Source organism: Calypte anna, chromosome 1 (genome assembly GCF_003957555.1).
Source record: "Calypte anna isolate BGI_N300 chromosome 1, bCalAnn1_v1.p, whole genome shotgun sequence".
In the NCBI taxonomy this organism is placed as follows: domain Eukaryota; kingdom Metazoa; phylum Chordata; class Aves; order Apodiformes; family Trochilidae; genus Calypte; species Calypte anna.
In genome coordinates, this window is record NC_044244.1 from 51,699,801 (window position 1) to 51,760,172 (window position 60,372).

At 49.3% G+C, this 60,372-nt stretch overlaps 2 protein-coding genes across 4 annotated transcripts; both read right to left on the reverse strand.

Moving 5' to 3' along the window:
* Positions 1-360: 360 nt before the first annotated feature.
* Positions 361-25,259, reverse strand: MGAT3 (mannosyl (beta-1,4-)-glycoprotein beta-1,4-N-acetylglucosaminyltransferase). Of its 2 annotated transcripts, none has more exons than XM_030463358.1 (2): positions 25,189-25,259; positions 361-7,143 (listed from the first exon to the last, which is right to left on the reverse strand). In XM_030463358.1, the coding sequence occupies exon 2, from the start codon at positions 7,140-7,142 to the stop codon at positions 5,634-5,636; it is 1,509 nt and encodes a 502-aa protein (XP_030319218.1). In that variant the 5' UTR covers position 7,143; positions 25,189-25,259; the 3' UTR covers positions 361-5,633. The 2 variants fall into 2 exon arrangements, with proteins under 2 accessions (XP_030319218.1, XP_030319210.1); XM_030463350.1 differs by lacking the exon at positions 25,189-25,259 and adding an exon at positions 8,031-8,389.
* A 21,185-nt stretch (positions 25,260-46,444) lies between these two features.
* Positions 46,445-55,603, reverse strand: TAB1 (TGF-beta activated kinase 1 (MAP3K7) binding protein 1). Of its 2 annotated transcripts, XM_030469326.1 has the most exons (12): positions 55,463-55,495; positions 54,889-54,937; positions 54,355-54,491; positions 54,014-54,167; positions 53,327-53,413; positions 52,622-52,760; positions 52,052-52,165; positions 49,636-49,747; positions 49,362-49,506; positions 48,740-48,962; positions 48,287-48,443; positions 46,445-47,169 (listed from the first exon to the last, which is right to left on the reverse strand). In XM_030469326.1, exons 1-12 carry the CDS (start codon positions 55,480-55,482, stop codon positions 46,962-46,964), a joined length of 1,545 nt encoding a protein of 514 aa, XP_030325186.1. In that variant the 5' UTR covers positions 55,483-55,495; the 3' UTR covers positions 46,445-46,961. The 2 variants fall into 2 exon arrangements, with proteins under 2 accessions (XP_030325186.1, XP_030325187.1); XM_030469327.1 differs by lacking the exons at positions 54,889-54,937; positions 55,463-55,495 and adding an exon at positions 55,531-55,603 and having other exon boundaries at positions 46,446-47,169.
* Positions 55,604-60,372: the final 4,769 nt, after the last annotated feature.

The window sequence follows — 60,372 nt, forward strand, 5'->3', positions numbered from 1 at the left end:
AGAGATGTTTAATTTGGGGCTCCAGGGTTTCCACTGCTTTACCTGAAAAAGCAGGTGCATCCAAGGGAGGGAGATGGTGACAAGGAACTGTTTCATGAGCAGTGTGCTGGTTGCCCCATCCACCAGCTCTTCTCAGCTCACTTGCATGCCACTTGTATGTGCTTTTACTTACCCAACATATGGATCAGCTCACAGAATCAGGAATTATTCCCCAAACCAGACAGGATCCCCCTCAATCTCCTCTCTTGGGAACATGGTCCAGCCGAGGTAGGAAGCCACATCCCTCACTGTTTTCCATTAGCCCTTCTGCCAGGTGCTTGAAATAAAAGCTGCTGCATACACACACCTTGGTTTCTTTTCATACTTTGTAAATTTATTATTATCTCCTCCTTTTAAGCATCCCTTTAAGGGTGAAATGAAATCCAACCATTTACAGAGAAAATGATTTCAGAATGTACATTTGATTTATCCTTACAAAAAGTTCATTATTACTTGCTATTTATAAATTACAGAGTGGAAAGGAGCTTTGCAGACACCGTTTTTTTTTTCTTTTTTCTTTTTCTTTTTTCTTCTGGTTTTGGCAAGTCCACGTGTTCTTTTGCCAAAACAGTGTTCTGGGGCCATTGCAGGGGCAACACCACCACCAGTAGGTGCAGGTAGACCCCAGGCTTGGAAGTGCTGCTGGATCACCTCCAGGATGATACTGCATCATCATGCACCCCGAAAGGAAAAACAGTGGTTTGAATTCTTAGTCTCAGGGTACTTTGGATCCCTTCTTAGTCCATTATCTGTAGTCCCTAGAACTTTATGTATCAGTGTATTGCAATGGAAACAGCTCTCCTTTCTTAGTGCTGGATTGGAGCCCCCTCCTGCCACCTCTCTTACCTCCAGCTCCCCCTTTCTTTCCATAATAAGAGCAAGTTTGTCCAATGTCTCTGAAATCAGAAGGGAAGGGGTTTGGGGAGGGGGGTGGGGAGAGCACAACAATGGAGGGATTCAGGATCCATTCTCCCACTCGCTTCCCTCGTTTCTCACCAAGGTTTGAGGTCAGTGAAGCCAGGATCCCTTCCCTCTTCACCACCAGTGTTCACTATTTGGACCAGGAGTGACCCTGGACACGTCTTCACAGTGCAGAGGCATAGCAGCTGCGGAGATTGCTGGCAGGAGCCGAGAGACAGGGACAGAGTCCGGGGAATGTTTTGGAGGGGAAAAGACACTAACATCCCACAAGGATAAACCAAGGAGTGTGGAGAGGAACAAATACCCGTTCTGCACTGTCACTCTCTCCCACCCCGAGTAATCCATTACCTGGAGACCACAAGGTACCCTTGTTTACCTGCCACAAAGATAAAATCAGGAGGCTGGCCCGAGGTGCATAACAGCAAACACAGCAGGACACAGGGATCAGAGAACGCAACAGCGAGAGCAGACTTCAGCGTGCCATCCCTCACACCAACCGCACAGGCACAAAACAACCCCATCTTTTCTGTCTATCATTTGGGTACAGTATTACCCTCAGTCTTCCCAAGAGGCAAAAGCAGCTGACCTGCCCTGTTCCCTCTGCTTTAGCAAGCTTACAAGCTTACCTACTGCAGGTCCACCCAAGCCCAGATCCTTCTCTTCACTTGGGATGAAGAAGGATCATGAGTCCCCCACTCCAAAGCCATGCATGGACATACAATCCCACAATCCTTTTTTTTTTTTTTTTTTAAAGGTGGGAAGCACAAAGAAAGTTAGCAACAGAGATGGGCAGAGAGAAAAGGAGCAGGGCATGGGGATGTCACCCTACTACTTCACCTACTACCTGGCCCTTCCTTGCACCAATTAGTTTGAAGGTGGAAAGGTTTTTGGGGAAAAAAATACAGAGCTGAAGAAGGCTTTCAGGAAAAGGCTGGTGATGCTCTCCCTCCATCAGACAGTTTCACTCGCAGACATGCAGCAAGCACTTGGCTTTGCTACTAACAGACATCTGGATCTGGGTCTTATCTCAGGGACAGGACAGGGTTCTTTTTTAGTCCTTTCCTTCTCAGACCTCATAGCACCTGGTTTAGACAAGATCAAGGAACCTCAGCACTCACCTCAAAGAGTTCAGCACTGGAAAATTAAGGTCTGATATAAACCTACCTCCTTCTTTGTCTCACTCACCACCCCACAAAGCCACATGCTTTTGATTTGCCTCTTGTGGAGGTTGCCTAGGAGGGTGGCTGTCCCCCCTGAGCACTGGCTATGGAGGTCACAGCACAGCCGTAGAGGCAAGGCGGGGCAGAGGGCAAGCCACCACCATGGGAAATCACTGTGCAAAATTCAGTTTGCTAGTCCCCATCCCCTTCAGGGACAAGAAGGAAGATTTTTAATGACAAGCACTTGAGCTCCCTAAGGACACTAGACATGAGGTTAGACAGAAACATTGACTGGTTTGGCCTTAAATCAAGAAAATGTTTAAATGATTATTGAGGGAAAAAAAAAAAAAGGGAACACATTTAATCTGTAAAGTACCTTCCTCCTACCACAAAGGAAGCCTGTTGTAAATTTAATTTCCTAAGAATTAAGGAAGGAAGGAAGTCCAGGAGGAAGACAGAGTTCTCCAGAACTGCAGAGCCAGAGTTCTGCAGAAAAGCCCCAGCACTGCTCTTCCTCAGGGGGCAGGAGGGAAAGGCAGAGGGGTTAGGCAGAGAATGACGGAGCAAATAATGGAGAGAGGGGAGAGAAGGCAACAGGCAGTACTTCAGGAATGGGTGATCCAGATATTGCAGCTGCAGGCTCACCTGAAACTCCAAAGAGACAAAGGTCATACCTCAGCAATAAAAAGTTGACTTGTAGTGCATTAAAAATCCCCAACATTGCCCATGCACAGGAAGGGCTGTTATCAAGGAAGGCTGCTCCCACTGTGGAAGATAACAAGGTGCACCCTCAGCACACATGCACTTTTTATCTCCTCCTTCATGGGGCTCTCATGCTGCCAAAGCACCCACACAAAGACTGATTTCTCTTCCTCTCCTCTTCTTCAACAAGGCCTGGTACTGCGCTTGTGTTGTTGTCGCTGAGATAAGGCAAAACCAAAGGTTTGAGAGTAGATTTCAGGCTCCCTACCAAGACTAAACATAAAAAATAGCTTATTCTTTCCATACTTTTTTTCTGCTGCTGAATCCCATGAGGTAACACACCTGCTCTCCTCAAGCTGGCCCAGGGGAAAGCGCATTCCCCTTGTACTGCCGCCTCAGCGTTACTGCTCTCATCTTGCTCAAAGCAGGCTCCTCCTTTCTCAGCTGGATCCCCCATTTCTCTGTTATCTATGACCAAAACACTGTCACTAGGCACAAGGACCCCCATGACTGTGACAAGACTCCTTCCTGCAGTATCAGCAACTCTGGACTCATAAGAACCACAGCTTCCCTCTGGGGAAAGAACATTCTGCCTACCACAGCTTCTCCCTCCATTCAGTTCCCAAAGAGGTTTTTCTATCTGTGGGAAAGACACAGTAGAAATGAGAACAGTGATTTAAAACAAATAAACAAAAAACCGAAACCCGTAGCAAAAACAACAAGAAAAAAGATGTTCCTTCAGTTCTGGTAAGCAGGCACTATGGCACGAGATATGGAAGGAGCAAAGAGGAACTTCATCTCAGTTTGATCTGAGACCTTAATCTTCATTCTGCTTCAGTCTCAGTCTTATTAGGCAAGTAAGTTATTCAAGTTTTTCACTTCTCTAGAGAAGGGAGTAGGAGGGAGAAAGAGAGAGAGAGAGATAGGAATGAGGCACAAGGGTGGGAATGGACAGGACAACAGTAATATGGAGTCCTGATGGAGTGAGTTATTGGCAATGGAAACCTTCCTTCTTCAGCACTGCTGGCCTGATGTCAGGGACACTCTTCCTTATGCCAACATTATTCTCCTCCTCCACACGATCCTTACTTCTCTGCTTGGAGCATGAGCCAGTCTTTCCACTGCAAGGCTGATAGAGCACGTTCATTGTATTTTTCACCCTCTGCCTGCTGCAACCCAGGCTCCGGGCACCTCATCAAGCCATCTGCTAAGGCATGGTAATCAGGGGGGGACCTGGATCTGCATCCTCAATGAGCTGAATCAATCCAGGACAACAACAGGCCAGATCCTGACTACCCATCACTGGCAAACTCTGAGCAGATGCTGGCACAAAGAGCTTCAACTACTGTCCTCCAAGATCCCTGGCTCTTCTGCATGGTCTTGTCTGCACATGCTCTCTGGATTCCATGATCATCTCAAAACAGTTTTCTTGGGCCCAGAGGGACTCTGCCCACAGCCCCTTTCTCCATAAGCTCCCTCTCACCCTACAAGCAGACAGATGGATCCTGTGCCTTGACAGGCTTCATGTTTCCCCACAAAACCCATCACTGACTCAGAGCTTTGTCCTTTTCCTCTCCCTTTTATCCCATGGCAAGAAGGAATAGCCAGCACGGGTAAGCAGCAGCTCTGCAACAGGCACAGCCCATGGGGCTGTGGAGGCAGCCAGAGAGGCGTGCAAGAGTGTCACGTGTGTAGCACTGCTATACAGAGCTAATGGTCTCCCTGGCCTTCTCCTGCAAATGCCCCCAAAAGTCATCCATGCTAAGACACAAATCACAGCTTCTAGATCCCACCATTTCCTGAAAGCACATATGCCCAAGCCCAACTATGACCCCTTCCTCCCCAATACTGGTAACGAATGCCCACATACATACCAAAACCATGCATGTTAGAACTCATGCACATAGGAAACCATGCACTTGTAAACATACACTCCCACCATCTGATTAGGTCCCCCTACAGAGCTTATCCCAGCCCCAAAAGAACCATGTTCTGCAGGGAAGATGCTTCAGCTTCTGTGGGCCAAGCCAGTGTTGTGGGGGTGGGGGTGAAAAAGGAGGTACAAAAAAAAATCAGTTTTTTCTTCTCTGCTTCCCATCTGCCTGCTCCAGGCTTGGTAGAGCATCAGGGCAAGATACAGCCCAGGACAGACGCAATAAGCCTGCAGGAGTGCAGGAGGAGGCTGCATACTGGGGAGAACACCTTGGAAGCAAAGTATTTCCCTTCCCTAAAACAATCTTTGAATACAGAGGTATACAAAAAATAAATGCATACTGAGATGCTTTTGCACATTCACTCATCCAAAAAAAATGCCCATGACACACATCTGCACACGTGACCACTCGCATCGGTTTGTGCCTGCTGACTCACATGCTCACTGATCAGCCCAGGCTCACATCTGTGCTTGCTCTGATCCACAAAGGATGAGGGTGGATGGAAACAGCTGCCGTGGGACCCCATGGGACCCTCACAGCCTTCCCCGGAGGAAAACCCACCAGCTGGCTGTAGAGATTCTCTCCAGCCAGCAGGAGAGGTCCTGGAGATGCAGTAAAGTCTTTATTCTACAACCAGAGTCGGTTCCCTACATCTCTCCTCTTCTTGCCCAGTCCTCCCTTCACTTGACGGAAGAATCTGAGTCAGCAGGAGTCACCCTGGGATGAAGGGAAGAAGGGGGGAAAGGGCACAGACCCCAGAGAAATGATACATCCTACCCAGAACCAAAGAAAACGAAAAAATAAAGGAACAGACGAAAACACTCGACTCTTTCCCTTTGATGTGAAGTTCTGATTCCCCACGCAAGCCCCGGTGGCCTCACCCAGCACCCTCCGCTTTGTGGTAGGGGTTCTCCAACAGGTAGCGGAACCGCTGGTAGTTCTTAAGCAGGTACTTGGGAGCGTACATCTGCTCCTTGGGGTCAGCGGGGGGATACTCCTGCGTAGTACCATCAAACCAGCCACCAGTCCGGATCAGCTCCCGGATATAATTGAGGTCTCGTTTATCCTCGTAGTCACCCCAGCGGGGGAAGTCCCCATTCTGGGCTGATACCAGTTTGAAGTAGATCCCCTCTGGGGTGAAACACCAGGAGCAGTGCCAGCCAGCAAAGTGGAGGGGGCTGCCCAGCGACCACTGCACCAGGATGTGTCCTGTGCTGTTCTCATACTGCCGAAAGCCAGGCATGGTGTAGTACTCGCGGCGCCGCAGGCGGATCCCATCAGTAGCATAGACAGCCTGGAGCATTCCCATAGTGCAGCCCGAGACCACCTCCAAAGTGCCCGGTTGCTTCCAGAAGAAGCCGTATAGCGACTTGCGCATGTGAAAGGCGAAGGGCTCCGTCCAGCCATCATAGAGCTTGAGGAAGAGCACGCCGTCACGGGCCGGGATCTCATCGGCATCATCGATGATGAAGACGTCATCTGGGCGCAGGTTGCGGAGCCGAGCGATGCCGTCGCGGGTGAGGAAGGTGCGCAGGTAATCGTCAGCAATCCAACCGTCCTGGCGGCCACCAGGGGGAAAGTGGTCCAGGAAGACGTAGAGCACCTTGTGGCGGATGTAGTCGAAGGAGCCGTTGAGAAGCATCTCGCGGAACTTGAGGGGCCGCGGCTCTCCATAGGCTGTGAAGTTCGACTCGCACACCACGAAGGCGTCCACCACGTCTCCCAGCTCGTGGAAGCGGACATCCAGCAAGTCAAACTCATGGTTGACGTTGATAGCATTGATGACGCGCCGGGGAGTCTCCCGCGGCACGAGGCGGTCCTTGGTGGGCAGGTTGGAGTACTGGACCACAGTGGGGACCCCGCAGCTGGGGCCGTGCCAGCCCGGCAAGCACACACACTCCACCCACTTGCGCCGCTTGGTCCCGCTGGCACTCAGCGGCTTCCGAACCAGGCGCCCCGAGGCTGTGCCATCCACTCGCTCCTCTGGCCGTCCTCCCACGGGTGGCTTCTCCAGCACCTTGGTGCCTGGTTTAAAGCAAACACCGCCGGCTTTAGTACGGACAAAATATTCTGTCGTGTCTTCTGGCAGCACAAACTCGGCTTTGTGCAGCTCTTCGCTGGCTCTGCTGGGAGGCAGGGGCTGAAGCAAGGGGGAGTGGGAGTACAAGGGTGTGCGGAGGAGCTCTGCACCCCTTGGCTCAGGGCTGACCTGAGGTGTGATGGGGGCATTGTTCCAGAAGAAGCTGGAGACGAGGTTGGGACTAAGCGAAGCCAGCTCCCGGGGGAAGGTGACATAGGAAAGGGCCTTGAGGAAGTGCAAGAAGGAGATGAGGCAGAGACCAGCCATGCAGAGAGTCAGAAAGAGTTTATGGCGTCTCATCTTCATCCTGCGGAAAAGCCACGAAAAGGAAAGTCACATTCAAGAGTTACTGGGGTGCAAAAAGTTTACTACTGGTAGGAAGGCACGTTGAGGACAGCACAAAGCTGGTCCAAATTCAGCTTGCATTGTTTGAGACCTGAATCCAAGAATTAATCTCCCCACCCCCTCTCTTCTACAGTGGACCTTTTGCCTGGGCTGAGTAACACCAAGCTGAGCCTCTTCTAGATCAGTCACAGACAAAAAAGCCCACTGATGATGGGGTAGAAAGCTGGGAAATCCAGATTAGCAGGAATTCATAACCTAGTGAACTCGCCATAGTTGGAAGATTCGTTGCTATTCACTGATGGAAACAAAATAAAGAAAAGTCTCCTCCAGTCCTGTACCATCAGAGGGTTGAGAGACGAGAGAGCAAGCAGGAAGGATAAGAGGCAGTAAGGGGTATGTACACAGCTGTAACACGCTCAGTGTAAGAGGCCATTTTAAAGGACCGATATTAACCACCTGCCAGAGCCATGACAACACCTATGCCCCCCTGCCCCCCCTAATTTCAGTGTTTGCTCAACACGCCCTAAAACCCATTACTGTTCCTAGGAAATGCTACCTAAGTTCACATGGAGAACAGGAAATAAAACCAACTAAAATTCTCTCACTTTTACAATTCTTCCATCCCTCTGAAGTCTACTATGTCTCCAGATGTAGCCTTTTGCTTTTCATCTTCTGCGGACCAGATACCGAGAGGTTTTTTGCATCTGGATTAAGGCAGCTAAAATAAATGCATAGCTATCCCCAGCCCTGGCAAGGAGTGCAGAGCTGCTGTCAGGCAGAGAAGTGATTGAAGACTACAACCCAGAAAAAGGACACGCAAAAAAATAAGAAAGAAAAAACTAAGCTCACCCAAGGAAAGGAGATAAGGCTTCCATCTTCTGCTGTTTTGGAAGGGAAAGGTTAGGATGAAGATGATCAGGAGAACACGGTCACCCAAAAGCCATTTGCAATACAGAAACTGCCTCCTCTTCCCAGGACCGTGAAACCCTTCATGCAGCAGCAGATGAAGAAGCAGAGACCCCCTCCAAGCCCCACGCGTGCGACATCACCACTGTGCCCCTTCCACACCACGCTCAGCCCATGGCAGCTCCCTGCCCTGGGCCAAAGTTCCTCAGAGACACCACAGGCTCCGTGCTGTCACTTATGAACACTCCGCCCTCTACACAAGGGTGCTGGGAACGCCTTCACAGGAGGTGAAACCTCCTCCTGAGGGGTTCAGCGAACTGCCCCACACCAGTCCCACAGAGGGGCTCTTGTAGGGCTCTTCATGACAGACATAGATCCTATGCAAGAATGAAGGGAAGAAGCAACCCAGCCCGCACCTGCCCCTTCAGAAGGTATTAAATAAAATACAGCAAAGCATGTTTACTGATTAACTTTGAGACAATTTGACCTCTTCAGGGATCTGCTTGGTAGAGTACCATGGGATAAAGCTCTGGAGGGAAAAGGAGCCAAGAAAGCTGGTTAATATTCAAAGATCACCTCCTACAAGCCCAGGAGTGATGCATCCAAACAAAGAGGAAGGCAGGCAAGAACGCCAGGAGGCCTGCATGGCTGAACAAAGACCTCCTGGACACACTCAGCTGTGAAAAGAAAATCTACAGAGGGTGGAAGCAAAGACAGGTAGCCTGGGAAGAATACAGAGAAACTGTCTGAGCAGCCAGGGACCAGGTGAGGAAAGCTCAAGTCCATCTGGCCAGGGATAAAGGACAACAAGAAAAGCTTCTGTAGGTATGATGGTGACAAAAGAAAGACTAAGGAAAACATGGGCTCTTTCTAGGAGGAAAAAGGACACCTGACTATGCAAGATACGGAGAAGGCTAAGGTGAGCGTGAGGCTATACCCACACCACCCAAGTCACATAAGGCAAAGGCAGGGACTGCAAGAATGAAGAACCACCCACAACAGGGGTAGGTCAAGTTCAAGATCATCTAAGGAACCTGAAGGTTCACAGGTCCTGATGACATACATCCATGGTTTTCATGGATCTGGTGGACAAAGTTGCAAAGCCACTATCCATCACGTTTGAGAAGTCATGGCACTCTGGTGAAGTTCCCATTGACTGGAAAAAAAGAAACATAACCCCCATTTATTTTTTTTTAAGGAAAAAAAATAAGCCCCAGGGAACTACAGGCATGTCAGTCTCACCTCTGTGCCCAAAGTCATGGAGCAGATCCTCCTGGAAACCATGCTAAGGCACATGAAAAATAAGGAGGTTACTGGTGACAGCCAACACATCTTCACTGAGGCCAAATTGTGACTGACAAATTTTTCTGGCCTTCTGTGACAGGGCTACCTAATCAGTGGAGACAGGAAGAGCAACTATCGTGTACCTGGACTTGTGCAAAGTATTTGACACTGTCTTGCACAACATCATTGTCTCTAAGTTGGAGAAACATGGACTTGATGGATGGACATCTTGATGGTTAAATAATTGGTTGGATAGTCATGCTCAAAGAGCTGCAATGCCCAAGTGGAGATCAGTGACAAGTGGCATTCCTCAAGGGTCAGTGCTGGGACTGGGCTTCTGAGCGTTCTTCTGGCAACAAGGACAGTGAAACTGAATGCGCTCTCAGCAAGTTTGCTGATGACACCAAACCATGTGGTTTGGCTGACACAATGGAGGAAAAGGATGCCTTCCAGCAATGTGTTCTGCAGCCCAGAAAGCCAACATTATCCTGGACTGCATGAAAAGCATGGCCTGCAGGTGAAGGTGAGTGATTCTACCTCCTCGTTTGCTCTCATGAAACCACACCTGGAGTACTGTATCTAGCTCTGGAGCTCTCAACATAAGGACATGGAGCTGCTGGAGCAAGTCCAGAGGAGGGCCATGAAGAGGATCAGAGGGCTGAAGCACCTCTCCTATGACAACGGGATGAGAGGGTTCAAGTTGCTCAGCCTGGAGAACGGAAGGCTCCTGTGAGACGTTATAGCAGCCTTCCAGTACCTGAAGGGGGTCTACAGGGAAGTTGGAGAGGGACTTTAAGGGCATGGAGTGATAGGATGAGGGGTAGCAGATTTAAGATGAAATAAGGTAAACAGAGATAAAACATTAGGAAGAAATTCTTGACAGTGAAGCTGGTGGGTCAGTGGAAAAGGTTACTCAAGAGAAGTTGGGGCTGCCACCTGCCTGGAAGTGTTCAAGGCCAGGTTGGATGGGACACTGAGCAACCTGGTCTGGTGAAAGGTGTCCCTGCCCATGGCAGGGGGGCTGGAACTAGATGATCTTTAAGGTCTCTTCCAACCCAAACCATTCTGTGATTCTTAATACTTGTGTGAACTTAATACTAGCATGAAAAGCCATAAAACATTTAGACAGATGGCAATTACCCAAAGGAAAACATACCTGGCTCTCTCCAGATGGCTCTCATACTGACTTTGGTAAAGAGTTGTCCACAGTCATACATTACAGCTCAGCAACAAACCTTTCTGGGCACTTTGGGGTGACCATTTTAGCAAGAACCACTGTCCAGCAACACCATTCCTGCCCCCAATGTCAAGTGGGGCACTGGGAGCCTGAAGGTAACTTCAGTAACTTAGTATTGCCATGGGAGGGAAAAAGCCTGGGCCCTGGCTTTATGCATCCCCAGGAGACCATCTTGTCAGGTGGCCTGAGAAGGAGAAAATGGCAGCTTTCCTCAGGGAGCCATGCCAGGACAAGCCCTTACCTCCTGCACCCTGCTTGCAGTCAAGCTTTCTCTGTGGGGGCAAACTGAAGAGCTGCAGAAGCCCACAGGCTTCGTGCAGAAGCCCATGTTGTGTCCAGGGTATTTTTAAAAATTTTAAGATTCATATTCTGGTTCTGTCATCTGCAATGTAAAGGAATAATCAGTGCCTTTTCCTTGCACGTCACCAGTTTTTGTTCTGTCTTGAAACGTGGGGAAGGGAAAGGCACAAGAAAGCTGAAAGCACTAAATTAGCAGAGACTGGCTGTCAGGAAAAAAATATCCCACATTGATAAATTAGTACAGCTTTCTCCAATCAAGTGTCCTGCATTTTCTCCGAGGCATTACCTCCAGACATCAGGTCACTGAAGCCTGAGCAAGATGAATGGCTGGCCTGCTCCAATAAGGCAATCCCAAGGGATGCCAGGTAATGCTGGTTTCACTCCAGTACCTACAGGACTCACACAACTTCCTCTGGGCCAGCCCAGGACAGCAGACAGGTGCTGGGTGAATCACACAAGGCATATCTCCATCTTCCTCCCAGATGGCTGAGAGGCTCCCCATGCCATGATAAATTCCCAGACAAAAGGCCAAAACACTTAATATTCAGCAAACTGCTTTGCTTCCCAGGATGTGGCGTGCCATGTCAACATAACAAGACACGTAGTTTTAGGAAATAAAGCATATTTTCCTCACTTGACATTTGCATACATCAGTATCTGTCAAGCTCAGCACACAGCTCTGCAGCTCTTCACCCACTGGCAAACTCAGCCTGTGCACTGCTCTGTGCCTGCAAGATCCAGGCTGGTGTCCACAGCCATTCCCTACAGCTCTGCCAAAGCAAGCTGGCCCTGCAGTACCCTCTACTATTTTGCTGCTGACCGTGTCCCAGGAGGAAATTTTCCCTGCTATATTGCTTTTGCTGAGGAGTGGTAACATGAGTCCATTTCCTATTCTCTCCTAAATGGAGGGAAACAAAGAGGCAAACTGTGTCCTCCTCGAAACCTCTTCCCTAGGAACCACCTTCAATCTCACATGCCAGGGATTCCTCTCCTGGGGAGTGGAGAACGCTCATCCACCCTTGGGTGGGCCAAGATGCTGAAAACCAGTCATGTATCCCTTCCCATGTCCTCTGATCAGTACTGCAGTGGAAGATGATCTTTGAGTGGTGGCTAATTGGAGACAAAGGCCAGCAGGGGAGGAAGATGTTATTACCCACCTTCCCCATCCAGAACATTTATGTGTGGTGAAAATGAGAAAGGAGGCACCAGTCAGAGAGGCATCTCAGCTTGTCATAAAAGAGCCCAGCTGCTCCGCCACAAAGCAGCCATCAGTTACCATCAATAGAGAAAACAGCAAGAAAAGATATTTCCCTTTTGACACTTTTGAGTGACGAGGGGAAAAAAAGTCAACTTGATCTCAGGGAGAGTGATCAAGTTGCTGTCAGGTTAAAAACAACAGCAGGAAAACCTTTAATGTTCAAGTAGAAGAAAAAGCCAGAAGGAGCATGGACAGTCAGCTCCATTAAGACAAAGCTCTTTAGGGAACTCACAGTTACAAACTGCTTCAGCAACATTCAGCAAGACAAGCTGAAAGCTTCTTTTTGTAAGGGATCCCTTTGATATTTCCTTGCTTGAATTATGTCTCTACCATGCATGGGAAGGGTTTTCAGAGAAGGAGGAAAGCTAGAAGTCATATGCATATGAGTTATCTTCAGGCACCTGTTATAATTTTATTTTGCCATTATATCAAGTGACCAGTTGATTTATACCATCCAGAAATCATATCTTGATTTTTTTTCAAGGAGCCAGAGAGATATATGAACCGCTAAGCGCTACTGGCAGTTCACCGGGCCTAATGTTCTCTTCTGGAGGATGCTGGCAAGAAGCCATGCAACAGGCCCCTGAATGCATGATACCCCACGCTTCAACTTGTTAGGGCACAGGATGAGACTCCCTGAGACCTCTCCGATGGTTACAGGAGAAAAGCTGGTACAGAAGACAAGTCAGAGTAGAAGCTTGTTTTTCCCCCAATACAGAGAAGTTCATCTCCTCTGCATAAAGTTATCCCCTAACACCCATGCAGTAACATATTTGCCCAACACTCAGACACTTCAACACAAAGCAGCAATTCAAATTAGAATTGCTTTCACACAGCAGATTAGAATCCAGCATGACTTCCATCCTCCATTCCACCAAGCTTTTTCTCTGCTCCCGCAGGAAACAAACGAACAAGCTCCACAAGTACTAGATCTACCTGCCATCCAGAGGAATCACAACATGCATCAGGGCCACAGTACTTCAAAGCACCCTAAAATTTTGAAATTTTGTCCTGCAAACACCAGCAGAAGTGAGGAGAAACTGTAAAACCTACTATTTGTCTACAACCAAAATGTGACCAGCTCAGGGTCTGCAGGACTGAGCTTTGCTTAAATGTAGGAAAAGAAGATTATCCTACAATGCTGCAGAGCAGGGAAAGTGGAGAGAAGCAGTATGTGCCAGAGGTAGCTAGGGCTCAGCATTTCTCTCAAGTGAAGGACACCGTGGTGTTTTCAGGGACTGCAATCTTGGGGGATGTCAGCAGGAAGTTCTGGCAGAGTCATAGCACAAGGTGATTCAAATGCAGGCATTTCCATTTCAGCTTCCATTCAAGTTTCAAGGACAGAATACAGCACTTCTGCAACCTTCATCATGAGTTGCTGCCCACAGCACTAATGCAAAACAGCAATACCTCATGCTATGCATCTCCTTTGCAGCTTCAAGGCATGTGAAGACAAAGTGCCACTCACCTGCTGCCTGCACACCCAGCTGGAACAAGCCATCCAGCACAGTTATTCTCCAAGTAAGGTCAGGTTATGGGCAAGCCAGGCTTTGCCCTAAGCATCTTCCCTCCCTGTCAACAGACAGATAAGGTGACCACTCTCAACAGAGCTGCTATCCACACAACATCAACGAGTGCCATCAAGCCCGGAAGAAAACTGGATGGAGGAAAAGACAGCTAAAGGGTGGTTCTACAAAAAGCTAGGGTGAGGTTGGCCACAGATGGGTAACAGCACAGCTAAGAAACCAAGGCATTGCTTTCCCTTCCCATGAGGGCAGACACGTGATGTGCATCATGTCAACCACAAGCCTCAGGATTGTATGCATGGCCTTGCTAGGCCTCAACTGACCAGAAGCATCTGTGGTCAAAAAGGAAACAGATGTCTTCTCCTACATGCTGTTGAAGGAAACCAAAGTACTCTGCACCAGTAGCGACAATCTGCTGCATACAGATTGTAACTAAGACGGACGCAGTATAAAGCCTCTAGCTCTTTTAAGTACTGTAGCTGCTCACCTCTTCAACCCCTGGAAGCACATTACCTTTCCACTCCACACTTTCCATGGGCTTTCACTGTTTAAACTGTTCTCTCCAGTGTCTTGTCCTGCTCTTCGGTGGACTGAGCTTTGGTTATCTTAGCATCCACATCTCCAGCCACAGCTGTAGACTCTAGGACAAAGCAGCTCTTTACTTTCCCATACAGAGCAGATGGGACCTGCAGATAAAGTGGTCTTTGTTGATAGGACTTCAGCTCAAGACCAATCTTTCAGAGTCAGAAGAATAGACCAGTATCTGAACACCTTCAGAGTCCATTATAAAACCCTCCACTCATACAGACTGTTCTTACTGTAACTTCCATAGTACTAATAGCAGCATAATTATATAATTCCCCAGCCCCCAGTTTAAAAGAAGATCTGCTCAGAGAAGACTAGAAAACTACTGAAATCCAATATTGGCCCGTGAGACAGCAATTTAATTTTATCCAAGAAGTACCTGGACATCACAAGGATGACGTACTTCATGCTAAAGAAAACTTGAAACTGGATTTCCAGCTCCACTGGAATCTATAAAATATTCTTCTCAGTATCCTTCAACTTTACTGGACCCTCTTGTAATTAATCTCCTATCTCCACCTAAGGCCAGTCTCACCATAGGAATTTCTATGGTTCCAGAGATGCCTCAGAGTCCTCATGATGATCTCAGAATCCACAGTTTTAATTTCTCAGCACTCCTTCTGCTAAAGGAGTGGCCTCTTGTCATCTCCACTTATGCCTGATATCCTGGAAGGACTCCTCCTCAACCCTGCTTTACTGTCTCTTCAAAACATCTGATTCCACAGAGACTGCTGTGATGGCCTTGGAGATTGCACTACCAGTTGGCTCCAAGACTGGGTCTCTCAGGACATCGGGGGGTGAGCATCACTCATTGCACTCTGCAGTACAAATGCACACCAGCAATACAAAGTGTTTCTCCCAGAATGTTTCTCCATTACTGCTGCTGCTCACTGCTTCAAGAGTGCAGTGGTCACAGCAACACAAAATGGAGTTGGCTCGCTCTTCTGTTTCTAGATTTCAATGTCTTACAGGGAAGGAATGCCTTCAACCATGAGATGAGAAACAGGAAAATAAAAAGGGACAAAACTTAAAGAAAAAAAAAAGAAGAAAAAAAAAAAGGGGGGCAACTTAATGGCTTCAGAGAGGCCATGGGGTAATGAAAGAAGTATGTAAGAACTCTAAACTAGTCTCGGTGTCTTGCAGAGAGGGATTGGACAAAATCATTTTGTTGGAGGATAAAAGAAAATCATGCTTCTAGAGACCTCAAGTGAGGCGTGTAGTAACACAGGCTGTTGTTTCATGGGTTCTCTTCCTTCATTCACCACCTTCACAGCTCACCACCCCTCAGTTGTCAGTTGTATGAATTCAAGTTGTCAGTTGTATGAAAGTCTGCTTTGTAAAGCCAAATCAGCAGCAGATCTAACTGGCTTAAAAATAAACTTCAAGAAAAGTGCCTAGGCAGAGGAACGAGCAGCTGACCAGCAGAAACTTTCCAAATTATTTCACCAGCTCACTTTTCACCAAAACTGTGGTACCATGTAGATACATCCTCAGAACAGATGTATCTACATCAATGTAGAATACATTCATTCATGAATGAATTCAAGAATACAGGACTTTTTAAATACTGTTCAACCACCAGGAGCTCACTAATTCCTTCCAGCAGCATCAGGGAAGTAGTAGCAGCAGCAGGTAACCCCTTTCAAAGTGGACCATGGCAGGCAGTACATGTATGCTAAGAAAGTGGAGTAGAATTCACAAATCCTGATAAAAGCACCAAAATGGGCCATCAAGATTACCCTTGGAGCCAAGGGCCTATGGGAGGAGAGCACATGGCAGACTCATGCCAGACTAAGCACGTAAACCCAGCGCAAAGGAAAGCAGGAGAGTTCCTGGGGACCAGCTCACAGCCCAAGCAACCAGGAGATGCAGGCTGAATGGCCCAGAAGAAAGTGATGTGGGTGCCTCGTGGGCCAGAATGAGGTGATAAAAGAAGGAAGGAGGCAAGAAGCTGGTGATGCCATGGTGATGGGTAGAGTGCACAGACCCATGCAGGCAGAAACCACATTGCCTCCAGCTATATTTTGAAATGGGTGGCAGTTGTTTGTGCATCCCCAGAATAAAAGCTCCCTAAGATGGATAGAGAAGGAGAGTAATTAAACCCCAAGAAGACAATAAATAAAGAAAGGCCATGGAACAGCAGTGAAATCCAAATGGCCACAGAGAAGAACTGGCCCTCCATCCCCGCCCTCCTTCCTCCCCCATCCATCACCAACCACTTGGGGTTTGGCAGTGCACTCACTTTCCCACAGTAGCCGATCTATTACTGTTTGGAAGAGCCTCCCCAGCCTCTTCCTTCCCCTCCTTCCCCCCCCATTTCAGGCCACAGGGGTCCCACTTGGCAGCCCCCAGATCCTCCTCTTCCCTGAATGTCTGGTGTCCAGCCAATCCCACGCAAAGAGCATTAACCCCTCTTCACCGGGAACAGCCGGAGAAGAAACCTGACTCCATGCTGAGAGGTTTTCCTAGGGTGTCTCTCCCGCCTTCTCTCTTCCCCATCCCCAACCCTCCCCTCATTCTCTTGCCTCTTTCCCCATTCCTTTTATTCCTCAGAAACTAAAGCCAGCCCTGGGAGTGTCGCGTCTTCCCGACAATGCTACACGAACCCACGGGAATTTTTCTTGGACCAAGAACAGACCTTTATTTATTTGTCTCTTCTGCCTTTGTTCTTCATTTCCTCTTTCAAGACTTAGGCAAGACCTCGACACAGTGCCGCCTGGATCCCCTGCTGCCACTTCACTTTGTTATTATTTTCAGAAAGAAAGCGCTGATAGGCAGAGAGCTCTTCAATGCCTTGCCCCAAGGCAGAAGTGAATCAGCCCAGATTCCCACCTCTGTGGTGGACAAAGGGCACTGGCTCCGGGGCTCTGCAGAGCACCTCAGGCTCTGGCTTGCAGAGACAAACCCCCTACTTCTGTAATCCTTCTGACTGCAGCATCACAGCCCCTCAGATTAAATCCACACGAACCAAATCTTCAGTAACAGCTCTATGCCAGTAACAGGCATATGGTACCACGAAAAGGGGCAGTTTCCCAGAATGAAATCAAAAGCCTCCTAATGCACTTAACTCAGGGTCACATAAATCTCTCTTCTGCCTCCCACAGACGGCTGGATCTTGTTTACAGGCATTGCAGCAGGCCTGGGTCTCAACAATATGTTTACTGCTTCTGTACAAACATTTCCTTTCACTACACAAAGCAGTACCCTGATCTCCGGTTTAAACCAAGCAGAATTGACTCTATGGGGAAAGAGGGAGACCACTAGTCTTCATCAGGGAAATCAAATGCCATCCTGATCATCACACAGGTTTTAGGAACATTTGTCTTCACAGACTTCCCTTAGGTTGCTGTGCTTCTGGAGAAGGACCAGGAGGAATTTTGCATTTCGCCAGCTGCTGACATCCCTGACAAGAGGTAAAGACATTCGATGAAATAATGGGAACAATGGGTTTTGTTTCAGTCCGAAGAACCTGAGAACCAGGGCCACATGGGGGAGCAAAGCTTGTCCAAGGGATATCTGGTGATTGTCTGGCCAACTCTCCCCAAGTGCAAAAGCCACAAACTGACACGGTGCAGATAAAAACAGAGAAGCTGAGCATTTCTGCCCAACGGCACAGTAGACAGAGCAGTTTACTTCCACAATCACTTGATTACAGGCCAAGTTCTTTTTCCTCTCTACCTTCAGCTCTCTCTCCCCTCTGTTTCAGGTCTTCAGTAATACAAACATTTATACTGAACTCTAACCATTTCTGAGAAGGCAGTGGCCACAGCCAGGTCAGAAAGGAAGGAAAAGAGGAAGACATAACTAACGTGTAAGTACACCATAAACATTGGTGACAAATGAGAAAAATGTGCAATTCAGGAGGGAGCCATGATCACATTGAAGCCACCAGGACAAGCAGGGCTGGAGCAGGACAGTCCACCTGCATGGTACAGCAACCTGCCACAGCGAGGCAGAGAGCCAAAGGCCATTAAGCTCACACATACATATCTGTGATGAATGCTAAGCCAGCCCAGCTCAACTCCACGATGCTCCTCTGCTGCAAGAGCCTGTAAAATATCACCCCAGTCTCCCTCTCCCCTTAAATGGTTGCTCTTCAGAGTTTAATCACTGAGAAACAATAAGAATTTCAGCTGCACAGTTTGCTGCTCAACCACCTGATCTCTCAAGTCTTCAGGTTCTGATCATCTCTTGTAAAGTCCAATGGACCGTGCCATGCCAAAGCTAAAAAACACTTTGGCAGGACAAAATGAGCCTTCAAAAGATGAAAATGATCTCAAGCATCTGAATATTTTTGAGAGCAGTCCCAATGATCCCTGCTCCAGATCTACAGCACTGTAATTGAGTCAGGGACCAAAACCAAGCATCAAACTTACTCTCTTCCTGGCCTGACACTGTCTTTTTACTGCAAAGACAATGTTCCAAACTCCTGAACCTCTTGCACAGTCTCAGCCCACAGAGATGCTCTGCAGTACCACACACCTGAGTGATGCAGAAACCAGAACTGGATTTTCAGGCCAGTTCAGCTTCAGAGGCACATGCAAACATAGGCAGAAAGGAAATCCACACCATTAAGTGACAGACTCTGGATGCTTGACAAACTCCTCTCTTGCTCCTGCCCCCTCTCCCATCCTCCACCCACCCCCTCTCCGTCCTTCCCCTCTCCCCAGCACTCAAGGAAAGTGAGAAGACTCTGTTCCAGAGCACAACTGCACTATAAATAATTCAAGACACTGCTAAATTATGCAAAAGCAATCCCATCGTACCCCTGGCCATGCCAAATGCAGGTGTGGTCAACCTTTGCTCCAAAAGTTGCTGCTAGGTAGGGCACAGAGGTTCTGTGCCAATTGCACATATCTAAGATGACAACAGCGACTTGCTAGCAGACAAGCCTGCACCAAACAGCAGGACAACAGGAGATATTTGGAGACACAGGGCTGATGGGGAAAACAACAATTCCTTTTACCCATCTCTTCTCCACAGACCGTACATGGCCCCAGGAGAAAAATCAGCAAATCATGTCCCCTTCAAGCAAGGCTGCTTGGTACATCTCATCCCCATCAATCGTGGTTAGCTGGCAAGAGCTGCAGCTGGACAGCACTGGCAGTGAGGTGGGGTAGGAGAGGACCTCTCGTGCAGGTGGGATGGAGAAAAAGGAACCAAATCCTCTCCAGAAGCAGTAAAGAAGGCAGTTTTGCTAGCACAAGGAAGGCTGAGCTGAAGGCAGACAGAATCTCAGTCTGCTTTCCTGCTCCACTCCCTTGCCTTCTTCCAGAGGCACTGCCTCCCTGAATATCAGGGCCACAGAGGTTCCCCTCAGCAGTGGGGTCATTGAATACCATCCTGCAGCTCACACTGACCACTCCACCACACCATTCTCCTGATTTACCCTGCCCTCTGCTTAGCCTCAGAGCACACCCTCGCACTACAATCTCCACAAAAACAGGACTTTCTCTCACACAGAACCATTTGCTTCCAGCCCCTCTTCCAAAGCCCTACCTTTCCAGGCTCCAGCAGCCTTCTGAGATCTGCCCTTGCCCAACATGCTCAATTTGCACAGGTCTCCGTCATCCTTTTCCAGGCTGCCCAGCTAAAAGCATTCGTGCCAGAGGAAGCAGAACTGAAAAACGCTACCAGAGCCCTCTCTTCAGCCTCAGCACAACCAGCTTAAAATCTCAGGGCTCCAGCTTACCTTCCCCTTCTTTCTTAAAGGGCTCAGCATCAAGGAGAGAGATTCCCTTCCACATCTCTTTGCCATGCTCTCTCTCTGGCTTTTTGTTCTGTTTCAGTATCTGCACACCGAAACAGGGGATCCTAACACAGATAAAGTCAGCGTAGCAGATACCTGAGTTCAGATCACAGGTTTCACAGTTGCTGAAGCTGTTATGCAGCGGGTCTAATTTGCATTAGTCTTTTGCTATGCTTCAATTCTGCTTGCTGCAGCTTTGGTATCATGCAAGACGAACGCAGCAATCTCCTGAGATTAAAATAAATTGATAAATAAATAAATACCCCCAAGCCTTGAACAGATGACAGAGACCAATTCTGCTCACTAACCCTGACCCAACCTGTAAGGATTTACAGACCGAGGGGAAAGCAGCACTCCTAGGGAATGGCAGCAGGGAGCTGGGATTATAGATTAGGCAGCAGATCAAGAAGGAGGAGATCTATCTGCAGTGCAAAAGGCAGCAGGATCCAAGCAGCGAATAGAAAGTTATCCATAACCCCAGGCTCAGCACCAACACCCGGCTGTTCTCCAGGATTTCCGAGGCAGCTGGCAGATAAGCAAGTATGGGAAGTGCTGTGCTTCATCACTGCTCTCCTGCTGAGCCCCACTGTGTGCCACTAAGTGTGTTGCAGCCTTTCTCCCTGCCTCAGTTTCCCTGGGTGGGAAATGGGAGAGACTTTTCTGCTACAGAGCAAGAGGCCTGCCTAAATAAAAGAAGCTCAACGGGTTGTGTCAAGGCCCTTGGAAAGAAGCCTTGCCATAAAATGCAAGGCACAGACAGTCTTCAGAAAGAGAAGTTGCCCTCACTGCCTCTTTCCCTCTGGAGAGCCCCATTCAACTCCCCTGCTGCTTGCAGCATGTGCATTACAGGCTGAAAAATAATGCTGGCAGAGCTCAGTTTGGTCATATCCCACAATGATGGCTATCCAGATGCAGGCCTGGGCACTGCCCAGGAAAATGGGGAACATGAAGAGAGCTCATCAAGATGCCTATTCAGCTGTGGGGGGTTATCTCTGTATGAAAGGCCAAGGCTCCCACAGTGAGCAGCTCAGGTAACTTCTAGTGACCAAAAGCAGGGAATAATCTCTTCCTAAATCATAGCTCAAGAACAAGCCCTCGCTTTTTGTAAGGCAGACAGCTCCCTTCATGATGCTTCTTCCCTCAGCCTGCCTGATGAAAGCTCAGGTGAAAGGGAAGTGCAGCACCGCAGTCTATCAGCTCAACCAGGAAAGTTTCTGAGCACAAAAACACACCTGCTCTGTTCCAGGTGTTCAGAGGTTTGAAGAGCAGGAGGTACCTGTTGTGCTTCAGGAGGAGCTTGAGAAAAGTAAAGGAGTTTGCACTGCAGGGAGTGCAAAGAAGTCAGAAAAGGAAGGTAAAGAAATAATGTTTCTGCCTTCCTGAGAGCTGCAGCCCGAGTCCATTTCACATGGCATGGAGTGCTCTTGTGCTGCTCCAGCAAACAGCACCTCTTCTCACTCCCTCCAGGAAAAGAGGGAACTCTGCTACCCATGATCCCAGGCTTGCCCCTTCCATACTACTCTGCCGAGACTCCTCAAGGTCAGCCTGCATGGCACAGTCCATGTGTGCACTGCAGATGTCACCACCTTTCCAAGAACATCCAGGATGGGGAGTAGTGGGCATTCCTCAGATATAGCTCTGTGTCCCCTCGCATTGCACTGCCCCATGTGCCTACCTTCCCCAAACTTCAGATCCCATTGTAAAACTTCATTGCAGTGCCATAAGATGCCATATCCTGCCATCAGGATAAGTGCAACGCAGCCTGGCCTTTTGTTGCTGACCTGATGGGTGACAGTAGGAAAAAGCATGTGGGGAAAACTACCCACACTCTTCCACAGCCATCACTGATAATGTCAGCCAGCCTTTTGAGACACCTTACACTGACCTAAAGATGTGAAGGCGCCTCTTGTGCCAGTCAGTGCCCCCTCCGCCTTCCTCTCTGCCAGAGTTACTGTCAGCTGTACCAGCCTTCATTAGCACCACCTCCTCCAGCTACGTCCCACTGATTGGGTCACAGATTCCAACAATGTACAAAGAGCTCATTTTAGAGCAACAAACCCCACCTAAAACCTAACCAGCTGTCAGGAATGAATGTTGGCCCAGCTTGCCCCATCTATCCATCACCTGATTCCCCTGCTTCCTTCCTCTGCTTTTATCATCCAATGCAGGGATGGGGGAGCTGGGTGTGGGGGGAAATACCAATTTGTGATAGCAGGTGCATCTTAAAGATGCTATTCTCAAGACAGGGGGAAGGTCAGAAATAGCAAGCTGAAAACACAGCTATGCACCCTGCCATGAGATAGAGTTTATCTCTGTTTGCTGTCAGGTCAAAGCAAGGGAGGGTCAGAGAGAAACTTGTCTGTCCTAATGAGCCCTTCGTGTACTGAACACTCACAATAACATCTACACACACTGTCCTGAACAATTCCTGTACCCATGGCTACCTGTGAACACCAAGTTTATTGCTGGCATAAACTCTACAAAAGGCCATGCATTCCAGGGTAACTGCACCCAGCAAGCACTCACCCACGTTTGTCGCACAGACGTGCAATAAGCATGTTAAACCCATCTGGCAGGCCACAAAGTCACACCGTACCTAACCAGCTGCACATGGGAGAAGGAAGGTAAACACAAGGTGCATGGGAAATGCACAAGCACAAAAACTTCATGGGTTCACCGCTTGGGCAAGCACATTGAGTGCATCTGTGCTTGCTTCTGTGGGCCTGGCCCAGGTTAAGCAGGTTCTGAGACCACAGAACAGCGCCCACAACCCTCCCACACCACAACCTCCACCCACCTCGTGTTATACATAAATATTCTAGATAATTTTTTACAGTTGTGAGCATCCTCTGAAGCTAACATCCATGCAATCATACATGCTATTTTCTCCCTCCTCTTCTTGACCTCCTTGCTAGGGCAGCCCCTGTGTGCCACGCAGGGAACTCCTTTTTCAAACCTTACCAGCATTTGCAGGGAGGCAAACAGCAGCTCAGCCCCTGAAGCCAGTTTGGAAAGCATTCCCCATGTTCTGGGCACCTCCAGCAGAGGTGATCATCAGCAAAACCTCAGACCAAAGGAATGCCAGCAGAAAGGTCAGCTGCTGGGCCACTGCATTAAAAAAAATTTTGCAGTGCAAAAAACAAAACAAAAAAAACCTCACCTGCAGCTAACCAGATTCCCTCCCCTCTCCTAAGGATATAATTGCCACGTCCAGGGCATTAATAAACAAGCTATGCAGGAATAACCAAGATTCCTCACAGGGCGAGAATGTTATACCTTGCAGTGGATTTCTTACCACTACTGCAAAATCACCCGAGGGTGTAGAGGAGCTATAAATCTTTGAGGGACTTTTATGACATGCAGTGGCAGAGTCACAACTTCACTCCTCTTCTGCAGTTTGCAGTGGCTTTCATTCGAAGTCTGCTTTATATCACTACAGGGAGGCTGGAGGCTCCCCAAGAATAGCTAACAGGTCTTTTCTTCCTCCTCAGCTTGGAGTATGTGTTCCCAGCACTACTGCTGAGGCTGTAGAGAAACAGCACTGGTACTATGGCTGTGTTTAGGGGGGCTGGAGGTGTTCAGGGAGGGGGTAGTTTGAGGAGCTCATTCATTTTCCCTCCCCTCTAAGATGGCTCTCCACTGTCTGAGGGTCAAGCAATGGCAAGTCCTGCTTTATTTCAGCTCTTTCCAGAGGAGCTGGCAGCAACCAGGCTTCAGCAACAGGGACACTTAGAAATTACTACCAAGTCACAGGCTCCAGCTGGCTCAAACACCGTTTCTGCAGGTGAGATTTACACAGCATGGGAGCCACCCTTCGGTGAGGGGGTCTGAAAAGTTCCTGCCGACTCACACTCTGCTGGGGTGGGGGAAACAAAGGCAGAAGTAGGCAGGAATTTGAGATTTAGTTTGCACAGTGCTAGAGGTTCCTGGTGACTCAAGTCACGCCTGTCAGCAGTGGTGCCACCGAGTGTTTTCATGGGCTTGAACTTCCCACTCAAAGGGAGGGATTTCGAGTTAACTGGAGGGCCATTCTTCGAGAGGGGAGGTGCTCGGCACCCACGCCATGTGCTGGAGAGAGGGCAGGCTCCCTCCCGACCCGAGCTCTGGCCCAGGGTGGAAGGCAGAGGTGCGAGACCCCAACTTCGGCTCGGGCTGGGGCTTCCAAGCGAGGCTTAGAGAAACGCAGCCTGAGGAAATCCCCAGAGGAAAACCACGGGCTGAGGCACCGAGAGGAGCCTCTCTCCATCCCGCTCTGCACTCCCTTCCTTGCTGAGCTGCCTGAGCAAGTCCAGAGCTGCAGCAGATGCCGTGTTCCACATCACCCTTGTCATGCTCACTCGGGGAGCAGAACTCTCGCAAGGACAGAGCTACGCCAGCCTGTGCCACTCAGGCAGGACATGCCAGCCCACAAACAACCCGACAACCCTACACGAGCAGGCAGAAACTTGGGTGCCCACATCCCTTTGCAGCGAGCCCCCAGCAAGAGGGCTGTAGCAATCTGACATGGAGACAGAGTAGGGGGAGAGGGGGATGCGTTTGATGATGATCATACACATATATTTGTATGGATGTTTTCCCTCCCACGCACACACTCCTGTTACTCCTCGCTTGCTGCAGGCTTGGCACGCATCCCCAGCCCGTACCCTCCTCCCAAGCCCAGCACGGGCAGCAGAAGGGCCTTGGCTGCAGTGCCCCGGCCGGAGGCTGCCTCCATCCCCGGAGAGCTGCGGGTAGGGGGTTGGCAGCATCGCCTCCCTCCTCCCCATCGCCGATGCTCCCTAGCAGGGGATGCCGGGATTATGGGGGGGGCGTGGAGGGGAGAGAGGGAGGATGAATTAAAAAAAAAACAAAAAAAAAACAACTATTATAAATAAATAAGGAGCGGGAAGGTGGGGGCTCGGCGGGGGAAGCCTCTCCGGTGGTGTCCGCAAGGGATGATGCCGCAGTCCCGGGCCGAGGCACAACTTGCAGGTGGCGGCAGCAGCGGAGCAGGGGAGGGAGGGAGGGGGGGGGAGAAGAGAACCGAGGAGGGGTCCCGCCGCCGCTGCCCGCAGCGCCCGCCGACGCCGAGCAGCTTCATCGGGGAGTGGGGGTGTTCTGTGCCCGCTGCCCTCCGACGCCCTCAGCCCCTTCGCCCACCCGCTCGCTATTCACTCACTCACCCCCGGCCGGTGCAGCGTCGGTACCCGCCGGGCCCCCGGCGGGGCGAGGCTGCCGCTCGCCCCCGGCCCGCCCGCCGCCCCCCGGCATGGCTCGGCGCCGGCCGCAGCGAGGCGAGGCGAGCCCGCAGCCCCCCGCCGCCTTTCTCCTCCTTCTCGGCGGAGCGGCCCTGCACCTCCTCCCGACCGCGGGAAAAGATGCGATGCGATACGGTGCTCAGACAAGCCGAGCTCCGCCGGCAGCGGCGGGCAGGGCTGCAGCAGCCCCTTTTGTGCCGCCCTCCCCGCCTGTCTCCTCCCACGGCGCGCCCGCCCGCCCGCCCCCCAAGGCCTCCGCCACCGCCCGCCTCCCCCCCCTCATACCCCGGGGTACGGTTCGGGCGCCCCCCTGCCTCCCCGGACAAAGGGGCGCCTTGTAGGGGGGAACCCGGCGGGTGGGGGCCGCAGTTCATGGCGAGGCCAAGGGTGCTTTATTAAAGGGGCTGAGGTAGAGAGTGCTGACCCCCGCCCCCACACCCCCCTCAAAGGATGCTCCGAGGTCGAAGCAGAGCCTCCGATCCGCCTGGCAGCCCTGGGGCAGACCCGAGCCCCCTCGGCGGGCCGCAGCATCCCTCTCCGTGTCCTGGCCGGAGAGGGAGGGCAGGAGCCCTCGTTGTTTGGCGGGAGGGAGGGAGGGAGGGGAGGCGAGGTGGTGATGTTGCGAGCCGCTGTGCCCGGCGACATGCAGGAAGTTTTGCTGCGGTGCCAGAAATAGAACCTGCGCCTGCTGACTCTCCATCCTGAGCCCCAACCACAAAAAGCTGCTTTTTGTTAATTCAACTTTCCCTTTCCTTTTTCTTCGTCTTCTTCTTCATCAGGCTCATCTTTGGAAAGGGATACAAAGCCAAGCCAAACTCTTAATGCCTCCCCTCCCTGCCCCGGCCCAGCGGCACCACAGCAAACATGCTGAAGCCCAAGTGTAGGACCTCACCCCTTACTGGAAAGAGCTAAGGAGAGGTCAAAAGGAAGCAGAACCAGAATACGCCCTTCCTCACGATTGCATGGGAATTTAGGAAAGCATTGCATTAAAACACAAAGCATCAGTGCCCGTGTCCCTCCAAGCTGCCATTTATCAGATGGGCGACCTGGGCAGCTTGCTGGGGAGAAGCTGGATAAATGTCCACTGCCTGTTCTCCTGAGCAGTGCTTTTGGCAACCCAGCCACCCAGTGGGGATGGTGCCCAAGAGTCTGCCCTATGGGCAGTTCTCCTGCCTGCTAGTGTCTCATCTGGCACCAGAGAGGGCATCCATGGGAAAGGGCCATGATAATTTTGAGTTTGAAGGTGAAGATGGAGACCTTGTTAGAGCTCAGGCAAAGAGGCAGTATGAGTGAAGGGGATTTTTTTCCACTGCAACCTCGGCTAGAAGGATGACTAAAGACAGCCAGAGGTCAGCTGGATTGAGAAGTGCCACGGGAATATTGCAGAAGTACTGAGGGAAATGAAAGAGGAAGACAATGAGAAGTTCTCATCCTATGAGGGAGGTGTTATTGTGACAGAACGTAATATTGCACCAGCATAAGTCCTTGAAGACACTGAAAGGCTCCGTCTCAAGGGAACATGCTGGAAAGACAACAACATCCCCATCTCTGTGGATTGGGGATGAAGTTGCTTACCCATAGGACAATGCTCTCCAGGACAGCTAAAGGTCCCTAGCAGAAAAGCTGGGGGTCCCTAGTAGAAGACTGGGCTTCAAGGGAACCCTCAGCACCTGAATCCACAGGGGGAATTTGGCAGCATGATTCAATTTGCATGAGTCCATGCAAAAAGGGTCCATGACTGCTTTTTTTTTTTTTTTTTTTTTTTCTTTCTGAGAGGGCTGGCAAGTGACGGCATTAGCCTCGCTTGTGTGGGTGATTTCAGCTCTGGGAATATAAATCCTATTAGGGCTGGGCAGCAATCACCAATTAATTTCCCCCATCCAGCTAACACCCATCACAGAAGGGGTGGTTGGCACTAGTGGGCAGAAAACATTTCTATTTTGGACCTCCTTTACTCGCAAAACATTATCCCTTTGCTTCAAATATTATCCCTAGAGCTGTTTGAAGGCAGCCGACACTTTTCCATGCTAATGTGATAAAACTAAAGACTTACGGGCTCACCCAGAGATTGCAAATGTTGAGGAACATCAGACCACAAATCTGGAGGCAGAATAACATCCCTGCACATGAAGAGGCAGCTGCAATACCACAGCTCCCCTGTCCTGTGACAAACAGTGTTTGCCACGCCGTGTTCTCCTAACTAGAGAGACAGGCTCCCGCAGCCTCTCCGGAGCCATTTGACCCTGTATTATCTCCTGCAATGATTTGGATGGGGGATTTCAGCTTTATCTTCCAGTTTTTATGTAAGGACAGACTAGATTTTGCTTTTCTTCCCTAGGCTAACCCCGGAGCAGAATGATGCAAAAGGCTGTTGTTTCAGTGTGTGCTAGTACTTTACCAGATGCAATAGCATGCTGGTAACCTCCTTCACCCCAGCACATCTGTATTTGTACCTCCTCATGAGGGGGTCCTTATTTCCAGGCCCATGTGGTTCTAAGTTTGTGGGCCCAGACAACAGAAGCCTTTTTTTGTTTATTTGTTTGGGTTTTTTGTTTTGTTTTGTTTTGTTTTTTTTGGGGGGGGGGGTTTGTTTTGGTTTTTTGTTTGCTTGTTTTGATTTTTAAAAACAGCATTATGTGCTTTGATGGCACCAGAATGAGGCTGTAGGCTTAGATGTATTATCCAAGCACTTTATGATTTCTAATTTACTTAACCATCATACCCTCTCCAAAAGGTAAAAAACCCAAACCTTTCACTCTGTTTTGCGCAAAAGGAATAGAGGATTAGAGAAATTATGTGATTTGCTGGAGGCCATACAGAGAGGCTATGGCAGGGGAGAAATTTGGCTGTGGGTCTCAAATTAGCACCTTAACCATTGTTGTTTCTGCAGAATTTTGTCTCTGCTTGGCACACTGAGACATGCTGGATAAGCTCCCTTGGGATAAGGAGTCATTTTTAGTCTGATTTCTTACAGAAATTAAGCTCTGTCTATCTGCCTGTCCATCAGCCACTCATGGTATCGTTTGAGTCCACTGGCCAATTTCAACCAAAGCCTTCAGCAAGAAAGGGATCTTACAGCAAAGCAATGTGGATGAGCTCCATGATGACCAGAAATAAGGGAGGGAAGAGAGTGAGAAGGTAGAGCATTCCCCTGTGGACCGTGGGGTGGCCAGAGACTGCTCATGGCATGGCATGGGATGCTTCCTAGAGAGAGGAACTGCACTCATGGCATGAAGTGGGGACTGATGAGGCCAGGAAGGAGCTGAGCATACTGCTGGGATATCCTGGGGATGCAGTGACCCCAGGCATGAATGTGGCAGAGATTGTTCATCCCAGCTGCTGGCAGAGCAACTTCTGCTCTCCTTGCTCCCTAACCCCCACCAGCTGCTCCTCTGGGAAAGCAGCCGATTAACATATTGCAATGAGTTAACCTTAAATGGTCTAAAACCCAAACCTCTGCATGCAAATGAATTCTGATGGAAGAAGAGAGATAAAAAACCACCCAGCCACAACCAGGCCTTGGATCAGCTTGTTTGCTGAGATAATTCTGTGTTTGTGACTGAAGCCATGGTAGACTCTCTGGTGATGTGCTCGGCCCTGTGATGGTTTGCACCTTCCCACCCCTTGTTATTGCCTTATCAGGTGCAAAGCTTTGGAGCAAAACATTGTCGTCTATGGTTTTGTTTTTAGGTTCAGTGGCTGGGAGCTGTGATGTGCCCTATTTTCTTCCTCTGGGGCAGCACCAAATGTAGGTGTTGTGGTCAAAAACCTCTGGGCAGGGTGTCCAGGCATCTGCTGGGCTTTACTAACCCAAGTGGAGCCAGGCAGCTCCAACCTACCAGCAAAAGGCAGGGGGTGAAAAAGTGCTCTTTTCATCACTTCTGTGTGAGCCCTCTTCACAACTGAGAGGCTGTGCTTCAGGGTTTGGTGTTACGGAGAGAGGTAACTCTGCCAGTCCCTTTCCTAAGAGGAATTATAAACACTTCCCGCCTGGTCGCTATTATGCGATCTCCCTTTTCACCATGTGGCTATTGCTGATAAGTGATTCTTGGGCTCCCTGCATGCTTGTTTGACATTTGGTTAACTCCTTCACACTGAGTTACAGAGCAGAGTTAATGATCATAGAGCCGAACTTTCACTGTCACCCGTTCCCCAGATCACCAAAAGGTCATCTCTTTTCCTCCCCTTTGGGACTACAGTCCTTTTAACACCCTTAAGAGAGCTCGACTCTGCAGACAAAGTCCTCCTTTGAGCCACCCAGTCTTGAAATCTGACGCCCCTGTTCATTTCTCCCTGCCAGTGGTAGGGAGGAAAACCACAAAGTGACATTTCTATCATGGGTCATGGGGCAAACTGCATAAGACAATGATATTCATCTCTTCTTTGAGCACTCTGAGGCCTCAGATCTGAAAAATATTACAGTCACTGGCACTGACTATTTCCAGCAATCAGGCTGTAGCAAGTGTGAAGATGAACAAGTGCTGGTACAAATACTCAGGGACTAACCCTAATAACAGGATCCGCCCAGAGAAGATGCCTTGTGTGTAACAGCAACAAACAAATGCCTTTAAACTTGCACTGGTGTTAAGTAACGTAAAACTTTGCCAGATAAGGATTGTTTGCTCTCACTTAGGGGTTTCTGGCAGCCCTGCTCCTTGGATTATTTGCTGAAATGCATTTGGCTTTTTTTCAGTTTGAGATCTTAAAGGCAAAGCGGTCGAGTTTCATCCTCATCTACTACTACAGAGCGATTCTGGGCCACATGAACAATCCAATCTTTCCACAGCTGGGAGGGCAAAAGAGGGCAGCAGCTGTGGCATGGTTGCCTTAGGCAGTGGACATGGAGGCGTGGGTGTCTGCTGCCATGTGTCCTGCCTGGCCCAGGTGACATCACTCATTCCTGTTAACACTGTGCTTCTCCAGCAGGCAAAATCTTTAGGGTGAGGCTGTATTTTGCTGTATGATTTAAGACCACCGGATATATTGGGGCTTCCATCACTTCTTCTAAGAACCAAAACACAGAATCATAGGATGGGTTTGGTTGGAAAAGACCTTTAAGTTCATTAAGTTCAATCATCAACCCAGCACTGCCAAGTCCACCCCTAAACCATGTCCTTGAGTACCATATCTACATGGCTTTTAAATACCTCCAAGGATGGTTTCTCTACCACTTCCCTGGGCAGCCTCCTCCAATGCCCGACAACCCTTTTGGTGAAGACATTTTTCCTAATATCCAAGTGAAACGTCCTCTGGCACAACTTGAGGCCATTTCCTCTTGTCACTCGTTACTTGGGAGAAGACACCCAGCCCACCTTTCTACAACGTCCTGTCAGGTAATTGCAGAGAGTGATAAGGTCTCCCCTCAGCCTCCTTTTCTCCAGAAAAAACATCCCCAGTTCCCTCAGATGCTCCTCTCAAGCATCTGGGGCACCCAGTCTGGGTGTTTTCTGTGGGAGCCGGGCTGCTATCCAGGACCACAGAATCACAGAATGGTGGGGGTTTGAAAGGACCTCTGAAGATCGTCTAGTCCAACCCCCCTTCTAGAGCAGGATGACCCAGAGTATTTCACTCAGCAGCATGTCCAGATGGGTTTTGAATGTCTCCAGAGACAGACTCCACAATCTCTCTGGGCAGCCTTTTCCAGTGCTGTGTTATTCTTACAGTAAAGTTTTTCCTTATGTTTGTTTAGGGTGAACCTCCTGCGTTCCAGCTTGTGCCCATTGCCCTTGTCCTGTCACTGGGCACCACTGAGAAGAATCACAGAATCACCGAATGTCTTTGGTTGGAAGAGACTTTCAAGATCATACAGTTCAACCTTGACCAACAGTGTAAGCTCACCACTAAACCATGTCCCTAATGACCAGGTCCACATGCCATTTAAATGCCTCCACAGACTGTGACTCCACCACTGCCTTGGGCAGACTATTCCAATGTTTGAGAAGCCTTTCAGTTCCTCCTGACACCTGTCCATTAGATATTTTTAGGCACTGGTGAGACCCTCCCTCAGTCTTCTCTTTGCCAGGCTAAACAGACCCAGCTCTTTAAGCCTTTCCACATAGGGAAGATGCTCCAGTCCCCTAATCATCTTAGTGGCCCTGTGCTGGACTCTGGTAGTTCCATGTTCTTCATGAACTGGAAAGCCTAGAACTGGACACAGTACTCCAGGTGAGGCAGAGTAAAGGGGAGGATTATCTCACTCAACCTACAGGACATATTTCTTCATGAACCGCAGGGCGGCACTGACCTTTTTTTGGTCACGAGGGCACAATGCTGGCTCATGGTGAGCCTATTGTCCACCCAGACTCCCAGGTCCTCTTCCCCAGAGCTGCTTTCCAGGAGAAGAACAGGCAGGCTCACCTCAGCCGATGGATTTTCTCTGTCTGCCTGTTGTGTGGGGTTGGCCCCGATGCCTCTGAGTTGTGACATTTCCTCCCACGAGTCAAAGGTGGAGGAGCCTCATTAGACCACAGCCGTCCCCAACTTCTTGCAGAATTGCTCCTGGGATGGTATTTTCTGGAGATTATTTTGAAATATCCCCCATGAAGTGGTTACCACCACAGCCTTTCTGACACCAGGTCCTTGGCTTGCCACTTCCAGGTGAGGCACCAGCCCAGCTGTCCCTGATGTTTTCCCTTCCTCCCCTTGTGGCCCTTGATGTTGATCTGCAGGTCCCTGGATTCAGCATCTTTTTCACTACCTTTTCTCCTCTCATTAGGGTTACATGTATCAGAGAGTCACAGCCTGGACTTTAACCCACCCATCCATGAAGAGATGCGGCGAGTAGGACCCTGGCCCCCTGCAAGCACAGCCCCATGCAAAGAGAGAGTGGTTTGCACTGTGGCCTTCCTCCTCTGAAAGCACAGCAGGCACTGCAGCTCCTGTCTTCCTTCATCCAGCCTCTGAAACAGGCAAAGGAGCAGTGGGAATTGCATCTGAATGAGTTAAAATGCTGCTGAGAATGTGCTTCAACTAGGGCTGGATCGATTTCCCTAGCCCCTGTGACTGATACAAGTATGTCCAGCCAGGGAATTCTAAAAGAAAACAAGCTTGAAACCAGTTTCATTGCAACCAGTGCCATGCTGCATGCATTGATAAGGCCTTTGATAACATTGCAAAGAGGAGTTATTGATGTTGGAAAAGGCTGTCTCATAGCTGTTGGCAGAGAGGAGCCGGAGGCAGCAACCAGCAAGCCCTTACAGCACCCAAAAAACATTCCTTGCAAGTAGCAAGCAGCCAGGGCAGCCTGGTGCCCCATGGCTGGGCTGTGGTAGTGTTCAGGATGAGGAAGAGGGAGACCTCAGCCTGTCCTTCACCATGCTGGTGAGCTGTTTGCTTTGTCCTTGCTTGCACCTGGGCTGTATTTACTCACTCACAGCTCTTCCACCCTGGGAGAAGATGGGGATGTAGAGCAGAGGGACATCTTGGGGTGAAAACAACTGCCTGTCCCTGCAAAGGGGATTCCAAGGAGAGAGTCTTATGCATGTCCCACATGTCTATGTGTGGCAACCAGCTACTGCAACATGTGCTGCATTTGCTCTGCCTCTGTGTGTCTGCCCTATCAAACCCTGATTTTATTTCTCATTTCTGAAGTACCTGTGTGATATCCCAGAGATAACCATTCAGATCATCTTGGGAGGCGTGGCAGGCATGGATGGGGACCCCAGTGGGATCACCATCAGCAGGACTGCCTTCAGCCCACAGCCTCTTATTTGGTAAAATTTGGCTGCTTAACCATGGTGCTCACCCTGCCTGCAGTGACTGAACCACATGGCTGGGGCATGAACCGTATCAGCTCTCCCGGGCTCATTAATCTAACTAATCTATTAAACTCTGCTCTGGGTGACAGATTATTGCAGGGCTAATGTGGTTACACTGCACCGAGCTCCTGGCTCTGCCTGGCATGGCACGTTCTTGTAGAGACCCACTGTCCATGCCTGAGTGGTGGCTTCACAACCCCCTCCAGCTCCTTGGGATGCTGTAAGAAAGCACAGAGACCTCACCAGAGTTTTACTCATCTTCCAAGCCAGGATGTATTCCTGATAGCCTAGAAATGCCGAATTAGCAGAGCACCCTGAAAGCATAATGAGACCTGGAAAGGAAATGACACCTAAAGGTCTGATTGCATCTGAGCTGCCTGCAGCTGGGTGAGGTTAAAAGGTAACCGAGCCCAACTAGGTGTCACCACAAGCCTGCCTGCCAGCAGGATCAGCTTCCTCCCGGACACTTTCAAAATTACTGTCTCAGCCTCTCGGTAACACATTTTTTTCAAGTGACTCAGGTTAAGTGAGTTAAATTTCTGCTTGCCCAGCCCACATTGCCTACCCTGGGCAAGAAGGAAGAGAGGGGTTTTTGTCGGGGCACAGCTGCCAACAGATGGAGTCTTGTGGGTCAGTTATGGTTGCAGAGGAGGCCTTGGTAGTGTGTGTGCCCAAAAGTGCCACATGGGCATTCAGGAGTGAGAAAAAAGGGAATGAGCACAATCTGCTTTCTTTTTGTACTGCAGCAGGGCTGGTAGGGTGCAGGGAAAGCACCCCACAAGCCTGTTATTACTCATAAAAACCTGCAGCCAGGGTCAAACCAGCCTTGCTCCATCTCACCCCCCACAGATGCAGCGCGGCAATTGAATGGTGTGCTTGGGGCCAGCTCCATGGGACCAACGCCTCGGGGGGTGCCATGTGTTACCCCTCTGGCTGGATCCTGCGGGGGGGATTCTTGGCTTGGTAAGGTTTCCAGCCAGATCTCTGGTGGAAATGAGCAGGGAGTCAGGACAGCACAAAGTCCTCCAGACAGTCCCTCCAGCTGCAACATGCAACCAGCACTGCTGGGCTAGAAGAACCTCCAAGCCTGAGGTCCAAAAAGCTCCTGAGTTTGCAGAGGGCTGTGTGATCCCATGGGAGGTGCTCCTGCCCTCCCCAGAGAAGGGCTTTGAGGTCCAAGGACAGTGTGGGGACAGCACTGAGGAGGCACATACTCAGGGAATGGGGCTGGTGACCTGACTGAGTGTCAGAGCAGAAGTGGGAGCTGGTATGGTCTCTGGATGCAGTACCGTGCAACTTGAGCTCCGGGCCATTCCTATTTGTGTTTGCTTCCTGCATGTTGTGAATAGATATTAGCTCAAGCTCAATGGGCTCCAAGCAGGTCTTGGAACCAGATGATTCAAGCTGGGATTTGTTCCATATCTCGGGTTTCATGTGTTTTCTTTAGCTGCATTTTAATTGTGGGGTTTTCCTTTTTGTTTGATGAGATGTTCTACCAGGTGCAACTGGAAATATCCCAAATAAATACCCTTCCCTGTTCATGTGAGGGTGAAGAGGAAGTGCCCCTACAACGTAACAGGTTAGGTTTTTATCACAGCTCGTTGTCTGGAAATCCATTGCAAATGTGTCCACAGAAAATATCTGGTGCTAGTCCAGAAAACAACATACAATGTCAGTAGAGCCCTAGAGAGAGGAGCATAACATGGTTAAACAAATCCTGGATTTGGTTTAGCTCACCTTTATTTCCACCTCAAATCACCAGACCTCTCCTCTGAATGCAGCTCAGCTCAGGGCCTGCTGGGGACGGGAAATTAAATTCTCCTTTCTTTCTTAGTTGCCTGATTTTTCGTGGGCTGGTCCTGACAGGCTGCAGTAACCCACTGGCTGTTTTATACATCCTGAGCCACAAGAGGCCAGGAAGAGGCTGGCAGCCAAAAACAAGGGGGTCTGGTCCTATGTGGGCTCATCAAACCTCTTGCAATTAATTCCCATTTCCTGTTGCTTCGTGCCCTGACTGCTCTCTGACCCCATCAGCTGCAGTGGTTGTGTTTGGGTCACAGAGCAGAAGAGGGTCTGACGGGTTATCTCCAAGAAAGTCCCATATTTTGAGCTTCCCCATCCTCCAAACCAGCACCCTTTCCATCTGAAGGTTGTTGGTGGGAGCACTGCTGCACAGCAGAGGTTCTTGTGCCTGGGAGTTGAAGATGCCCAGGAGAGCTGCTGACTCCCTCCCTTGTTGTCTTTTGCTAGGGCAGAAACTGCTCCATCCCTGCTTACCACAGAATGGGAAAAGCAGTTATCCAAGCTGTGAGTATCCAAGCTGTGTAGGGAGGCAGCAATGTGTTGGAGCTGCCAGCCCCACATCACTTCAAGGGGTCTACATCCCAACCCAGATCCTGCTGACAACTTGTTCAGGCACGTGTGGGTGTTTCCAGCACTGTAAGACCTTAGGAGGGACTGGTTTGACAAGCCACTCCTGCCTTCTGCTCTCTCCCCTTCTCATTAATTTGGGGCAACTTGCCACAGGCTGCCCCATCATGCACGTGCCCTAGAGCTGGGTTTCCCTGATGAATTCACCCAATGAATTATAGCTCTCCTTTTACTGATAGGCTATTCTAGCTCCATCCAACATTGTATCAGAAATGTCCCAGCTTGAGGGACTGCAGGATGATTCCACAGATCTTTCTAGAGCCACCCATGTGATGGTACCAGGTGGGAAATCATGGCTGGAGTAGAGGGTGGTGCATTTCTGGGGTGCTGGGGGGTATGCAGTCTCCTGCTTTGCCTACCCTCACTGCTGTGTCCATTGCATGGAAGAAAACCCCCTTGAGGAAGGGTCCAAGCAAGGAGGGCTCTGCATCCTCCCGTGTCCCTGGTGCCCTTGTCAGCCCAGCTGATGGATAACTGCAGGCAGCAAATTTGAGCAGCATCTCAATGCCAATTTAAATAAATAGTCAGTCTGAATGCTTTGCCTTGCAGAATGGCATCTTGTTCAGCCTTTCAAGCATCAAATACCTCCGGGATTCTTTGGTTCTCAGTTTGCAGAACTATTTCCCTTTTGACTGCTCTTTTATTTTTCTTTTTGCTTATTTAAACCTGTTTTTCCTGTAGTGAACAATCCTTGTAGGTGAAAGGAGGCAGGTTTTAGATGTTGACAGAGCTTTTCTCCAGATTTAAGAGGGATCATTGGACTCTATTTAAAAAGGTCTCCCCTGGTCGTGGCTGATGGGGATGCAGACGGACATTCCCGTGGTTCAGTTTTAGTCTGGGTCCCCCCAGGCTGCTGGATCTCTTGAGTGAAGCCTGTTGCTTGGAGCCAAGGCTGAGCAGATGTGCTGGTGCTGAGGGGAAGAACTGCAGGAGCTACCGCTGGCCAGGGCTGCAGCCCCTTCCCCATCTCCTAAGATGGGTCGCAGGAATTAGAAGGTTGGAGGAACATACATATATTCAAATGCCACAGATGCCTTAAGGGTGGAACAAGCTCAGGCCTAGTGATGTTGCTTTTAGTGTCAGTGGGATGGGGGAAAAGATCAAGGTGGGGAGGAGGGTAAGGAGGTGACATTCTGAGGCTGCATCCTTCCTGCTCTGCTCCTTTTGCTTTTCTGGGAGCTCCAGCCCATAGGGATTGCAAAGAACCACTGGGAGAAGCTACCCAAGGCACCTCCAAGGCTGGAAGAGCAGAACACAAATGGAAAAGAGCTGGTATTATTTTCTTTTTATTTTAAGCCAAACACAAGAATATTAAGGGATCTTATTCATGGTGTTTGAACACCTGGGAGTGATACACAGCAGAGCCTTCTCAGAGGCACAAGATCTTCTCTGCGTATAACATAAAACAAACATCTTCCTAGCCAATCTCTAATCAGGGCCTTATGGATTGGTGAATAAACATAAAGGGGCTTACTTAAATCATCAAGATTCACACTGTTACTGGTTTTGGTTGCGGTTTTCCTGCTACCCTCATTCCACCCACGTACCCCCTTACACAGATCATTCTCTTCTGCCTTCAGGTACCAGCTTGATGCAGTGCCCAGGTGGGGTGTTTTGCAGATATCTGCGAATAAGCAACAATGCTTTGGGGCAGGACAGGTACACAGACCTCAGGTGCTTGTGAAGGAGCTGAGAGCAGCTCTCCAAGCAGAGTTGCCCTGTGCTGGCACTCGCATCCTCGTTCTGCGTGTGGCAGTGCCCCCCTTGTATATCTTGGAGTGGCCTTGGGCACTGGTGGAGGAGGAACGTGGCCAGCAGCAGGGTTTGCATTGGCAGCCTTTCTGGTCTCTCTAGCAGCAGTCACCGTGGTCAAAATTTTGCACATCAGCCAGACCATAAGTAAGTGGCTTGGCCTCAGGTTTTAGACGTGTTTAGTAAACACGGTGCAAATTCTGCTGCATCCTTTCAACTCCTCCATCTTCCTGTCTTCCCTGTGCTGTGCATAAGGGAGGATTGGCTCCATCTCCATTGCTGATTCTCCCCAGGAGCAGCAGACCAATGCCATGGGGAGGATAAGCTTCCCACGGGGCTGATCCCTCCTGGTCTCTCTCATTTCCAGCCAGCCCGTGTGTTCTGCACAGCTTGGAGCAGAAGCATCTTTCTGACATGCCTCGGTTAGCAAGTGATAGTGTTTGCTCCCTCCTGGGAATGCCACTGCTGCTAGAGTGAGAAACTAGAAGTATTTGGGGATTTGAGAGGAGAACTAGGGAGATGGGGATGAGTGAGACATTGCTGCATGTCTACAAACAGACCCAGCCATTGTGTGGGAACTGAGAAGTTCAGGAGACTGAGGGATCTGGGCCTTGGCTCTCTGCAGAAATAAGGGACGCTGCTGTTGGGGTGGCCTGCACATCTTTCCTCAGGTCTCAGCTAGAAGAGGACTGAATCCATTTTATAATCCTCAACGTGCCAAGCAGCAGCACTGCAGCCCTCCCCAGCTTGTGGCTACCTGTGAGCACTAGCTCTTGGAGCCATTTCATGGCTCAAAACCTCCTCTGATTTTGCTGCCTGCACTGCCCTTCTCTATCCTCTCCTCAGCCCTTTCCTACTCTCAGGGTAACAAAATCCAGTTTTGCCCATGTCTCCACCCTGCTATTATCCACACTGGTTCCTCTCCTGTTTCCCCCAGTCCTTGGAGATGCGCGTCTCACTCTGCCTTTTCCTGCAAGTGGTCCCTCTAAGGTAGCAGCTTGGCAAGGCTCAGAAGAGTTTGATGTGTCTTGCTCTCATTTCTCAGGCCCCCTTTGCACCTCTCCAGTTGACCATCCTCAGTACACCCCCTGCAGCGGGAATGGCTCCAAAACTGAGCACCATGAGCAGCTCAGCTGCACATAAGTCCACTTGCTAAGTTTGGGAGGACTATTTGTCTGAAAAAAAAAAAATCCCTTTTAAAAAATTTCTTGTTTTCCCCAGGTTATTTTTCAATCTAGCTCAGGTCCTCAACCTGGTTTCCTCTGGTTTCTGTGAAAGAGCCAAAGGGCAGCCTGTAGGCAGGTGTGAGGGCAGGGATGCTGCAGAGCTCAGACCACCTGCAATAAAGCTGCAACGTAAGTGGTCCAAGGACGGTTCAAATACCAAGGTGTAGAGCTTTTTCCTTCCCCTCTTCCCTGCTGACCAGGAGCAGAACCTTCCCACAGAAGGGCTGGTGCTCAGGGAGCACAGCCACTGCTCTAGGCCACAGGAGCTGGCTTGGAGAAAAGATTCCTTCTCCTTCCCCTTCCCCCTGTGCCTTGCCTTGCCTTTGCTCCAAGATCAGCCAGTCTCTCTGCTGGCTTGCTCAGGACTGAGCCAAGCCTGCGCTTCAAGCTTCACCTTTCAATGGCCCCCTAATCCTGCTCAGGTGCAGTTGGGGCCCGTCCTAATTAGGCACAGATGGGCTTAACACAAGCTCATGCCCACTCCCTGGCAATTAGTGGCACCTGGTTGCCTCATTTCACTACATTTCCCCCCTCTTTTTTTTTTTTTTTTTTTTGGTTTTTTTTTTGTGAAGAACTACCATTTATTAGAATGACAATTGTAATATGTTCTAGTATTCACAAATACAACAAAAATGACAATTCTTCTCTCTTTTGTTTTTGTTGGTTTGGGTTTTTTTTTGTTTTTTCCTTTTTGTTATTTTGGGGTTTTGTTGTTGTTTTTTTATTTTTTGTTTTTTTTGTTTGTTTGTTTGTTTTTTTTGTTTTATTGCCTTGTCTGGACCAATGCTATTGCTCCGAGAGCAACCAATCCCTCTGCTGGCTTGCTCAGGAGTGAGCTGAGCCTGTGCTTCAAGCCTCACCTTTTATTGGCCCCCTAATCCTGCTCATGCACAGTTGGGGCCCACCCTCATCAGGCACAGGTGGGCTTAACACAAGCTCATGCCCACTACCTGGCAATTAGTGGCACCTGGTTGCCTCATTTCACTACATTTCACCCCCTCTTTTTTTTTTTTTTTTGTTTGTGAAGAACTCCCGTTTATTACAATGACAATTGTAATATGTTCTAGTATACACAAATACAACAAAAATGACAATTCTTCTCTTTTTTTTTGTTGTTTTTCTTTTTGTTATTTTGGGGTTTTGGGGTTTTTTTTTTTGTTGTTCTTGTTTTTTGCCTTGCCTTGCCTCACCTCACCTCGCCTTGCCTTGTTTCTGTCTGTCATTGTTTTAAGGCTTCAGATCTTCTCTAAGTCCCCCAAGGAGCTATTTTGGATATTTCTTTCTCACCACAGCAGCTGAAAAGTCCTGGGAGAGCTAAGGACAGAAGCACTGAGGAAGAGTGGAGTTGGCTTCAGAATATGTTGGGATTAAGGAGGGGCATTGAGTAAATTACCGAACTACCTGGATTAAGAATTAATACCCAAAAGCTATTTCACCTTAGTGTCTGACTCTCATTTGCATTTAAGAGCTGTAATTGTTTTAGAGGCAAGCTCTGAAGCTGCTTCCCTGCATATTTCTTTCTTCCAACAGAGGGAAAAACTTATTACCTTTTCACACAGCACCAAGCTACAGGTAAAAAATGCTGTGGGTTACAGGAGTGCTGGCTGGGGTCAGCATCCATGCTGGACTGATAAGCAGTGCCCAGCAAACCTTGTCAGAGATGGGATTTAATTTTCTGTCCTTACACTCACTCTGTGGCAAGGCACCCAACAGGTGGCCTTAACCAAAGCTAAACTGGGTGACCAGGCCAGCTTGCTCTTCTTTGCATAAAACTATGTGCAGATGTGTCCCTATGGGCTGATAGTGTCCCTTACACCTGGTTTGCACACTGGGTCTTCTGCTCCTTTGTACAGTCCCCATCTGCGTGGCAGTGATGTGGACTCACCCTGCTGCCTCAGGAGTGATGGAAGCACCATTTTTTTGGCTGTTTCACTGAGCAGGTCTGCAGCCAGGACAAGGGTCAAGTAGCTTGGGCACTGTCAAAGGCAGGAGGAGCCTTCAGGGAAAGGAGCCCATAGGCACGGGAGAAGGGCTACCTGCTTTGCTTTGGCTGCCAGTTGCTGTTGGCTGGAGCAAGGGACTTTCCAAAGTGCTGAAGCATGAAACCACTAACAGCTTAGCTTTGATCCCTGTGCTTTGAAAGGAGTCCTGAATTTTCCAAAGCAACCAACTCTCATCAGAGGTTGGAGGCGGCTGCGTTTGCCCAGTTTCACTTTGGTTGGGAGTTCCTCACTGCTTGTTCAGAAATGCTCGACTGGGAACCTCCATTCTGGGTGACTGGGCTTGTAGTTGCTTTTGGAAACAAATAACAGTGGCTTCCTGAGATGTTTTGGTGGCTGTTGGCTACCCTCATGCCCAGAAACCAGAAGGGCTTCATGCAGAAATCTGTATAGCTCCCACTCTTCCAGAGCCCTCTGGTTCTCTGAGCCTTGCCTTCCCTTGCTGCCAGTCCTTTGGATATCAAAGCAGGTGTTTTGCTGGAGGATCTTGCTCTGCAAAAGGAGCTGGTGTTGCTCCTCACTGTCACTTGCTTTTTTGTAAGGCAGAGAAAAGCTTTTTGCCTGGCTCACTCAACACCTGCAAAAGAAATGCAGAGTTTCTAGGTCACGCTGTTCTTGAGAGATGAGGCAAAAAGAGAAAAGGGGTTAGGAGTGTTCTGAAACACCTAGCAGAGAGAGGGCCAGGCCCAAGTATTGCACATCCCAGGAGACAGAGTCCTCTCTTACACACCTTGGAGGCACCTCATCTGACCTGCCTGCTGATGTGGTCAGGTTCGTTCCCACAGGGCTCCTGCTGTTAGCAGCTCAGTGGGTCCACAGTTAACCTGCTGCTTGTCTAGGGGAAGCATAGATGGGAAGAGTCACCTCTGAGCAAGGAGCCATAATGCTGCATCCATCCTATCCACCCTGGCTCTCCGGAGCACTTCCAGGCGTTTTTCTTTCCATGCTCTGTTGGAGTCTAATCCTGCATGCAGAAAATTCCTCTTGCTGTTTGCTCTTATTCCTCCAGGGCATCTGTTTTCTCTTCCATTCTGTCTGGCTGTTTAACAGCCTGAACTCAGTTACTCTAATCCCTCCATCTTCAGTGATGTTCTCAGCTCCACATAATAAATATTAACAGCTTACATGTATCTTGGGGTTCTTATGCAAGGACTCCAAATAGCTATTTGGTTCGTATGCACATGGGGGCTCACTTTATTTGCCAGCAAAATACAGCCACCAATAGACAGCAGTTGTTTAGCAACCTACAGTGACAACACACAATAGTTAAGACGGGAAGTGAAGATAAATATCGTATCCATTTGAAACTCCAGGAGGGGATTTGGCTTGGCAGAGTGCAAGTACTCATGCTGAATTTTAGCCAGAATACTCCAAATAGCATTCCTATGCTTACAGAAAGAGCTATAGGATTCAAAATACCTAACCCATCCCTGACGATTTATTTACAAGTCACGTTAACAGCACTGATGTTTTAGGATATCAGCAATGCTCTTAACTCGAGAAAGGAGGGTCACTTGAATAATGAACTATGCAGTATTACTCTAAAGCCCTTCCTCAGAATTTCAAGGCAGAGAAAAACAGACTATTATATATAAGCAACTATCTATTAGCTATCAAATAAATATTATCGATATATTTTAGGCAACTGCATCCTTCAGCTATGGCCATCTCTGGCCTGCAATGACAGGAGGCCAACTGCAGCATTATTTTCAGTGGTGCTCCAAACCCTTCTCCTATCTCCTAACACTCTCAAGAATCTTAATGTGATGCAAAAAACAGAGAGAGGGGCACACTCCTTTCTCTCCAGAACATGGCAGCTGAGGGGCTCTGATTGAGGATGCTGAGCTTCCCTTGCATGGCCCAGGGAGCATTGGTGGCACCAATTGGTGGCACTGGTGGTACTCGCTCACCACATGACTCTTCCCTATTGGAAAAGTCCAGGTGTGCCAAAAGTAGCTGAGCATGAAGTAAGCAGTGAGTGGGATCAAACCAGCCCACGTTACCTTCAGCTGATGCCTCAGCTGCTGAAGAAAATCCAGTCCCTGCATGACTTGCCCACAGAAGGTTTACCGGAGCTGAACGCTGACTGCTGCCTGTGACCCTGCCTGGCTATCCTTCCTCTATTTAAAAATTTTCTTTTTTTTTACAAATGGGTGTGCTGCTCAGCTAGTGAAAAGCTTAAAATAAAAAATTCCTCAGTGATCCTTCAGCAGCAGAGATGGAGATGACCTCAGCTTTAGGTAGCATTGAAGGCCTCCCCATGGCTGCAGACCTCCATACTCTAAGACAACCCAGGAGTTTCCGGTCTCCCTCCGATGGCTTCTTTCCACCCCAGGCTGAGATGGACAGGACCCTGCCAATCATTTTCTGGAAATTGCCCTTTCCCAGTGCTGCAGGGGGCCCCTGCTTGTCCTGGGACTGCAAGGTGTGTGAGGGGGCAGAAGGTGGTAGGCAACTGCCTACGAGGGCATTTTGCCAACACTTGCTGAGCTCCCTCCACCAGCTCCATATTGGGCTGCTAGAAAGATTCTCAGAAGAGAAACAAAAATGAACACAAAATCAGGGATAGCAAAGATGACAGGGCACCTCCTGTCCCCCACCCAGGCACCTCCACCTGGTGAGGTTGATAACAGAAGTTTTGGGGAAGAAGCAAGAGTGCAAGTTGAGTGGCCATTTTTGGAGACAGCTCAGTACAGAGGCACTGCTCTGACTCCAGGCCCATGCAAGCCCCAGCTCCTTATTAAATCCAGCTCTGACACAGCCTCTGACAGAGCGTGGATCAGCACTTTCTGGGGGTCCTCAAAGGGAGCAGGAATCTACAAAGCCCCTTCCAGTCTTTGCTGAATTTTCTCCATGCTCCTCACATGCAGTGAGCTGCACATGGCTTTAGTCCTCCCCAAGACCACTGAAAGCCCTTACATCATCTTCAGCCCTGCCGAAACGTCAGCACGCTGCTTCAGCTCAGCTGCCTGCAACCTCAGTGCCTGCCTGTGAGCACTGGGACTGGGAGTTTTTGCCAGCTTGTCTCACCAGCCACAGCCTGAGCACCTCTAATGTCCATCAATCAGTGCCCATGGCTCAGGGATAGGCAGAGCACCCTGCTTTTCCCACTCCAGGCATGGGAATTCTCATTTCTACCCTTGTCTTGCAAGGGGATGGCTTTTAAAAAATAAGATTAGCTGCCTTTACAGCAGACTGACTCGGCAGGTTCAGATCTTAATTTGCCAGTAGCCTCATGGTGCATAGCTGCACTGTTGTTCTCTCTTTCTGCCCAGCACTTTACGTTTCTTGTGGTTTTGAATTTCACCGCACTGAAAGAAGGCCCCTGCTCTTGTTTCTCCAGATCACTTTGGTTCTGTCCTCTTCCATCCACTCCTTCATTCTAAAGGGGCAGGGGAGGGAGGTTTTTCCACTGTTGTTACAGCCTGCATCTTCCCATTGCTCCCTAAGGACAATATTAAATACCGTACACAACGTTCAGACTGTTTCTTTGACCCAGGCTCCTAAGCCATGGCTTACATAGCATGTTCAGAAAACTTATTTTCCTTACCTCTTTTTTTTTTTCCAGTGGCTGCAGAGTCACAGCTTAGTGTGATCCACTCCCTCTTACCCACTTTATTTTTTTTACTTCTTAAGCTGGTAATTATGCCAACGGATAAGTTTGTTTTGCATGATCTGATTTATATAAGTGCATTTGGCAATTCTTAAACTTTTCTCTGGAGCATCCACATGCTGGAATATTTCCCATTGGAAATGTTCTCAGTATAAGTTAGGAAATACCACAGATAAATGGGATGGGGGAATAAGCAAGAAAAACTTGTTTATACAGCTATTGAAACCCGTGCCAGGTTAGGGAAGGCAGAATAGTATAAAACCTCTTCAACTCCATTTTAGTCCATACCAGGATCCAACCATACTCTTAAATAGCCACACGACAACCTGGAGGAAGGCATTTGATCCTCAGGCCAAACATTTCAGAGCAGTCCTGGACAACAAGATCAGGCTGGGCTCAGATACCTGAACTCCCTGCTCCTTGCTGGGAAAAGGCAAGAATACAGGACACGGGTAAAGGACGGCCAGCCCTTGCCTCAATCAGCCAGGGGACAAGGCACCAAACCTCATAAAACTCTGCTGCCTTTCCCTCAACACCGCTGAACGCCACTTTCCTGGCAGGGTCTCAATGGAAGGTGCCTGTGGTGGCACGTTCACCACACCCAGCCTTTCTGGGAACCACAGGAGGGCAGGGAAAGACCAGCTACTGCAGGCAGCCCAGCAGCCAAAAGCCCCACAAGGTTCACATAAAACCCCAGAGGGCAAAATTGTGCCAGCGGAACATGGAGCAGGCAGTGCCAAAGAGCCACCCACCTATGTGCAAGGGATCCCTGTGGAGCCTTCCCAAGGAAGCAGGCATTTCTTACTGCTCGCATCCTGCCCACGTATTTCTCAGTGAACTCAGATGTTGCCTCAGGGTACTTGGTGCTATTTAATTTATCCAAAGGGCTAAATCCCCTGCCACCCTTCTAAGCTGGAACACCCCAAGTGCCTTGAACCTGAAGCTACCAGGGCTTGTCTACACACTTGCCTTGACTAGTTTGGCCTCTGCTCCTTCATCCTGGTCCCTTCCCATCCCCCTTCTCCTTCCCAAGGTGACCAACCTGGAAACAAAATATATATCAAGAAAGGAACCCAGGCTGATTCTCTCACTTGCCCTTTCTCCTCTGGTCTCCCCTAGCCCTCTCTCTTGGCTTTGCCCGGTGCTTTATCAGAACACCCCAAGGAGGTATGAGGCACTGCACCACAGCAATCACCCTCAAGGCCCCCTTGCGTTTGCAGAGAAAGGATCCAGAGAGCCCAGCAAGGCAGCCTGAAGGTGAAAGGCTGTGGAGCAGGGAGAGGGAAGAGCCTCGCTTGCCTCCTGCTGTCAGAAGCCTGAACTGAAGAGGAAGATGGCTGTGATCCCAACACCTCCACCAGCTATAGCCCAGCCCTCAGCAGACCAACAGGACTCCTCTCCCTCCTCTCTCCCCTCCTCTCCCTCTCCTCTCTCCTCACCCGCTCCTCACGCTCTCCTCTCCTCTACCCTCCTCTCTTCTCACCCACTCCTCACCCTCTCCTCTCCTCTCCCTCTCCTCTCTTCTCTCCTCACCCGCTCACCCTCTCCTCTCCCTCTCCTCACCCCCTCTCCTCTCTCCTCACCCTCTCCTCTCTCCTCTCCTCACCCTCTCCTCTCCTCTCCTCTCTCCTCTTACCCTCTCCTCTCCTCACCCTCTCCTCTCCTCACCCGCTCCTCTCCCCTCTCCTCCTCTCTTCTCTCCTCTCCTCCTCTCTTCTCTCCTCTCCTCCTCCCCCTCTCCTCTCCTCTCCTCCTCACCCTCTCCTCACCCTCTCCTCACCCTCTCCTCTCCTCTCCTCACCCTCTCCTCTCCTCACCCTCTCCTCACCCTCTCCTCTCCTCTCCCTCTCCTCTCTTCTACCCTCTCCCCTCCCCTCTCCTCTCCTCATTGCCCACCTCTCTGTCCTGACACCAGGCTGCATGTCTGCATCTTCAAAGCAGCTGCACCGCAGTGTAGTTTCAGTTCAGTGTAGTTTCAGTTCACGTGTAATTTCCTGCTGTGCGCTTCCAGCAGCCTGTTGAGGAAAACCTCGGTACAAACCCCACCTGCCTCCTGCAACTTTCCAGATGGCTTGCATCAAGGGCTACAATGTGAATTTGCTGACAAAAAAAAAAAACCAAAAAAACCCCAAGCAAACAAAAAACCCAAACCACAATAATCTGAATTTCCAGTTTAACTCCAAGCCTTAATCCAGTACCAAAGTTCAGCAAAGACAATGGGACAAAGACCTTATGCTTTTAAGCCAGCTGCAAGGGCTCAGCCCACTTTTACAGCAGAGATTTGCCTGCTGCAAGGTGCAACCCCCTATTCTGGATGAATAGAGGGTTTCACCAGGAAGAGCTGTCACACCCACACACAACATTGCAAGGAAGAAAGCAAGCCACATAGGTGCCAATGACTGTAGCTATAAGTTATTTATTCTGCAAAATAGAGGTATCTTCTATGGAGTTGAACACTGGAATCACAGCATTATGAACCAAGTTGTGGAAACGTTATGACAGCACACACAGACGCAGGCACACACACGTACACCTACACATGGGTGCTCACACACCTGCACACACACACATACACACACACACACACAGAGCCTTTGTCCAGGCCCCTACTCTTGCATTATCCAGAGGGAGCCCTCTCTGCATCCGTATTTGCAAAAAACCTGCAGCGAGGGCTGCATTCAAGACCCCTTCCCTGTTCACAGGGCTTCCAAGGGAACGAGGTTGGTCAGGATTGGGTGCATGGCACAGGCAACACGTGTCTAGAGAGGGCTGCACACACTCCCCAGCACAGTGCTCAGCACATCCTGGACAGGAGTTAGCTCTTGGCAGAACACAGCCCTCGGTAGAGCACTCTCACTGGGGCCTCAGTCTTTGCTGGCGTAGCCGAGCACAGGGTGTCTGGAGGAGGCAGATTTCCACCTTAGGACACAGTCAGAGCTCCCTGCTCGCCATGGTCCATGTTCCAGAGCCGGTAAAATTCTGCAAAATCCACGTAGGGCTCCACACGTCCATCTTCATCTGGCTGGAGCGAGTGGGTGGGTCGGGAGCGGAAAAGACCCCCATCTGAACTTGAGCTGCTACTCTGCGTGTGAGTGTTAGTCGACTGGAGAGTCACAGTTGGGCTTTGGCTACGAAGAGAAAAAGTGAGAGAGAACACAGTATTTTTATCCATCTGATGCTTTGGACAAGAAAAGCACCAGAACAAGTGTGAGCTTTTTCACGGATCAAGATATTCTTAGCGAGCAGGTAAAAAATTGCAATGTCTTGCTGTATCAGAGCACTAAGAAGTGTTGAGAACTGGCTGGAATGGATATCTTATGCACCTTTAACTGGAAAGCCTTAAGTACTACCAGATGTCTGAGGAAGTGAGTAAAGAAATTATAAAATGGCTAGGGCTGGAAGGGACCTTAAAGATAATCTAGTTCTGACCCTTCTGCCATGGGCTGGGATACTTCTCACTAGAGTACCTGGGAAGCAGGAAAAAACAATGAAAAAATAAAGGGTCATGCACTCTGCTGACCTCCTCATACCCATAGAGGGGGAGCTTTATGGGAAGAGTCTGGCAGCACAGAAAACTATTCTTGCATGACCTGTGTTGCAGCTAAAGCCGCTCCAGTGCGCCAGCCTTATTGTTTCTGCAGCTACCAGAACACAATAACCAGAGAGCTGCTTTGCTTCCCAGTGTGTACACACACCACCTGGTGCCAAAGGCTGAGCCTGAACCAGAGCCACTAACTAGTAAGATCCCACAAAGTGGATCCAAACAGAAACCAGTTCTAATCTTTATCCTTTTTATTCTATCCTGGCCTCCACCTCTGAGGAAGCCAACTCATGCAGCACAGCCTCTCCAGCAGATCAGCATAGCCTTTCCCCCTTATCAAAATGAAAGGCACCCACACTCCCTCCCTGCACAGCACCCAACACACTTGGCACCCAATATCCAAAGAGATGAGCTGCTCGCTGCCAGAGGACCCTCCACAAACAGCAGCAGATGCTGCTCCCCAAGGCGTGTTGTGTTCCCAGAGCTGGCTACAGAGCTGCTCACTTTACTCATTCCCAGCCCTCACACAACCACTCTCCAGCTAACACGTCACGCTGGTTGCCAACACCCCAGTCAGGAAGGCCATGCTGCAGATAAGGGAATGATTGACAGGTAACTGACAGGTGCCTCTCTGCTTTTGAAACACTTCACACAGTGAGAGGTGTAGGGGAAAACTGTGGGTAGGAAGAGATCAAGGTATTTACTTAGTGAGGGTGGGGGTGGCTTCATCCAGAGTTGAGCTGCTGTGGGCACCATTGACCATCTGGCCCTGGGAAGGCATGACAAGAGACAGCGTGACACTTGTCTTGCTTGTGCTTTGGGAGCTGGAATATGGCACGGAGACTGGGTAGACACGGCCTCCTGGGAAGGGAGAAAATGAGAGTTTGAAAATACAGTTGAGACACGAGTGGACTGGGAGTGCATCATGGCAAAGGGCCAAAGAACCCAAGAATGTACATTAAACTGCCTTTCTTAGATGCTGTACTGTACTCTGTCAAATTGTGACAGACTCCAGGTTTCAGAAGCCAACAATCCTTTTAACAAGAAAATTTCTTCTACACTGAGTATCTCCTCTCCCAGTGTTAGGTCAGAGCTGGATTGGTCAAGAGATCTGCTCTTCCACCTGACATTTTGTTATTGTTCTCTCCCCAGAATACCTTGTGTTGGTGTCAGTGTGGGCTGGCTCATCTCCCCCAGAGGGTACCCAAAATTCCTCACAAGCAGTGTCATGTCTTCATGCCGGGGACAGAACTTGGACCGTTCTCCACCACTTGCAAAAGTGTCACAGTGGATCCGCTTAACCCGGTCCACTACTGCCTGTGCCACAGCATCCAGTGATGTCTGCTTGGCAAACTCTGTGGCGATCATGGCTGCAATTTCCTGAGCAGAGAATGAAAAATAGAAACAAATAATAATTAAAAAAAAAAAGGATGTTTAGGAGATTCTGGAGTAAACCTTTCCCTGCCACCTGCTCCAAGAGTTTTTATGGCAACTCATCCGACTGGGATGCTTGCCAATCTCACCTTCTGGTATGCGTCCTTGTGCCCAGAATCATCCCGTTCCCTTTAATGGGCTACTCCTAAGGGACAGGCAGCTGCCTAGAAGAACTTGCTCGGCAAACCAGCTCCCGAATTATTACACACTGGAATGGGGTGGCACAGGCATTTAACCTGGGCAACACTCACAGGACAGATGAAGAGGAAAGTCTGTACGAAGAGCAGGTGACACTACCAGCTTGAGGCAATAGCCAAAGGACCATTTCCATGTGAGCAGGCTCACCTGGTTGGCCTGCCCAGGCCCATGAGCTGCCTCCAGCGCTTTGTAAAGCCCTTCAGACATGAGCACCAAGAAGCCAGTCACTCCATCCAGTGAGTGCCCTCCGTGGATTTCAGGCTCTGCTATGATAGGCTTAGACTTAGCAGCACTGGGAAGAGACGGTGTTATTTAGTATTTAATGGTGACACAGGGTGTCACATTATTTAATGGTGACATGGGAATGGAGGGGTCATGAAGAAAAGGGGGGCTCTAAACCATAAATCTGAGTTTTTCTCACCTGAGCAGTTCAATGTCAGTATAGCCATATTTGACTTTGTAATCTCCAATGCGCCGAGTGCTTTCCTGCCCACGAATAGTTCCCACTTGTTTTATTTTCCCTGCATCCAAGCCTGCCAGATTGAAAAGCAAAAAAGTTTAATTGGTTTTGGGACACCTGCTGGACTTCCTCTGGTTACGCTGTCAGGAATGAGAAAAGAAATATCCACAGTTAAAGAGAACTGTAAGACAAAACAAGATGCCAAAGAATCATCAGGAGCCCAATGAGGAGAAAAAGGAAGAGCAGTTTGCTCTTCCAAGGGACACCTTTTCGTTAGTAGTAATCTGGGGAGAAGAGAGAGAGATATACACAGCCCGACATGTGCACTCTGAACACAATGGTAGTCCCCAAGACAAAGTCCACATCCTGGTCCAAAGCCACCAGCAGCAGCAGGCCTGGACACACACACATTTGCTGAAGAGGCAGGGGAACATCTGTGCCTGTCAGCTCCGGACTACGTGATGGGAGAAGGCAGGAAGGAGGAAAACGTTTGTGAAGGATTCTGCTTTTTCTTCTGCATGTTACTGATTGCTGCTCCTAAACTCCACATGACAATTCCACTAACACACTAGATTGCAGAGGGAGAAAAGGAGAACTGAATTTGCTCAAACTGATATGGGCTACTAAGATAAGGACAATGACCAAACAACTACTTATTTAAATAAATTTAACGGGATACACTTCTGGCGGGGTCTAAGAAGGAAACTCCTCTTGAAGAAGGTTCTAACAGGGACCACCTGGGTGCAGCTACTATTAGATGCAGGACTCAGGGCAGATGAACCACTTACCTGGTCTGTTCTGGCAATTCCCCTTCCCTGGCTACATCTAGAGCTAAGAGGCAGAAACTGTTATTTTGAGGGTTTTTTTGTAAGGATGACTGTCCTCAGTACAAGGTGAAGGCAAGGGTCCAACTGAAACTCTCCCTTCTGAGTCAAGCCAAGCCTTGCTGCACAGATGGCTCCACACCTACCCCAGCAGTAAGACACAACTCTGCCATCTGCTGCAGACCAAAGCTGACTCATCAACGTGGCCGGGCTCACTTGACAGCTCCTGGCAGGGGGATACATACTGTTGACAGACACAAACACAGGGAGGCTTGCAGCACACCAGGAAGGTTGTGTCTAAATCCCAGCAACTTTCCTGGAGAACTGAACAAACTGCTGGATGAAGACCCATAAAGGCATAAGACCTCTCCCTCCCTTCCCCCAGGAGAGGTGTGACATAGGCACCGTATCATGACAAAAACCAAGTCTTATCACTGTGCTTCAATCTATCCCTACAACAACCTTCTTTGCCCCTTCCTCAAAAAAATACTGTGCACTCTGGCTTGTTCTGCAGGCTCTCTCTTCTGCTGGGACTGCCAGCAGGAAAGCCACTGCTGCACCAAATTAGGGGCGGTATTTCTAGTAGACTCCCATTCTGCTACGGGCTGAAGTTAAATTTTGCATTTTTGGCAGTAGAAGGTACTCAAAGGGTCTCTTTCCCTGGATTCTTGCATTCAGTCTTCTGTTGCATAGCACGTACCCTGACTGCAGGAGTATGGGTAAGGGAAGAGAAGCAGAATAAAACAAGACACAGCAGCAGAAAATTACAACAGCTTCACCAGATAAGAATATATTTAGAAGGTGAACCTAATGAAGAATACCATGTTAGATCTACCTAAACAAAGGTGGAGAGCATAAGATTCTCACTAAGAATAATTTTGTACTAGCAATCATACAGGTGGTCTGGGCTAGCTCTAGACCAAGAAAACATGTCAAACACTGTTAAGGAAAAGAGAAATCGCCTAAAGCAAAATAAATACTGATATGAGAGCAGTAAATGCTAGAGCTTGGCCTGGCTCTGTCTGAAGCATAGCTGTTGTTTTTTTTTTTTGCATCAGCAGCAGCTTGGACAAAAGCATATTGAAGCACACCATCCCAAGGGTGTAGCATCACACAGAACTTAACCCAGCATAATTGTGGTTTGCCTCCAAAGGAGCAGGCATATACTGTCCATCCCGCTTCTACCCTCTGGCTACGTGCTTCCACTCCTGCCTTTCCTGCCTTCCTATCAACTACAGCAATCACACAGCTGCAGGGCAAAACAATGTCAATTTGGCAGCTGGACACAAAGCTGACTCTCAAAACATGGAAAAAAAAAAAAAAAAAAAAAAGACAGTTTTCTACTGGTTCACTGAGCTGAACTTAGTCACCCTGTAGCATCACAAAAGCTATAGATACACAGAACAAGAAGGCACTGAAATTGACACTTGAAACTACAGTAACCTTCTTTCTGTGGTCATTTGTAGTTTCTGGCACCTTAAGTTATTCCTGGTGCCCCAGATAAACAGAAACATTTGATGTTTCCAGATAAGAACGTGAAACCCAACACTCACCCAGCTGAGAGAAGCGGAAAAGTTCATCCTCATTCTCTGTGGTGTGGTCCACGTTGAGCTGAGTCACCTGCAGCCCATCCACTGTGGATTTGCACAACAGTGCCCGGTTGGTACCTGCAGTGGGAGCAGCGAGATGAGGCACCAGATAGCTCTGCCTTAAAAGGGAGAACATATCCAAATGGAAAAGGAACAGGAGAGGGGAACAAAGACAGAAAAGAAGAGAAACAAAAGCTCATATACTGTCTCATCATGTTCTCCAAAAAGTAGCCTTGCTAGCAGCATAGCAGGCCTGACAGACAGCTTTTCATCCAGGCCTGAGCCAGTACCTCACAGGTGAGCTCTTTCTTTCTCAGAGAACCTGTGCTACTGCCTCTCAACCCCTTTTCCCCCTGTTCTTTGGTCATACACATCACATCAGCAAGGATAAAGAGACAGGCTGATTTCAAGTGCTCCTGTAGCTAATAAGCATTATCACTCCCTGGACACAAGCCAAAGAAACCATCCCCCACTTTCAAGTTTCTTTTACTTCTTAGAATTGTGACTGGGCTGCTTACAAAAAATCGTACTCACCCACGTTGGCGATATAGAGCTTGTTGTTGAGAACAACAGCCACAATAGCCATGGCTCCTCCAGAGATCTCCTGCTCTACAACCTTCAATCTCTCTACAATCTTCTGGTACTGAGGAGGCAGCTGGTGATGAGGGACACCCTGGAACCCAAAATGAGTTGGAAGCTTAAACACACAGTTCACAACACAGAAACCACAGCTGTAATCAAAATTCTGTAGGGAGGAGACTGATCTTGGCATGTCTTAGCCTCATGCCACGACTGTGCAAGACATACAGTTATTTGTTCAATGCTAAGAAATGACATGGCTCTGCTAAGGTGCTGGAGACAGCACTTCAGGTCACCTGAAGAACAGAAACCACATCTGCCCAGATGCCATTCAAATTTGAGGCTTTGCCTCTCATCTGCACAATATGGCTTTGTCCTGGAAGAGTCACATGTATAGGCTGGAGTCTTCTCCACGATGTGTGCAGTTCCTTACTAAGATAATCAATGACAGGTCTAAGTAGTGCCAGCACTAACAATGGGAACTCTGGGAAGTGGACCAAGATCCTTGCTTCACTTCACACAAGCTTCCAGAAGAGAACCACAGAGAAGTAATTTCCAATTACAGCCTCCCTTGGACCAAACTGACTAATATACCCAAACCTCATCCAGCAATCTGGAAAGTGAGACCTCCAGCAATCTCTGTTCTTAAAGCTACATTACCTCTGGCAGCTGGGACTGCAGGCTGGCTTTCTCTGCCAAGGCATCATCAATGGACTCCAGGAAACTTCTTTCCACCACATCAAAAGCCTAAAAAAGACCAAAAGTAGAAACTAAGCTCTTATCCACTGCCTCTGAGGCTACCTATACTCACACCTTGGCCCATAAGAATGTATGATCACTAAGCATACAGACATTCAAGGAACACTGCATCACACTCAAATGCAATTATTTCAGTGCAGCTAGTTAGCACCTTGTAAAAACAATCTGCAGCAACTCTAAACAGGAGACAAAACCATAAAAATAACATTCACAGCAGTGATGATTTTGTGTGTCGGTTGTAAGAACTTGCCTATCACTCACAGATCCATCTCCCCTCATCTTTACCTCCCCCTTTCACTCACTGTCATCTCCCTCAAGGGCTGACCTGTTCCTATGTGTCCATTGAACACTTGCTGCAGCTTCCTGGACAGTTCTCAGTACTGTGCTGGACAAAGCCAGGGGGACAGATGGGTACGAGGCGGGAGTGAAACAAAGCATTACAACTGCTTAATTAAGGCTAAGTGCTACTGCAGCCATTGGCAGATGTTTCCAACCCTCCCAGAAACCAGATGCTGCTTCCCTGGTGGCAAATAGAGGAGGTGGGTAGAGTTATAAGCAGGAGCCTTTCCCAACCAGAAGTTTCTTTACCTGCAGCAAAACTCGACGCACATCAGCATCACTGTGGTCTGCATGCAGCTGGCCCAGCAGCAATTCTGCAGAGAGCCTCTGCCCCACAAAGTTGGTAACTCGGTTGCCATCATAGCCATTGAAGACACCGTAGAGGTAGCAATTGTTCTCACTCCTGCCAAGGAGGGCAGAAGCAAAGAGGTCACAGATGTCAGTGAGAGACATGCAACTAGTTCCTCCAGACACCTCCTGAATGCTTGGGCCCCACCCTCTTCTTCTGAGTCCTGCGTAACAAACTAAATACCATTTTTACCAGCCCTTGTGTCTGCAGGTGTCTTGTGTCCCAGGTGCAACCCACTTACCTGAACTTTAGCCAGTTATCTTCCAAAGGGTGACTTTCTATCCCCTTTCCATCCGCAGTGTAGGAACGGTTTGGAGCTGAGCCGACCCCAGAGAGGTGGCAGGATGGTAAGTCATCTGTCCAACTGGGCTGCTGTTCCTGGGAGACAGAAAGAGGAAAGAGACCATGTAAACCCCAAGAGACCATGTAAACCCCAAGCAGCCTCAAATGAGGATTCTGGAATAATACAGCTTACAAGCCCACCCTCAACCTCTTCTCAACCCACCTTTCATAGAATCATAGAATCATAGAATTGGCTGGGTTGGAAGGGACCTCAGAGATCATCGAGTCCAACCCTTGAACCACCGTTGCGGTTACTAGACTATGGCACTGAGTGCCACATCCAGTCTCTTTTTAAATATCTCCAGGGATGGAGAATCCACTACTTCCCTGGGCAGCCCATTCCAATGCTTGATCACTCTTTCTCTGCTAACAGGGTAGCACACCACCCCTGCCAACAACTTCATATTCCCTGCTGGAGAACTGGATCACTTACCACTTCCTTTCCCTCTGAAGCAGAGTTCTGGCTGCACCTCTGGCTCTTGCTAACAAGAAACCAGAAGCAAAATTTGCACCCGTGTTTTACACTCAATACAGCACAGCACTAGCTCAGCTATTCCTCTGGTGAATCAGACACTCACACGGGAGCACAGGGAAGGCTCTGGCTCCCTGCTGGAGTAGCTCACCCAGAACAAGGGGACTGGGGCTTTGCTGCTGCCAGCAACCAGAAGCACCCCTGGGGCCGCCATCTCCCCGGCACACACTGACAGGACACGGACCCACGGCCCGCAAACGCCATCTGCCCCTCACCCACCGGGGCACCCCGAAACCCGCAGCACAGGCACAGGGCACCCCCTCCCAGTCCCACAGCGCTGCAGAGCGGAAAGCCATCCCAGGGTGGGGATCGGCGAGCACACCTCTTCCCAACTTGGGACCCCCAGCTCCCAGGCAGCAATGGGGGCGGGAGGGCAGCATTTCGCCTCCCCACTGAGAGGGGACTCTCCCTGCCCTGCCCTGCCCTCCCCACACGAAGGGCGGAGGAGGAAGCCCGGGTACCCCCTCGCACCCACCTGAAGGTGTGCGTGTACATAGAGTAGGGGGGGAGGGGGTGTGTGGGGGGAAGGAAAGTGCCACTCACACTCTGCAGCAGACTCCTCCTCTGCGCCGCCATCTTGGAGCAGGAGCAACCTTCTCCCCCCGCCCCTCCTCCCGCCTCCCCTCGGCCCCGCCCACCGAGGCGAGGCGCGAGGGCGGCCACGCCCCTGTCCCCACCCCCACCCCCCACGCCCCTCCCGATGCGCGAGAGGAGCGGGGAGTGCTCGAGCCAGGCGCGCGCGCGCACAGCACCCCCGCCCCTTTACCCCCCCTTCCCCCTTCATCCCCTCCCGGGTCAGGTGTCCCCGGTGGCGCCGTGACCGTGGGGGTCACCGTGGAATGGTTTGGGTCGGAAAGGACCTTACAGATCATCCAGTTCCAACCCCCCCTGCATGGGCAGGGACACCTCCCGCCAGACCAGGTTGCTCCAAGCCCCATCCAACCCGGCCTGGAACAACTTCCCTGGTCAGCCTGTGCCAGTGTCTCACCACCCTCACAGGAATTTCCTCCTAATGTCTAACCTAGATCTACTCTCTTTCCTTATAAAGCCATTCTCCCTTGTCCTATCATTCCATGCCCTGGTAAAAAAATCCCTCTCCAGCTTTCCCATAGGCCCCCTTCGGTAGTGGTGGGCTACTATGAGGTCTCATCAGAACCTTCTCCAGGCTGAACAACTCCAGCTCGCTCAGCCGGTCTCCACAGGAGAGGTGCTCCAGCCCTCTGATCATCTGTGTGGCCCTCTGAACAGCTCCGTGTCCTCCCTGTGCTGGGGGCTCCAGAACTGGACACAATCCTGCAGCTGTGGTTCCAGAGTAACAGGGGAGTATCACTTCCCTCAGCCTGCTGGCCACTCTTCGTTTGGTGCAGCCCAGGGTATGGTTGGCTTTCTGGGCTGCAAGTGCACCTTGCTGGATCATGTTAAATCTTCTCATCACCGCAGACACGTGGGGTGTTGCAGCCTGGAGGTTGCTCAGGCCTGAGAGCTTTGGGGGCACTTGGAAACGTGGCCTGAGAGATGTGTTGGAACCTTCTGAGGCTCTTGAAATGGAGCATCCTGCGGTGAGAGCCCGCAGGGGTGTCCCAGAGTGATGCTTGCCTGTCAGGCTGGGGGAGAGAATGTGGTCAGCTCACCTCCCCAAGGACAGAAATCCCACCAAAGTGAAAGATTTTTAAAATTTACCTGTCAAGCCCCTTCCTCTTGTCTAGGGGGAATGGAGACATCTTCATTTCTTGAGGCATTTGGTTGTGTGAGAAAGAAGCAACTTTTTTTTGGCCACCAATGCAAAAGATAAGGGGCAGGGTTGTGAGGATGCTGTAGAATGGCATCACCTTGGGCACCAGGGAGCCTTGAGTGAGCCTGGTGTTGAAATGTTTTTATTAACACTGAATTGTGAGCCTGGTGTTGAAATGTTTTTCTTAGCACTGAATTGTGTTCTGTACAACTAGGGAAGACAAAGCCCAGGGAAGACCAAGATACCCTCTCAGCTGCACTGCTGCTCTCCAGGCGTCCATGTTTCTCAGCATGGAGTCTGTCTCCTGCAGGGGCGATCCACAGCTCTTTCCTGCCCTCTTTTGCAGGCCATAACAAGGATGTGATGGGGTCTGTGCCCTCAGGCCAGTGACAGGAAGGTGTCTGGAACACCTGGCAGGTGACTGTCAATACCCACCACAATCTTTGGTAGTCTTGAGTCAGGCACAACAGTAAAATCACCCCTGTGCCTGCCTGAACGATACAGCAAAACCCAGAGATCACTCAATTTGATCTTTAAGATCCTCTTGAGGCTGAGGTAGGATGTTTCAGGAGGGACAGTTTCCATTGAATCAGCTCCCCTGGAGCCCAAGAGAAGACACAAAGAATCACAGCCTTCACTTTCTTAACATGATTAAGCCAGCAGAAGAGCCCTCCAGGTGTGTGAGTGGCATCTCTTGAAGTGAGTGATGGCAGGCAGCCAGGCTGCAGCAGCGGGGAGCTTGGGCAAGAGCACCTTTCTCTGTGTCAGTCAAAGCTGAAAAGGCTCCAACGTGAGGGACGTGCGGTTTTGGTCACGCTGCTGTGTAGCTGGGCAGCTGTGGTGAGGGTGGGAGTGTTAAGTAGTCTTGACTTCCAGCAGTGGCTTGATACTCTTTTAATGACATCTAGGTGGGAAATATATTAGGTTCGGATGCACTTCAGAAATAAATGCCAGTTAGTTAGCCTTATTCTATGGAATGATGGCTTTTGCTGCAGGGGATCCTGCCAGAGGATGTAATCTCTCTTTCTTGTAAATCTTTCGTCTATTGTTTTGTTATATCTCTTTCTTCCAAATATACAGAGATTACATCCCCTTCGTGCATGGCTCACAAATATTCAGCTGTTCAAGCAGACTTAGGTATACAGCTATAATTGCTTTTTCAATGGTGATATTGGCCAAAGATAGAAGAAAAATAACTAAATTTAGAACCGCAGTCTACAAACAAGTTTCCGCATGTTTAGCTTTCTGTATAAGCTTGGTCTCACCGATGTCATTTGGACTATTTCTGTGGGTGAAGCTGTGAGTGGGTACAAATAATTATAGGAATGATTCTCAAGTCTGCATTCAAACTAAAAGCAGGATGGACAGATTTAGAACTGGTGAAGATTTGTTTTCTTACCAGAGTTAAGCAGAATTCCTGGTGCTGCAGAAATCTGTGCAGAACAGCATTGCCTGTGCCATTAAGAAGCAACAGGCAGGTTTCATTGCTTTAAAGCACGATGTCACCTTTTCAGCATTGCAGCAGGAGCTTATGCTTATTTAATGACATTCAAGGTTGCAGTCACGCACCAGGATGAGCACAGGCAGACCCTGTCCTTGCTCAGAGCACCACTGAAATCAGCAAGGCTTTGGGTGTGCTCCGAGACTGCCAGCACGCATCGCATTGCAGGGCTGGGAATTTAGGAGTCATTTCTGTCTTCTTACATCCATAAGGGAGTCCTCTGGAGACTAACAGGAGCAGGCTCTGTCTGTGGGTGCGATAGGGCAGAATGTGATCTCAATGCAGAACAACTTTTCTATAGATAAGAGATAGAAAAGCTGCCACTTTCCTTGTTTGTACAATGACTTGTCACCTCTTTGTGGTTAAAAATGTGCCCTGTTCCTAATGTAAATGTTTGGCTTCAGCTCATCGTCACCATTCTTTGCCATTCTGGTTTTTTCCTGCCTGTTTGGGCAGGAACACAGACCTAGTGCAAAACATTTTTTCTTGGTGCCAGATTCTGTCTTGGATATTCCTGTGGTTCTGTCACTGAGATTCAGCCCTGACCTGAAGTGAGGCCAATTAACTGCTTGGCCTGCAAAAAGTGAACAGTGAGATGCATCAAACTGCTGCAGTTTGCCTTGCTAAAGGTGTATCTGTCCAGCATTTCTCAGTCCTCCACTGGAAAGTGCTGCCAAAGCTGGTGAGCTGCTTAATGAATATCTGCTCTCAGAGACCAACAGCTTTATGCAACTCTCGCAAGATCAAATACTGCACCGAGAGAATTTTTGTTGGCTGTATTGATCAAGCTTATTTTAGCCTTTGTTTTATTTATGCTTCTTGCCTTCTGCAAATCCTCTCAGAAATTACCACGCTGCATTCTGAGGCAGCTGAAATATCCCCAAAAATGTCACTGAACCTCATCATCCATGCACCAATAAATTAATTATATGACTCAGTGGCTACCAGATCTACTGCCCCCTCTTTCATGTTGAGCTCCTGCATTTTTGTTTCCTCCCTTTCTTTTCCCCTTTCTCTTTGTTTTATTTATTGTTTCTCATTGCTGCTTTGTCCCCAATGCTAGGGATTATCCACAGGGTGTTTCTGGTGCCAAGCTGTATGGCTGGCTTCCTGTTTTCTTCTAATGTTTTCTGTGTAGAAAAGGGAGAAGTGTGGTCACTGCTGGTCTGATAGATAAAAGATCAACAGCATGATTGAATAATGTGCCATGGGGGGAAGGGAGCAGAGGGCAGCTCCAGTCCAGAGCTCTCGGAGGTGCCTGAAAACCCTGCAAGATGAGAAACATGTACAGGATCACTGGCAGAAGCCATCACATCATTTAATCTCTAGTGGTCACGTCTGAAATATGTTTAGGGAGATTTAAAAAAAAAAAAAAAATTCTGAATTTCTGCCTCGTTTTGATAGTAATGGAGGCTGGGGCTGGAAAGGAAAGACTTGCACTGCTCCTCTGGCAGACCATTGCAGAAAGGGATGGAGGGGGTGACATTACAAGCCTTCAGGCTGTTCTACCCTGAGGTCTCCCCAGATGCCTCTTCCAGCTTCAGCCTGATGCTTTCCACAGGTGGCCTGATGCTCCTTGGTCTTCTGCAGGCTACTATTTTCAGGCAGGTTGGAATGGTGAAGAAAAAGAGACAAGAGCAATAGAGAGAATAAGCACAAAGAAAGGAGAGCTGGAAAGAGAGTTGGAGAGACAAGGTGGAGTCCTACTGCCAGGGGAAGGGGGAATGGTGAGAAGTGCTGAGCTCCCTAAGAGACAGCCAAATACCACTACAAAACAGTGTACAGAGCTTTGGGCCAGATGGGTTTTTGAGAGGGGAATGGCATTGTTTCACTTGTGGCAAAACATGATTTTATTGAATTCTTTGACACACTAAACAAAGTCTCATCTCCTTGAGTCTTGGGGTTACGTGAACATTTTTTTAGAAAACTTAATAACAGAATTATGTTTCTAGATGTCATGGCTACAGGGAGAAGCTTCAAAACATGACTCATAAAGGCTTCAAATAGCAGAAAGCAAAATTAAAGAGATCTCAAATGATTAGAAGAAACAAACAAACTAGTAACGTTGGAGTCTTATTAATCTTAAATTGTTGCTTTTGGCAACATCTTGTCTCACCAGTTTTTAACTCCACCTGTCTCCAACACAGACATT

Bases quoted from the DNA above. Each gene is read 5' to 3' on its own strand.
- MGAT3 (XM_030463350.1), bottom strand. From the start codon at position 8,056: ATGGAAGCCTTATCTCCTTTCCTTGG. The intron at 7,144-8,030 runs GTGAGCTTAGTT...GCTTTTCCGCAG, and splicing joins GCCTTATCTCCTTTCCTTGG to GATGAAGATGAGACGCCATA.
- TAB1 (XM_030469326.1), bottom strand. From the start codon at position 55,482: ATGTACACGCACACCTTCAG. The intron at 52,166-52,621 runs GTGAGTACGATT...CTCCCACTGCAG, and splicing joins GCTCTATATCGCCAACGTGG to GTACCAACCGGGCACTGTTG. The intron at 49,507-49,635 runs GTGAGAAAAACT...GTCTCTTCCCAG, and splicing joins ACTGACATTGAACTGCTCAG to TGCTGCTAAGTCTAAGCCTA.